The sequence below is a fragment of the Lucilia sericata genome, unplaced genomic scaffold (genome assembly GCF_015586225.1).
Source record: "Lucilia sericata isolate MDLA Ls3-8-SP2 unplaced genomic scaffold, ASM1558622v1 Contig000736F_arrow, whole genome shotgun sequence".
Lineage (NCBI taxonomy): Eukaryota > Metazoa > Arthropoda > Insecta > Diptera > Calliphoridae > Lucilia > Lucilia sericata.
The window spans coordinates 64,977-125,924 of NW_023994734.1; the positions used below are offsets into that span (position 1 = coordinate 64,977).

The 60,948-nt window shown below is 32.0% G+C and overlaps 2 protein-coding genes across 4 annotated transcripts; both read left to right on the forward strand.

Moving 5' to 3' along the window:
* Positions 1-24,825: 24,825 nt before the first annotated feature.
* Positions 24,826-25,944, forward strand: LOC119607718 (NF-kappa-B inhibitor-interacting Ras-like protein). The gene is given in 3 exon segments (XM_037961795.1): positions 24,826-25,105; positions 25,172-25,472; positions 25,475-25,944. Coding segments are annotated over 3 exon segments (642 nt in total). The 5' UTR covers positions 24,826-24,991; the 3' UTR covers positions 25,702-25,944.
* Positions 25,945-27,022: 1,078 nt separating this feature from the next.
* LOC119607715 (ell-associated factor Eaf) lies at positions 27,023-60,036 on the forward strand. Of its 3 annotated transcripts, none has more exons than XM_037961791.1 (8): positions 27,023-27,177; positions 32,069-33,201; positions 36,758-36,850; positions 43,917-44,055; positions 44,136-44,317; positions 45,528-45,618; positions 45,680-46,322; positions 59,694-60,036. In XM_037961791.1, the coding sequence occupies exons 2-8, from the start codon at positions 33,078-33,080 to the stop codon at positions 60,030-60,032; spliced, it is 1,611 nt and encodes a 536-aa protein (XP_037817719.1). In that variant the 5' UTR covers positions 27,023-27,177; positions 32,069-33,077; the 3' UTR covers positions 60,033-60,036. The 3 variants fall into 3 exon arrangements, with proteins under 3 accessions (XP_037817719.1, XP_037817718.1, XP_037817720.1); XM_037961790.1 differs by having other exon boundaries at positions 27,027-27,156; XM_037961792.1 differs by lacking the exons at positions 27,023-27,177; positions 32,069-33,201; positions 36,758-36,850 and adding an exon at positions 43,661-43,750.
* Positions 60,037-60,948: the final 912 nt, after the last annotated feature.

Here is a 60,948-nt window from a genome sequence, read left to right on the forward strand (position 1 = left end):
GTAAAAGAATACAATTTTTATATCTTTTGAATTTTTGAAAATTTTGAAAATTTCGAAAAAATAGTCTAAAACTCAGATTGTAGTCTATAGCTAGATTATAATCTAGGCTATAGACTGGACTATAGATTAGTCTTGACTATAGACTGGATTATAGTCTACACTATAGTTTGGACTATAGGATAGACTAGACTATAGTACGGACTATATAAAGACTATAGCCTGGACTATAGACTTGACTATAGTCTAGATTATAGACGAGACTATAGTATGGACTATAGAAAGACTATAGCATGGACTATAGATTAGTCTTGACTATAGACTGGATTATATACTACACTATAGTTTGGACTATAGGATAGACTAGACTATAGTATGGGCTATAGAAAGACTATAGCCTGGACTATAGCCTGGACTATAGACTAGATTATAGACTGGACTATAGACTAGACTATAGCCTAGACTATGGACTAGACTACTGACTAGACTTTAGACTGTACTCTAGGTTAGACTATGGACGAGACTATAGACTAGACCATAGTCTAGACTATAGTCTGGACTATATACTAGACTAGAAACTACACTATAGTCTGGACTATATACTAGACTATAGGCTGCACCATAGTCTGGTCTATAGAGTAGACCATAGTCTGGACTATAGACTACATTATAGACTGGACTATAGTCTGGACTATAAACTAGTCTATAGACGAGGCTATAGTCTGGACTATATATTAGACTACAGACTAGACTATAGACTGGACTATATACTAGACTATAGGCTGCACCATAGTCTGGTCTATAGAGTAGACTATAGACTAGATTATTGAGTAGGCTATAGACTAGACCATAGTCTGGACTATAGACTACATTATAGACTGGACTATAGACTAGATTATAGACTGGACTATAGTCTGAACTATAAACTAGTCTATAGAAGAGGCTATAGTCCGGACTATATATTAGACTACAGACTAGACTATAGACTGGACTATATACTAGACTATAGTCTGGACTGTATACTAGACTGTAGTCTGGACTATATGCTACACCGTAGTCTTGACTATAGACTGGACTAGTATGGACTATAAAAGGCTATAGTCTGGACTACAGACTAGACTATATACTAGAGTATAGTCTGGACTCTAGACTATGGTATGGACTATATACTAGACTGTAATATGTGCTATTGGCTAGACTATAGTCTGGATTATTGACTAGGCTATAGTCTGGACTATAGACTAGATTATAGACTGGACTATATACTAGACTATAGCCTTGACTTTATACTACTATAGACTAGACTATAGCCTAGATTATGGACTAGACTATTGACTAGGCTTTAGACTGTACTATAGACTAGACTATGGACGAGACTACAGTCTAGACCATAGTCTGGACTATAGACTAGACTATAGTCTGGACTATATAATAGACTATAGTCTGGACTATATAATAGACTATAGACGAGACTATAGTCTAGACTATATACTAGACTACAGACTAGACTATAGTCTGGACTATATACTAGACTATAGGCTGCACTATAGACTAGACAATAGTCTGGACTATAGACTAGATTATAGAGTAGACTATATACTAGACCATAGTTTGGACTATAGACTGGACTATATACTAGATTATAGACTGGATTATAGTTTGGACTATAGACTAGTCTATAGAAGAGGCTATAGTCTGCACTATATACTAGACTACAGACTAGACTATTGTCTGGACTATATACTAAACTATAGTCTGGACTATATATTAGACTGTAGTCTGGACTATATGCTAGACCGTAGTCCGGACTAAAGACTAGACTGTAATATGGACTATATACATGACTTTAGTCTGGACTATAGACTAGACTATAGTTCGGATCAAATATATTATAATAATATATTATATAATTATAGTCTAAATATAGACTATAGTCTATTCTAGTCTTTATTCTTGTATATTGGCTAGTCTATAGTCCAGATTGTTGTCAAGTCTACATACATATATTCTATATGAAATTAACTTTATGATCACTTTGTACGTAAAACTAGTAGCAGTTTTAAATAGTAATTTACAAATGAGAGTCTTTTGGTAACTACTATAGGCTTAAAGTAAAGAAGACTAACCACCTTTATAGACAAGTTAAAAAAATATCCATTACCCACAATTAATAAACAATTTAGCCATATTTATTATGATAAATTACATTTATTAATATGAATATTTTTTAGCTGACAAACATCTACTTAAATGACAATAAATCAAAAAAAAAAAAAAACTTTGAAGCATTTTTTACACTGTCTACAAGTTTAAAGCAAATGTAGAGGCTATTAGGTTGATTCAAACTGCAGACTTGAACAGATGGAAGGAATAACAGACAGACGGGTAAATTGAAATTATTTCGCCAGCCAACACCCTTAAGCTAAATTGGTGATAATTATTTTTATGCAACCAACCAACTAACCAAGCAACAACTGCCCTGTATTTATGATTCTTTAAAAGACTTTGAAGTGGAAAGTCTTAGGCGATATTAAGTTAGTGATAGTTTGCCATAAATCAAATGCAAAAACATTAAACTGAACTGAAAACTACAGACATATTTAAGAAAATAAAAAGATTATTTTTTTAAGAAAATTATTAAAGTTGATTTAAAAATTTTACACCTTTTTAGAAATATAACAAATTGAATAAATTTACACAATTATGGGCAATTGTTTTTTTTTTTTGTTCTGTTGCAAACCAGTTAATTATAATTTACTTTATAAAATTTAATTTAAAAATTTCTTTTTCTTGTAAACATGGCGTTGACAAATGTCAATTGTTGACATTTTGTAATTGTCTTTCAAGAGGGACTGCAATAATAAGCAAGAAACCATTTGACAGTTAAGCAACAAACCCTCTCAAAGTAATGTGTGCTCTAATTAGCAGAGCTATTGTTTTACAATGTTCTCAAGTCATTCTCTCATAAATTTAAAACAGAAAAGATGTTTTGACCCTTCATTAGTTCTTCCAACAAGGGTGAAATCCTAAAATTAGTGCATGTAATAATTAAGATGTCCTTGTTTTAGCTACTACTAGTGGTCAAGGTAAAGCAGAAAAAACTGGCATTACTAAACGGTTTAATATAATCTCTCAATATGAAACAGCTGGGTTTAGCTACTAAACACAATTGAAAGCGTTGCGATGTTGTTCTAAAAACGACATTTACAATAGCAAAACTGCCTCCATTTTAAAATGCTTAAACTCATTTATATTTTCCGTTAAAAGTCTATAAACTTTAAAGTCCCATGACTTCAAACTTTAAACCCAATGTTTATAGCCAAAAAACTAAGTAATTGTTCCTTTTACTCCTAACGCATTGTAAAGCTCATACATTATTTTTCTCCAAACTTCCATAATTACCTACATTTAAATTAATAAAAACACTAATTTCATACATAAATATTATTTACTAAAGTTTTCTCATTGCTTTACATTCAAACTTCACTGCTCAGCGTCATCGTCAAACGGTCATTGAAGACAGCAAGAATAAGACCTCCCTCTAATAACAATTACGAGTTGGAATATAAAAACAAATTTGCTGTCTGTGTAAAAGTTTAAAATGAATGAATACACGAATGTACGAGTGAATTACCTACGTGAATATTAAAAATTACTAGCGAACCCTCAATTTCCAAGTAATCATTATAGTCGAGCGAACATAACTAATTCTATGTACATTATAGTATAAAGAAAACGAGAGCAGGATTATAAGCATTTCATACTTCTTTCACACACACAATTTATGGACATGTTCAGACTATAGTCTAGTCTATAGTCCTGTCTATAATTCAGAATCTAGTCCAGACTAAAGTCCGGTCCATAGTCCAGACTATAGTCTAGTCTGTAGTCCACACTATAGTCTAGTCTTTAGTCCAGACTATAGTCCAAACTGTAGTCTACTCTATAGTCCAAACTATAGTCTAGTCTATAGTCCAAACTATAGTCTAGTTTATAGTCTAGTCTATAGTTCAGACTATAGTCTAGTCTATAGTCCAGACTATAGTCTAGTCTATAGTCCAGACTATAGTCTAGTCTATAGTCCAGACTATAGTCTAGTCTATAGTCCAGACTATAGTCTTGTCTACAGTCCAGTCTATAGTCCAGACAATAGTCCTGTCTATAGTCCAGACAATAGTCCTCTCTATAGTCCAGACTATAGTCCTGCCTATAGTCCAGACTATAAGACTATTGTCCTGTCTATAGTCCAGACTATAGTCCTGTCTATAGTCCTGTCTATAGTCCTGTCTATAGTCAGACTATAGTCGTGTCTATAGTCCTGTTTATAGTCCAGACTATAGTCCTGTCTATAGTCCAGGCTATAAGACTATAGTCCTGTCTATAGTCCAGACTATAGTCCTGTCTATAGTCCAGACTATAGTCCTGTCTGTACTCCAGACTATAGTCCAGATTATAGTCCAGACTATAGTCCAGACTATAGTCCTGTCTATAGTCCAGACTATAGTCCTGTCTATAGTCCAGACTATAGTCCTGTCTATAGTCCAGACTATAGTCCTGTCTATAGTCCAGACTATAGTCCTGTCTATAGTCCAGACTATAGTCCTGTCTATAGTCCAGACTATAGTCCTGTCTATAGTCCAGACTATAGTCCAGACTATAGTCCTATCTATAGTCCTATCTATAGTCCTATCTATAGTCCTATCTATAGTCCTATCTATAGTCCTATCTATAGTCCTATCTATAGTCCTATCTATAGTCCTATCTATAGTCCTATCTATAGTCCTATCTATAGTCCTATCTATAGTCCAGACTATAGTCCTGTCTATAGTCCTGTCTATAGTCCAGACTATAGTCCTGTCTGTACTCCAGACTATAGTCCTATCTATAGTCCAGACTATAGTCCTGTCTATAGTCCAGACTATAGTCCTGTTTATAGTCCAGACTATAGTCCTGTTTATAGTCCAGACTATAGTCCTGTCTATTGTCCAGACTATAAGACTATAGTCCTGTCTATAGTCCAGACTATAGTCCTGTCTATAGTCCAGACTATAGTCCTGTCTATAGTCCAGACTATAGTCCTGTCTATAGTCCAGACTATAGTCCTGTCTATAGGCCAGACTATAGTCCTGTCTATAGGCCAGACTAAAGTCCTGTCTATAGGCCAGACTATAGTCCTGTCTATAGGCCAGACTATAGTCCTGTCTATAGGCCAGACTATAGTCCTGTCTATAGGCCAGACTATAGTCCTGTCTATAGGCCAGACTGTAGTCGTATCTATAGGCCAGACTATAGTTTAGTCTATAGGCCAGACTGTAGTCGTATCTATAGGCCAGACTGTAGTCGTATCTATAGGCCAGACTATAGTTTAGTCTATAGTCCAGTCTAGTCTATAGTCCAGACTGAACTATAGTGTAGACTATAGTCTGGATTATAGTCTAGTCTATAGTCCAAATTATAATGTAGTCTATAGCTCAGACCATAGTTTATTTTATAGTCCAGACTATAATATAGTATATAGTCCAGAGTATAGTTCTGTCTATGGTCCAGAGTATAGACCTGTCAATAGTCCGGGCTATAGTCTTCTCTATAGTCTAGTTCTATAGTCCAATCCATAGGCTTGTCTATACCATTGTGTATAGTTCTGTCTATAGTCCAGAGTAGACTCTAGTCTAGATTTTAGACTTTTCTAGAATATAGAATGTATTTGAATTACTTTAAAGCCTTACCCTCGTATCAATGTGCTCTTTCTCCATTAGTATCTCATATGCATGAATGTAGCTCGAGTATGTGTACTATATCGTGATAATCATGGCGTTTATTTGATGTAAAATATATGACAGTTTGTTACCCATAAACTATGGCAAGGTGTCAGAAATGATTTTGCAATTGCATGTAATTGGTAGCAATTATCAATAAAGCAAAAATTCAACTCAAGAAACTCAGTGAACGAACGAACGAATAAACGAACGCACAAAGAAGTTAGACAGACGCTTGAACACATACAAACGATCTTGAGTTTGTACACGATGTAGGTAAGGTAACAAAATGAGACTTTTGTGGAGCTTTTTTTTAAGGAACGGAACAGGGATGAGTAATTTTGGTACTTTAATAAATATTTTGTATCTTAGAAAAATCTGACTAGAATTTTGATTTGATGGAGAGAGGGCCTGTTCTCCAGCCTATTTCCATTTGTCTGTCTTATGGTTTTTGGTAATATTCATTAAGCGACGGAGAATGGACAGGGCACTTAGAATCGCCGACACATCCTTAGTTAAAATCCTTCGTTATCACAGCCACCAAAAAGTACCAAATGTTCTGGTACCTTTAATAATTTAAAATTTCCCCTCCCTGATACGAACAGTGTGTAATCGTAGACTTTAAGACTGGTATCAGAGGCTGAAACTTACTGTTGTTGTTGCAGGCTTGTATAAATTGTGGTCGTTTGCAGTTTAAACTGTGGCCCATAAATATTGCAAACATCCTGACATGTGGAAATTATCTCCTTCGCTCACGCGCCATTTAAATCAATTTAACACGTTAAACTTCCACCGTAAACTTTATGTGGTATATCCATAATCATAATAATGACAATAGCAACAACAACAGCAACAACATTAATAACAACAGCGGGTGAGTTTTAGTTCAGTGTGTGGTTTTCAGATGTTCTTAAGTTTTCTGGCTTTCTTTCTTCCTTTTTTGTTCAAAATAAAACATTTTTCCCTCAAATTTTCTTTTTATTTCATTTTACTCGAATTCCTTTGAATAATGAAAATAAAATTTATGTTTGAAATGATGACTTTGGATATAGTAAAGAAAATTGATCCTGTGTGATTTTGACAAATTTAAGGTTAACTTTAAATAAATTGACATATGCTTAACAGGGTTGCCATACAAACATAAATTGCCTTTTGGGTTACCCCCCTTCCCACCGAACAAAACTCAATAAATATAAAACAACTACCAAAAAAGTATATAAATAATAAACCTTTAATATTTATTTCCCTTTCCTTTCATTGATATTAATTCTTTGGGCTTTGTGGCCCATGGAAAAAAATAAGTCTAAAAAGTTGCAAAAAAAAAAAACCAACAATTACTTGATCATAAATCAAAAGCTTGAATATGAAACACCAACCCAGGAACACACAAAGCAACATAACTTAAATGCCTTGCCATCATACTACCGCGCCAGCTAACATCTCACCAAAACACCACCAAGGGTTCAAGTGTCAATAAATAATCGCATTCGTTCACAACTCCAACAACAACATTAACTACTACAGCAAACGACCAACTTCTCCAATGGCCTCCAATGATAAAGAACTCCTAAAAAACAAAAACAACAACAACACTTATAATCTCATATAAGTTGGCCAGCAGTTTGTTGTTTTTGTGGCGATTGTAGTGTTGGTGGTGGTGTTGGAATTTGCTGATCGTGATGCAAAGTTTAGATTATAAACCGCTGATACAATATCACAAAATGCAACAAAGACCAATGAGAATAAATATTGTGGACGGGTAAAATGGTTAGAATACTGCTTATCTATGGGTTAGTAGTAAGAACTAAAACTGACCTACAGTATTTAGCCTGGACTATAGTCTAGTTAATATTATTAACTATGACTATTCTAAGTTTAAACCATGGAAATGTTTATTTTACAGTCTATTCTTAGCCTAGTTTGTAGTCTTAATATAGTACATTCTATGGACTATATTATTGTCTTGAATCTAGACGATAATCTAATCTATAGTCTAGTCAATAGTCTAGTCTATAGTCTAGTCTATAGTCTAGGCTAGAGTCTAGTCTTATAGTCTAGTCTATAGTCCTAGTCTATAGTCTAGTCCGATAGTCTAGTCTATAGTCTAGTCTAGTAGTCTAGTCTAATAGTCTAGTCTATAGTCTAGTCCTAGTCGAGTCTATAGTCTATCTATAGTCTAGTCTATAGTCTAGTCTATAGTCTAGTCTAGTTAGTCCTAATAGTCTAGTCTATAGTCAGTCTATAGTCCTAGTCTATAGTCTAGTCTATAGTCTAGTCTATAGTCTAGTCTATAGTCTAGTCTATAGTCCTAGTCTATAGTCTAGTCTATAGTCTAGTCTATAGTCTAGTCTATAGTCTAGTCTATAGTCTAGTCTATAGTCTAGTCTATAGTCTAGTCTATAGTCTAGTCTATAGTCTAGTCTATAGTCTAGTCTATAGTCTAGTCATAGTCTAGTCTATAGTCTAGTCTATAGTCTAGTCTATAGTCTAGTCTATAGTCTAGTCTATAGTCTAGTCTATAGTCTAGTCTATAGTCTAGTCTATAGTCTAGTCTATAGTCTAGTCTATAGTCTAGTCTATAGTCTAGTCTATAGTCTAGTCTATAGTCTAGTCTATAGTCTAGTCTATAGTCTAGTCTATAGTCTAGTCTATAGTCTAGTCTATAGTCTAGTCTATAGTCTAGTCTATAGTCTAGTCTATAGTCTCTCTATAGTCTAGTCTATAGTCTAGTCTATAGTCTAGTCTATAGTCTAGTCTATAGTCTAGTCTATAGTCTAGTCTATAGTCTAGTCTATAGTCTAGTCTATAGTCTAGTCTATAGTCTAGTCTATAGTCTAGTCTATAGTCTAGTCTATAGTCTAGTCTATAGTCTAGTCTATAGTCTAGTCTATAGTCTAGTCTATAGTCTAGTCTATAGTCTAGTCTATAGTCTATCTATAGTCTAGTCTATAGTCTAGTCTATAGTCTAGTCTATAGTCTAGTCTATAGTCTAGTCTATAGTCTAGTCTATAGTCTAGTCTATAGTCTAGTCTATAGTCTAGTCTATAGTCTAGTCTATAGTCTAGTCTATAGTCTAGTCTATAGTCTAGTCTATAGTCTAGTCTATAGTCTAGTCTATAGTCTAGTCTATAGTCTAGTCTATAGTCTAGTCTATAGTCTAGTCTATATCTAGTCTATAGTCTAGTCTATAGTCTAGTCTAGTCTAGTCTATAGTCTAGTCTAGTCTATAGTCTAGTCTAGTCTATAGTCTAGTCTAGTCTATAGTCTAGTCTAGTCTATCTAGTCTATAGTCTAGTCTAGTCTATAGTCTAGTCTAGTCTATAGTCTAGTCTATAGTCTAGTCTATAGTCTAGTCTATAGTCTAGTCTATAGTCTAGTCTATAGTCTAGTCTATAGTCTAGTCTATAGTCTAGTCTATAGTCTAGTCTATAGTCTAGTCTATAGTCTAGTCTATAGTCTAGTCTATAGTCTAGTATATAGTCTAGTCTATAGTCTAGTCTATAGTCTAGTCTATAGTCTAGTCTATAGTCTAGTCTATAGTCTAGTCTCTATCTAGTCTATAGTCTAGTCTATAGTCTAGTCTATAGTCTAGTCTATAGTCTAGTCTATAGTCTAGTCTATAGTCTAGTCTATAGTCTAGTCTATAGTCTAGTCTATAGTCTAGTCTATAGTCTAGTCTATAGTCTAGTCTATAGTCTAGTCTATAGTCTAGTCTATAGTCTAGTCTATAGTCTAGTCTAGTCTAGTCATAGTCTAGTCTATAGTCTAGTCTATAGTCTAGTCTATAGTCTAGTCTATAGTCTAGTCTATAGTCTAGTCTATAGTCTAGTCTAGTCTATAGTCTAGTCTAGTCTATAGTCTATAGTCTAGTCTAGTCTATAGTCTAGTCTAGTCTAGTCTATAGTCTAGTCTATAGTCTAGTCTATAGTCTAGTCTATAGTCTAGTCTAGTCTATAGTCTAGTCTATAGTCTAGTCTATAGTCTAGTCTATAGTCTAGTCTATAGTCTAGTCTAGTCTATAGTCTAGTCTATAGTCTAATCTATAGTCTAGTCTATAGTCTAGTCTATAGTCTAGACTATAGTCTAGTCTATAGTCTAGTCTATAGTCTAATCTATAGTCTAGTCTATAGTCTAGTCTATAGTCTAGACTATAGTCTAGTCTATAGTCTAGTCTATAGTCTAGTCTATAGTCTAGTCTATAGTCTAGTCTATAGTCTAGTCTATAGTCTAGTCTATAGTCTAGTCTATAGTCTAGTCTATCTAGTCTATAGTCTAGTCTATAGTCTAGTCTATAGTCTAGTCTATAGTCTCTATAGTATAGTCTAGTCTATAGTAGTCTAGTCTATCTATAGTCTAGTCTATAGTCTAGTCTATAGTCTAGTCTATAGTCTAGTCTATAGTCTAGTCTATAGTCTAGTCTATCTAGTCTATAGTCTAGTCTATCTAGTCTAGTCTATAGTCTAGTCTATAGTCTAATCTATAGCTAGTCTATAGTCTAGTCTATAGTCTAGATTAGTCTAGTCTATAGTCTAGTCTATAGTCTAGTCTATAGTCTAGTCTATAGTCTAGTCTATAGTCTAGACTATAGTCTAGTCTATAGTCTAGTCTATAGTCTAGTCTATAGTCTAGTCTATAGTCGTCTATAGTCAGTCTCTAGTCTATAGTCTAGTCTATAGTCTAGTCTATGTCTAGTCTATAGTCTAGTCTAGTCTAGTCTATAGTCTAGTCTAGTCTATAGTCTTCTATAGTCTAGTCTATAGTCTAGACTATAGTCTAGTCTATAGTCTAGTCTATAGTCTAGTCTATAGTCTAGTCTATATCTAGTCTATAGTTAGTCTAGTCTATCTATAGTCTAGTCTATAGTCTAGTCTATAGTCTAGTCTATAGTCTAGTCTATAGTCTAGTCTATAGTCTAGTCTATAGTCTAGTCTATAGTCTAGTCTATAGTCTAGTCTATAGTCTAGTCTATAGTCTAGTCTATAGTCTAGTCTATAGTCTAGTCTATAGTCTAGTCTATAGTCTAGTCTATAGTTCTAGTCTATAGTCTAGTCTATAGTCTAGTCTTAGTCGTCATAGTCTAGTCTATAGTCTAGTCTATAGTCTAGTCTATAGTCTAGTCTATATCTAGTCTAGAGTCTAGTCTATAGTCTAGTCTATAGTCTAGTCTATAGTCTAGTCTATAGTCTAGTCTATAGTCTAGTCTATAGTCTAGTCTATAGTCTAGTCTATAGTCTAGTCTATAGTCTAGTCTATAGTCTAGTCTATAGTCTAGTCTATAGTCTAGTCTATAGTCTAGTCTATAGTCTAGTCTATAGTCTAGTCTATAGTCTAGTCTATAGTCGTCTATATCTAGTCTATAGTCTATCTATAGTCTAGTCTATAGTCTAGTCTATAGTCTAGTCTATAGTCTAGTCTATAGTCCTAGTCTATAGTCTAGTCTATAGTCTAGTCTATAGTCTAGTCTATAGTCTAGTCTATAGTCTAGTCTATAGTCTAGTCTATAGTCGTCTATAGTCTAGTCTATAGTCTAGTCTATAGTCTAGTCTATAGTCTAGTCTATAGTCTAGTCTATAGTCTAGTCTCTAGTCTAGTCTATAGTCTAGTCTATAGTCTATTCTATAGTCTAGTCTATAGTCTAGTCTATAGTCTGTCTATAGTCTAGTCTATAGTCTAGTCTATAGTCTAGTCTATAGTCTAGTCTATAGTCAGTCTATAGTCTAGTCTATAGTCTATCTATAGTCTAGTCTATAGTCTAGTCTATAGTCTAGTCTATAGTCTAGTCTATAGTCTAGTCTATAGTCTAGTCTATAGTCTAGTCTATAGTCTAGTCTATAGCTAGTCTATAGTCTATAGTTATCTATAGTCTATCTATAGTCTAGTCTATAGTCAGTCTATAGTCTAGTCTATAGTCTAGTCTATAGTCTAGTCTAGTCTAGTCTAGTCTATAGTCTAGTCTAGTCGTCTAGTCTATAGTCTAGTCTATAGTCTAGTCTATAGTCTAGTCTATAGTCTAGTCTATAGTCTAGTCTATAGTCTAGTCTATAGTCTAGTCTATAGTCTAGTCTATAGTCTAGTCTATAGTCTAGTCTATAGTCTAGTCTATAGTCTAGTCTATAGTCTAGTCTATAGTCTAGTCTATAGTCTAGTCTATAGTCTAGTCTATATCTAGTCTATAGTCTAGTCTATAGTCTATAGTCTATAGTCTATAGTCTATAGTCTATAGTCTATAGTCTAGTCTATAGTCTAGTCTAGTCTAGTCTATCTAGTCTAGTCTAGTCTAGTCTAGTCTAGTCTAGTCTAGTCTATAGTCTAGTCTAGTCTATAGTCTAGTCTAGTCTAGTCTATAGTCTAGTCTATAGTCTAGTTATAGTCTAGTCTATAGTCTAGTCTATAGTCTAGTCTATAGTCTAGTCTATAGTCTAGTCTATAGTCTAGTCTATAGTCTAGTCTATAGTCTAGTCTATAGTCTAGTCTATAGTCTAGTCTATAGTCTAGTCTATAGTATAGTCTATAGTCTAGTCTATAGTCTAGTCTATAGCCTAGTCTATAGTCTAGTCTATAGTCTAGTCTATAGTCTAGTCTATAGTCTAGTCTATAGTCTAGTCTATAGTCTAGTCTATAGTCTAGTCTATAGTCTAGTCTATAGTCTAGTCTATAGTCTAGTCTATAGTCTAGTCATAGTCTAGTCTATAGTCTAGTCTATAGTCTAGTCTATAGTCTAGTCTATAGTCTAGCTAGTATAGTCTATAGTCTAGTCTATAGTCTACTCTATAGTCTAGTCTATAGTCTAGTCTATAGTCTAGTCTATAGTCTAGTCTATATCTAGTCTATAGTCTAGTCTATAGTCTAGTCTATAGTCTAGTCTATAGTCGTCTATAGTCTAGTCTATAGTCTAGTCTATAGTCTAGTCTATAGTCTAGTCTATAGTCTAGTCTATAGTCTAGTCTATAGTCTAGTCTATAGTCTAGTCTATAGTCTAGTCTATAGTCTAGTCTATAGTCTAGTCTATAGTCTAGTCTATAGTCTAGTCTAGTCTATAGTCTAGTCTAGTCTATAGTCTAGTCTAGTCTATAGTCTAGTCTAGTCTATAGTCTAGTCTAGTCTAGTCTAGTCTAGTCTATAGTCTAGTCTATAGTCTAGTCTAGTCTATAGTCTAGTCTATAGTCTAGTCTAGTCTAGTCTAGTCTATAGTCTAGTCTAGTCTATAGTCTAGTCTATAGTCTAGTCTATATCTAGTCTATAGTCTATGTCTAGTCTACAGTCTAGTCTATAGTCTAGTCTATAGTCTAGTCTATAGTCTAGTCTATAGTCTAGTCATAGTCTAGTCTATAGTCTAGTCTATAGTCTAGTCTATAGTCTAGTCTATAGTCTACTCTATAGTCGTCTATAGTCTAGTCTATAGTCTAGTCATAGAGTCTATAGTCTAGTCTATAGTCTAGTCTATAGTCTAGTCTATAGTCTAGTCTATAGTCTAGTCTATAGTCTAGTCTATAGTCTAGTCTCTAGTCTAGTCTATAGTCTAGTCTATAGTCTAGCTAGTCTAGTCTATAGTCTAGTCTATAGTCTAGTCTATAGTCTAGTCTATAGTCTAGTCTATAGTCCTAGTCATAGTCTAGTCTATAGTCCTAGTCTATAGTCTAGTCATAGTTTAGTCTAGTCTAGTCTATAGTCTAGTCTATAGTCTAGTCTATAGTCTAGTCTATAGTCTAGTCTATAGTCTAGTCTATAGTCTAGTCTATAGTCTAGTCTATAGCTATAGTCTAGTCTATAGTCTAGTCTATAGTCTAGTCTATAGTCTAGTCTATGGTCTGGTCTATATCTAGTCTATATCTAGTCTATATTCTAGTCTATAGTCTAGTCTATAGTCTAGTCTATAGTCTAGTCTATAGTCTAGTCTATAGTCTAGTCTATAGTCTAGTCTATAGTCTAGTCTATAGTCTAGTCTATAGTCTAGTCTAGTCTAGTCTATAGTCTAGTCTATAGTCTAGTCTATAGTCTAGTCTATAGTCTAGTCTATAGTCTAGTCTATAGTCTAGTCTATAGTCTAGTCTATAGTCTAGTCTATATCTAGTCTATAGTCTAGTCTATAGTCTAGTCTATATCTAGTCTATAGTCTAGTCTATAGTCTAGTCTATAGTCTAGTCTATAGTCTAGTCTATAGTCTAGTCTATAGTCTAGTCTATAGTCTAGTCTATAGTCTAGTCTATAGTCTAGTCTATAGTCTAGTCTATAGTCTAGTCTATAGTCTAGTCTATAGTCCTAGTCTATAGTCTAGTCTATAGTCTAGTCTATAGCTAGTCTATAGTCTAGTCTATAGTCTAGTCTATAGTCTAGTCTATAGTCTAGTCTATAGTCTAGTCTATAGTCTAGTCTATAGTCTAGTCTATAGTCTAGTCTATAGTCTAGTCTATAGTCTAGTCTATAGTCTAGTCTATAGTCTAGTCTATAGTCTAGTCTATAGTCTAGTCTATAGTCTAGTCTAGTCTAGTCTATAGTCTAGTCTATAGTCTAGTCTATAGTCTAGTCTATAGTCTAGTCTATAGTCTAGTCTATAGTCTAGTCTATAGTCTAGTCTATAGTCTATCTATAGTCTAGTCTAGTCTATTCTCTAGTCTATAGTCTAGTCTATAGTCTAGTCTATAGTCTAGTCTATAGTCTAGTCTATAGTCTAGTCTATAGTCTAGTCTATACTCTAGTCTATAGTCTAGTCTATAGTCTAGTCTATAGTCTAGTCTATAGTCTAGTCTATAGTCTAGTCTATACTCTAGTCTATAGTCTAGTCTATAGTCTAGTCTATAGTCTAGTCTATAGTCTAGTCTATAGTATAGTCTATAGTCTAGTCTATAGTCTAGTCTATAGTCTAGTCTATAGTCTAGTCTATAGTGTAGTCTATGGCCTATCTATAGTCTAGTCTCTAGTCAGTCTATAGTCTACTCTATAGTCTAGTCTATAGTCTAGTCTACAGTCTAGTCTATTGTCTAGTCTATAGTCTAGTCCATAGTCTAGTCTATAATCTAGTCTATAGTCTAGTCTATGGTCTAGTCTATGTCTAGTCTATGGTCTAATCTATTATCTAGCCTATAGTCTAGTCTATGGTCTAGTCTAGTCTATAGTCTAGTCTACAGTCTAGTCTATGTTCTAGTCTATGTCTAGTCTATAGTCTAGTCTATAGTTTAGTCTATGTCTAGTCTATAGTCTAGTCTATCTATAGTCTTGATGAAATCTACTTTTACCTCCTACCTAATATTAATAAAAAGGAGTTAAAATACCACCAGCGTTGTTTTTGTTTCTTCTTTTTTTAAACAAATCTCAAATAATAACAAAAAACGTAAAAAAGCGCTTAGTTGGCACTTTTTTGTTGTTTTATGTTGAGCTGCGTTTAATTTCAAGACATTCTAAAATAAAATTTGAGAAAAAAGATCCCTTAACAGATGGTTGTTTCTTTTGTTTCTTCTATTAAACTTTAGGTAACTCTTGATTGTTAATCCTGCTGTATTTAAATTTGATCATGGCGTCATAGTTTTATAATGTTTTACCTCCTTTTCGTTTTAGTTTAAATTTGAATAAAATATTTTTTTGATTTAATTATATTTTTTATTATTTGTTAAATTGATTTTAGTATAAACGTTTTATAACTACAATTTTATATGTTTGCCCCCAGTTATTTTGCATAAAATGCGTGCTTGAGCAGTAACACCACTCCCTGCTGTTAAATTAAATGCAGATCTGGTTACAGTCAACGAAGAACGGCCACAAAAAGACTACAGTGTCTTAAATGGAAACTAAGATTTTTTTTTTGCTCGCAGATCAGCAGCAAACTGCTTAAATGAGTGTCATAAAAAAGTGAGTATTTAAATTGTTGTTGTACTTTTTTAATTTTTGCATATTGTTGTTATTTGTTTTGTAGACATTTTAAATTAAATCATTAGTTAAATGAATGTATGTCTTGTGACAGTTTACTGGCAATCATTTAGACACGCATGTTTTAGTTTACGTTAACTTTTAGCAAATTTGCATGAGCCACCGAAAGGTGTAATAGTTTTAACACTTATTTTCAGAGCTATGTTTGCGAAAATGCTACTAAGTGGCTAAATTTCAGAAAATTGTCGTAATTTTGAAGTGGGCAACTTAATATTTAATTAATAATTGTGAGAATAGGACAGCGGCATAAAAGAAAATATTATAGACTGTTCTATAGACACGCTATGTACACAAGTTTAGACTATACTTTCGACTATAGTGTAGTACATAGGTTGCACTATAGTCTAGTCCAAAACCTGGAATATAGTCTAGTGTATAATCTGGACTAAAGTCTAGTCTGGACCATAGTCTAGTCAATAGTCTGGATCATAGTCTAGTCTATAGTCTGGACCATAGTCTAGTCTATAGTCTGGACTATAGTCCATTCTATAGTCTATAGAACTATATCCTAGTCTATAGTCTGGCCTATAGTCTTGTCATAGTCTGGACTATCGTTTTGTTTGTCTAGTCAGTAATCTAGTTTATAGTTTGCACTACAGTCTAGTCTATAGTCAGCACTATTTTCAAGTTAGTTTGGCTTATGGTCTGGCGTATAGTCTAGTGCATAGTCTGAGTTATAGCCTAGTCTAAAGTCTAGTCTGTAGTCTAGACTACAGACTTGCTATAATCTAGGTTAAAGTCTAATCTATAGTCCAGTTCTAGTCTAAGTTCTGGACTATAGTCGAGTCTACAGTCTGGACTAGTCTAGTTGATAGTCTGGACTATAGTCTTGTTTTGTCTAATCTATATTCTAGCCTATAGTTTGAACCACAGTCTAGTCTATAGTTTGAACTATAATCTAGTTATTTTGGCTTATAGTCTTACCTATAGTCTATTACATAGTCTGGGTTAATATAGTCTAGTTAATATTATGATCTATGGACTATTCTACAGTTTAAACCATGGAATGTTTATTTTACAATCTATTCTTTAGCCTAGTCTGTAGTCTATAATATAGTATATTCTATGGACTATTCTAAAGTCTAGTCTATAGTCTAGTCTATAGTATAGTTTAGTCTAGTCTAGTCTATAGTCTAGTCTAGTCTATATCTAGTCTATAGTCTAGTCTATAGTCTAGTCTATAGTCTAGTCTATAGTCTAGTCTATAGTCTAGTCTATAGTCTAGTCTATAGTCTAGTCTATAGTCTAGTCTATAGTCTAGTCTATAGTCTAGTCTATAGTCTAGTCTATAGTCTAGTCTATAGTCTAGTCTATAGTCTAGTCTATAGTCTAGTCTATAGTCTAGTCTATAGTCTAGTCTATAGTCTAGTCTATAGTCTAGTCTATAGTCTAGTCTATAGTCTAGTCTATAGTCTAGTCTATAGTCTAGTCTATAGTCTAGTCTATAGTCTAGGCTATAGTCTAGTCTATAGTCTAGTCTATAGTCTAGTCCATAGTCTAGTCTATAGTCTAGTCTATAGTCTAGTCTATAGTCTAGTCTATAGTCTAGTCTATAGTCTAGTCTATAGTCTAGTCTATAGTCTAGTCTATAGTCTAGTCTATAGTCTAGTCTATAGTCTAGTCTATAGTCTAGTCTATAGTCTAGTCTATAGTCTAGTCTATAGTCTAGTCTATAGTCTAGTCCATAGTCTAGTCTATAGTCTAGTCTATAGTCTAGTCTATAGTCTAGTCTATAGTCTAGTCTATAGTCTAGTCTATAGTCTAGTCTATAGTCTAGTCTATAGTCTAGTCTATAGTCTAGTCTATAGTCTAGTCTATAGTCTAGTCTATAGTCTAGTCTATAGTCTAGTCTATAGTCTAGTCTATAGTCTAGTCTATAGTCTAGTCTAGTCTAGTCTATAGTCTAGTCTATAGTCTAGTCTATAGTCTAGTCTATAGTCTAGTCTATAGTCTAGACTATCTAGTCTATAGTCGTCTATAGTCTAGTCTATAGTCTAGTCTATAGTCTAGTCTATAGTCTAGTCTATAGTCTAGTCTATAGTTTAGTCTATAGTCTAGTCTATAGTCTAGTCTATAGTCTAGTCTATAGTCTAGTCTATAGTCTAGTCTATAGTCTAGTCTATAGTTTAGTCTATAGTCTAGTCTATAGTCTAGTCTATAGTCTAGTCTATAGTCTAGTCTATAGTCTAGTCTATAGTCTAGTCTATAGTCTAGTCTATAGTCTAGTCTATAGTCTAGTCTATAGTCTAGTCTAGTCTAGTCTATAGTCTAGTCTATAGTCTAGTCTATAGTCTAGTCTATAGTCTAGTCTATAGTCTAGTCTATAGTCTAGTCTATAGTCTGGACTATAGTCTTAACTATAGTCTAGGTTATAACCTTGTCTATAGTCTGGACTATTGTCTTATCTGTACTACGTACTATTGTAAAATATACTAGATTATAATTTGGACTATAGTCTACTCTATAGACTAGTCTATAGTCTGGACTATAGTCTAGTCCATAGTCTGCACTGTAGTTTATCTATAGTCTAAACTATAGTCTAGTCTATAGTCTGGACTATAGTCTAGTCTATACTCAGCAGACCAAACTATAGGCCAAACTATGAACTAGACTGGACTAAAGTAATCTAAAGTCTGGCCTATAATCTAATCTATAGTCTGGACTAAAGTCTAGTCTATAGTCTGGACTGTAGACTAGTCTATGGCCTGGACTATAGTCTAATCTATGGTCTGGACTATAGTCTAATCTATGGTCTGGTCTATAGTCTACTATGTATTCTGGACTATAGTGTAGTCTAGAATATAGTTAACAATACTAACTATAGCGGAGTAAATTGTCTGACCTCTAGTACAATCTGTAGTCTAAGTCTACAGTCTTAGCTATAGCCTGATCTATAACCTATACTATAGACTAGTATATAGTGGGACTAAATAAATTCCATCCTGATGGATTTTATGTAAAAATTTATTTTATTTTCAGCTGTCATTTTTATGCCTTTACAGGAAAATTCAAATGATCTTGTCAAAAAAGATTGCCAAAATAAGCATTTTAGCGGTGATCAATATCTTTAAACGAAATATTTTCTACCGACAAAAATATTTAAAGAAAATTTTAAAATTTGTTGATAAAACTACTTTTTACAAAAAAATCAACAAGACATGGTTTACCCAAAAAAGACAAGACAAGAGAAGAAAAGAATACTAGTGATAATGATCACGCAATATGAAAATCTCTTTAAGTGCATAAGAGAGCAGAGGATTAAAAGTAGAGCAAACATTGCTAAACAATGAAAGACAATGAACAGGCGCCTTTTGATCCGCTTAAACTAAACAAAGGAATTTGAAATACATATAAAAGTAAAACAACTTTAGCTATTTATTTAAAGGAATACATTTCATACTAAGAGTAGCAGTTTTTATTTTTCTATAATAAACCAACAATCAAGTAGTCTGGCTGTCTGCCTTACAGTTTAACATTTAATGATGAGCCTGATTGATAATTGTATTTATTTTCTTTTTCGAATGTTACTACAAGTAAATACTAGCAGTGCTTATGATTAAGATGTGATTGATCCTTTTTTGTATTATTCTATCATTTTCTCCTTCTCTTCTTTTTTTTCGATCTCTGTCTCACATGTGTTTTTTAATGGACGTAAGACTGTTTGTTTTCTTTTTAGAGAGGTTGGTCTATATTTGTTTTTATGTCTGATTTAATTAGAATAAGGTAGCAAATGATTTTTTAAATCTTAGAGATTTTTTCTTAATTCAATTTTAATTGTGATTTTTATTTGCTTTGTTTGGGATCAGAGAAAAGGTTTGAATCTTAGATAACATTAAAATGTAACTGATACTTTTTGTTGATGAAGACATTACAAAGATTTGAGATTTTGTAAAGATGAGAGATAGAGAGTTATTCTATAAGCTTGTCTTTACAACATGGGAATTCTGGCGATAAAGTACATAAGGAAGTGAAGTAATGAATATAGTCAAGACTATAGTCCAAACCAAAGTCCGGACTATAAATGTCTCAAACTATATTTATTTAAATTATAGTTAGTTAGTTAGATAGTCAGTTAGTTAGTTAGTTAGTTAGTTAGTTAGTTAGTTAGTTAGTTAGTTAGTTAGTTAGTTAGTTAGTTAGTTAGTTTGTTAGTTCGTTAGTTAGTTAGTTAGTTAGTTAGTTAGTAGTTTTAGTTAGTTAGTTAGTTAGTTTGTTAGTCAGTTAGGTTAGTTAATTAGTCAGTTGTTAGTTAGTTAGTTAGTTAGTAGTTAGTTAGTTAGTTAGTTAGTTAGTTAGTTAGTTAGTTAGTGTTAGTTAGGTTAGTTTTAGTTAGTTAGTTGTTAGTTAGTTAGTTAGTTTAGTAGTTAGTTGTTAGTTAGTGTTAGTAGTTAGTTAGTTAGTTAGTTAGTTAGTTAGTTAGTTAGTTAGTTAGTAGTTAGTTAGTTAGTTAGTTAGTAGTAGTTAGTTAGTTAGTTAGTTAGTTAGCTAGTTAGTTAGTTAGTTAGTTAGTTAGTTAGTTAGTAGTTAGTTAGTTAGTTAGTAGTTAGTAGTTAGTTAGTTAGTTAGTTAGTTAGTAGTTAGTTTAGTTAGTTAGTTAGTTAGTTAGTTAGTAGTTAGTTAGTTAGTTAGTTAGTTAGTTAGTTTGTTAGTTTGTTAGTTAGTTAGTTAGTTAGTTAGTTAGTAGTAGTTAGTTAGTTAGTTAGTTAGTAGTTAGTTAGTTAGTTAGTTAGTAGTTAGTTAGCTTAGTTGTAGTTAGTTACTTTGTTAGTTAGTTAGTTAGTAGTTAGTTAGTTAGTTAGTTAGTTAGTTAGTTAGTTAGTTAGTAGCTAGCTAGCTAGTTAGTTAGCTAGTTAGTTAGAGTTAGTTAGTTAGTAGTTAGTTAGTTAGTTTGTTAGTTAGTTAGTTAGTTAGTAGTTAGTTAGTTAGTTAGTTAGTAGTTAGTAGTTAGTTAGTTAGTAGTTGTTAGTAGTTAGTTAGTTAGTTAGTTAGTAGTTAGTAGTTAGTAGTTAGTTAGTTAGTTAGTGGTTAGTAGTAGTTAGTTAGTTAGTTAGTTAGTTAGTTAGTTAGTTAGTTAGTTAGTTAGTTAGTTAGTTAGTAGTTAGTTAGTAGTTAGTTAGTTAGTTAGTAGTTAGTTAGTTAGTTAGTTAGTTAGTTAGTTAGTTAGTTAGTTAGTTAGTTAGTTAGTTAGTTAGTAGTTAGTTAGTTAGTTAGTTAGTAGTTAGTTAGTTAGTTAGTTAGTTAGTTAGTTAGTTAGTTAGTTAGTTAGTTAGTTAGTTAGTTAGTTAGTTAGTAGTTAGTTAGTTAGTTAGTTAGTTAGTTAGTTAGTTAGTAGTTAGTAGTTAGTTAGTTAGTTAGTTAGTAGTTAGTTAGTTGTTAGTTAGTAGTTAGTTAGTTAGTTAGTTAGTAGTTAGTAGTTAGTCAGTTAGTATTCAGTTAGTTAGTTAGTTAGATAGTAGTTAGTTAGTTAGTAGTTAGTTAGTTAGTTAGTTAGTTAGTTAGTTAGTTAGTTAGTAGTTAGTTAGTTAGTTAGTTAGTTAGTTAGTTAGTTAGTTAGTTAGTTAGTTAGTTAGTTAGTAGTTAGTTAGTTAGTTAGTTAGTTAGTTAGTTAGTTAGTTAGTTAGTTAGTTAGGTTAGTTAGTTAGTTAGTTAGTAGTTAGTTAGTTAGTTAGTTAGTTAGTTAGTTAAGTTAGTTAGTTAGTTAGTTAGTTAGTTAGTAGTTAGTTAGTTAGTTAGTTAGTAGTTAGTTAGTTTAGTAGTTAGTTAGTCAGTTAGTTATTCAGTTAGTTAGTTAGTTAGTTAGATAGTTAGTTAGTTAGTTAGTTAGTTAGTTAGTTAGTTAGTTAGTTAGTTAGTTAGTTAGTTAGTTAGTTAGTTAGTTAGTTAGTTAGTTAGTTAGTTAGTTAGGTAGTTAGTTAGTTAGTTAGTAGTTAGTTAGATAGTAGTTAGGTAGTTAGTTAGTTAGTTAGTTAGTTAGTTAGCTAGTTAGTTAGTTAGTTAGTTAGTTAGTAGTTAGTTAGTTAGTTAGTTAGTTAGTTAGTTAGTTAGTAGTTAGTTAGTTAGTTAGTAGTAGTTAGTTAGTTAGTTAGTTAGTAGTTAGTTAGTTAGTTAGTTAGTAGTTGTAGTTAGTTAGTTAGTTAGTTAGTTAGTTAGTTAGTTAGTTAGTTAGTTAGTTAGTTAGTTAGTAGTTAGTTTGTTGTTAGTTAGTTAGGTAGTTGTAGTTAGTTAGTTAGTTGTAGTTAGTTAGTAGTTAGTAGTTAGTTAGTTAGTTAGTAGGTAGTTAGTTAGAGTTAGTTAGTTAGTAGTTAGTTAGTTAGTTAGTAGTTAGTTAGTAGTTAGTTAGTTAGTTAGTAGTTAGTTAGTTAGTTAGTTAGTTAGTTAGTTAGTTAGTTAGTAGTTAGTTAGTTAGTTAGTTAGTTAGTTAGTAGTTAGTTAGTTAGTAGTTAGTAGTTAGTAGTTAGTTAGTAGTTAGTTAGTTAGTTAGTTAGTTAGTTAGGTTAGTTAGTTAGTTAGTTAGTTAGTTAGTTAGTTAGTTAGTTAGTTAGTTAGTAGTTAGTTAGTTAGTTAGTTAGTTAGTTAGTTAGTTAGTTAGTAGTTAGTTAGTTAGTTAGTTAGTTAGTTGTTAGTTAGTTAGTTAGTTAGTTAGTTAGTTAGTTAGTAGTTAGTTAGTTAGTTAGTATTAGTTAGTTAGTTAGTTAGTTAGTTAGTTAGTTAGTTAGTTAGTTAGTTAGTTAGTTAGTTAGTTAGTTAGTTAGTTAGTTAGTTAGTTAGTTAGTTAGTTAGTAGTTAGTTAGTTAGTTAGTTAGTAGTTAGTTAGTTAGTTAGTTAGTTAGTTAGTTAGTTAGTTAGTTAGTTAGTTAGTTAGTTAGTTAGTTAGTTAGTTAGTTAGTAGTTAGTAGTTAGTTAGTTAGTTAGTTAGTTAGTTAGTTAGTTAGTAGTTAGTTAGTTAGTTAGTTAGTAGTTAGTTAGTTAGTTAGTTAGTAGTTAGTTAGTTAGTTAGTTAGTTAGTTAGTTAGTTAGTTAGTTAGTAGTTAGTTAGTTAGTTAGTTAGTTAGTTAGTTAGTTAGTTAGTAGTTAGTTAGTTAGTTAGTAGTTAGTTAGTTAGTTAGTTAGTTAGTTAGTTAGTTAGTTAGTTAGTTAGTTAGTTAGTTAGTTAGTTAGTTAGTTAGTTAGTAGTTAGTTAGTTAGTAGTTAGTTAGTTAGTTAGTTAGTTAGTTAGTTAGTTAGTTAGTTAGTTAGTAGTTAGTTAGTTAGTTAGTTAGTTAGTTAGTAGTTAGTTAGTTAGTTAGTTAGTTAGTAGTTAGTTAGTTAGTTAGTTAGTTAGTTAGTTAGTTAGTTAGTTAGTTAGTTAGTTAGTTAGTTAGTTAGTTAGTTAGTTAGTTAGTTAGTTAGTTAGTTAGTTAGTAGTAGTTAGTTAGTTAGTTAGTTAGTTAGTTAGTAGTTAGTTAGTTAGTTAGTTAGTTAGTTAGTTAGTTAGTTAGTTAGTTAGTTAGTTAGTTAGTTAGTAGTTAGTTAGTTAGTTAGTTAGTTAGTAGTTAGTTAGTTAGTTAGTAGTTAGTAGTTAGTTAGTTAGTTAGTTAGTAGTTAGTTAGTTAGTTAGTTAGTTAGTTAGTTAGTTAGTTAGTTAGTTAGTTAGTTAGTTAGTTAGTTAGTTAGTTAGTTAGTCGTTAGTTAGTTAGTTAGTTAGTTAGTTAGTTAGTTAGTTAGTTAGTTAGTTAGTTAGTTAGTTAGTTAGTTAGTTAGTTAGTTAGTTAGTAGTTAGTTAGTTAGTTAGTTAGTTAGTTAGTTAGTTAGTTAGTTAGTAGTTAGTTAGTTAGTTAGTAGTTAGTTAGTTAGTTAGTTAGTTAGTTAGTTAGTTAGTTAGTTAGTTAGTTAGTTAGTTAGTTAGTTAGTTAGTTAGTTAGTTAGTTAGTTAGTTAGTTAGTTAGTTAGTTAGTTAGTTAGTTAGTTAGTTAGTTAGTTAGTTAGTTTAGTTAGTTAGTTAGTAGTTAGTTAGTTAGTTAGTTAGTTAGTTAGTTAGTTAGTTAGTTAGTTAGTTAGTTAGTTAGTTAGTTAGTTAGTTAGTTAGTTAGTTAGTTAGTTAGTTAGTTAGTTAGTTAGTTGTTAGTTAGTTAGTTAGTAGTTAGTTAGTTAGTTAGTAGTAAGGTTAGTTAGTTAGTTAGTTAGTTAGTTAAGTTAGTTAGTTAGTTAGTTAGTTAGTTAGTTAGTTAGTTAGTTAGTTAGTTAGTTAGTTAGTTAGTTAGTTAGTTAGTTAGTTAGTTAGTTAGTTAGTTAGTTAGTTAGTTAGTTAGTTAGTTAGTTAGTTAGTTAGTTAGTTAGTTAGTTAGTTAGTTAGTTAGTAGTTAGTTAGTTAGTTAGTTAGTTAGTTAGTTAGTTAGTTTAGTTCGTTAGTTAGTTAGTTAGTTAGTTAGTTAGTAGTTAGTAGTAGTTAGTTAGTTAGTTAGTAGTAGTTAGTAGTTAGTTAGTTAGTTAGTTAGTTAGTTAGTTAGTTAGTTAGTTAGTTAGTTAGTTAGTTAGTTAGTTAGTTAGTTAGTTAGTTAGTAGTTAGTTAGTTAGTTAGTTAGTTAGTAGTTAGTTAGTTAGTTAGTTAGTTAGTTAGTAGTTAGTTAGTTAGTTAGTTAGTTAGTTAGTTAGTTAGTTAGTTAGTTAGTTAGTTAGTTAGTTAGTAGTTAGTTAGTAGTTAGTTAGTTAGTTACGTTAGTTAGTTAGTTAGTTAGTTAGTTAGTTAGTTAGTTAGTTAGTTAGTTAGTTAGTTAGTTAGTTAGTTAGTAGTTAGTTAGTTAGTAGTTAGTTAGTTAGTTAGTTAGTTAGTTAGTTAGTAGTTAGTTAGTTAGTTAGTTAGTTAGTTAGTTAGTTAGTAGTTAGTTAGTTAGTTAGTAGTTAGTTAGTTAGTTAGTAGTTAGTTGTAGTTAGTTAGTTAGTTAGTTAGTTAGTTAGTTAGTTAGTTAGTTAGTTAGTAGTTAGTTAGTTAGTTAGTTAGTTAGTTAGTTAGTTAGTTAGTTAGTTAGCCAGTAGTTTATTGGTTAGTTTTTTTTTAAATAACAGATTTTTACTTTCCTTACATCTGGCACCTTCAACTTTTACCAATGCTTCTTCTTCTTCTTTAGAATAATGTGCATATAATCACGTTAACCAACACTGGTTAACAGCTGACTCACACTCTCTCTCTCTCTCAGTGAACTAAATAAACAAAAAATAACAAATTTCACTTCGTTAACAAGAAAATTACAATTTATTTTAGTTTTTAATATAATAAATAAGAAAATAATTAATTTATACATAAAAAATATTAAAAAAGTTAATTTAAATAAATAAACAACATGCTTACGGCAAAAATAGGTAAAGTGGGCAAGGTAATGATATGTGGCATGAAAGGTGTGGGCAAAACTGCTTTGTTGGAACAATTAATCTATGGAAATGTTAATATGGAGACTGTAAGTGTTTTTGAATAACAAAAAATATATAAACGTTTGATTCTTTATGGTAAAATGTTACTTTAGGAAATTCATCCTACCATCGAAGATATCTATGTGGCCAGTGTGGACACCGGCCGTGGTACTAGAGAAACTTTACGCATCTATGACTCAGCAGGTTTACAGGGTAAAGCCCAACTGCCCCGTCACTATTTATACTTTCCCGATGGTTATGTTTTGGTCTATGATCCCACCGATCCTCAAAGTTTAGACATGCTGGCGGATATCAAACAGGATATTGATAAAAACAAGGAGAAAAAGGAAGTACCCATTATAGTTTTAGCCAATATGCGTGCCAGACGTAAAGATACACCACCCTCGCCCACACAACCGCAGCCAGCACAAATCAAGCTGATCCCGTAGAACTAATACTAAATCGTGCCAATTCTTGGTGTTCCCGCGAACGTATAAAACATTATACGGTTAATGCCATGGAAAGACCTTCATTATATGAACCTTTTATCAATTTATGCTCCAGACTACATCCACCACAAACGAAATCTTCATTTCCTCAATTAAGACAAGTAATGCAAAAGACTCAGAAAATGGAGGGTTAGATTTTGTAGCAGCTGCTCCAAATGGACTATTTTCCATTGGAATGGAAAATTTTATCGTATTTGCATATTCTAATTATAACAAAGTATTATCTTCTTTTTTATACATTATTATAAAATACTCTTCCCTTTTAACTCAAGATCAAATTAAAATATTTTTAAAATACAATTTAGTTAATTGTATTAATATATTTATTTTAATTCTTAATTATTATTTTATTTAAATAGTTTTTCTTTTTATTTCAATTTACCTTGTGTTTCAATTTAAATCATAAGAGAAATGTCAAAATTAACAAAGACATGACTAAATGTTACCAGATTGTGGTTATTTGAAAAACGTTAACCGTTATTCCGAGAAAATAACATTTATTTATTTTTCACTTTAATTATTTTTAAAAATTAACTTTATTTTATTAATATTTTATAATAAATATGTTATTAAAGGGATTTTGGATAAAAATTATATAATTTTAAATACATTTAATCTTTTGTTTACTGTTAAAAATGTTATAGATAGTCAAGACTATAGACAGGATTATAGTTAAACTATAGACTGGACTATCGTCAATATTGTAGGTTAAATTATAGACTATAGTCCTGATTAAAGTCTTGGCTATAGCGAAGACTACAGTCCTTACCTAAAACTGGACAATAGCAAAGTTTTTTAAGCCGAACTATAGTTAATACAGACAAGACTATAGAGTGAGTCAGGCCTATTGTCAAGACCATAGACTATACTATATTTTTAGTCTATGTTAGTTCAAACTTTCAACATAACTTTTTAATAATTTAATGTTGTATATATAAAGTTTTGACCCCGTAATATAAAATTTAAAATTAGCAGTTTGGATACTCGGTTTGATAAATTTTGAACCACTTTCATTCCGTCTTTATATAAACTTCATATTATATGTATATAAACTTTATATTATAAAGCTTTATGTTCCAAATACAGAATTCTGAATGTCTAGCTCCTATTCTCTAAATGCTAAAAGATTCATGAAATTCGGTGTTTTATTAATGACAATTTAATAGTTTAACAAATTATCTATATATCTATCTATCTATCTACCTATATATCTTTTATCTATCTATCTATCTATCTATCTATCTATCTATCTATCTATCTATCTATCTATCTATCTATCTATCTATCTATCTATCTATCTATTTAGTATTCTGTAACTGAATAATTTAATACAAAACAAATACTTTAAAAAATTCCCTCACATGCTGTCATTTTCCCTTTTCTCTGGTAACCTTTTTGCAAATACTTCACCCCAATCTGGCAACACACCATTTAACTATACCGTTGAAATGTCAAACTTAACTAGCTGACGTGAAAAGAAATAAAAAAATTCGAAAGTGCTCACGGTAGAATTGTGTAAAGTCGTAAAATAAAATTATTTAAATTTATAAAAATCCTTCAAAATTTCATAAAATTTATTGCAAACAAAAGTAAAAAGTGTTTTCTTTACGGTAAACTAACACAAATAAAATAATTCTTAATGTTATTAACTAAAATAAGCAAGACAAAAGTGTACCAAAAAGTTAACCAGTTGAAAATCAATGAAAAAAAGTGAAAATGTTGTGGCACCTAAAAAAAGAAGAAAACTACAAAAAAATATGCAAAAATTAAAAAAAATGTGATTGAACATAAAGAATCTAGGAAATTATTGCAATTAAAGTGTTTTTGTTAAAAATATTACAAAAAATTGTGAAAGTTCTTCATTTTACGGGAATAATTTTCGTTCCTCACAAAAATTTTGATGTTGGTTTCATTTTTGAGCCTGTGTTGATTTGTTACGTTGTGAATTGCTTGCGTTAACGTTGTCGAGCCACTTTATTATAAAAAAATCCCAACTCCTGTCCCCTTACGCGTTGCATCACCCCTTGTGCTCCATCATTAGTTTGACGAAAAAAAGAAAAAAAAGTTCAACAATTTTTTTTCGTGTTTCACACTGTGGAGCACACACATTTAGAAGAAAAAGAAAAAAACACAATCAACCAGCCAGCCAGCTGTGTTGTCTTGCGTACGTATTATTGTTGTTGGGTTTTTTTGACGTTCATTACTTTTGGTATTTTTTTTTGTTCAATACCTCCCCCCTGATAATTTTTTTTTGTTCATATTCAACACTGTTTTTGCTTCTTCTTTGTATGTACAAAAACAACTATAGAGTAATTTTAATATGCTCTTTGTCTGTCGCTCTTAAAGTATTTGAAGTAAAAATGGTGATGCCCAATTGAGGAAAATGTGTTTGAGTGAGAAAATCAGCTGAAATATACAGGATCTTGAATTTTAAATAGTTCAACGACCATATTATACCCTACACCTAAGGGGCCAATATCGAGTTAAGGTCTTAAATTGGCCAAACCCACAGAGTTTATTAATATTATGAAACTTTAAGTGATTATAATAATAAAAACGCTATTTTAGTGGATTACCTTGATAGAAGTCTATAGAATTTAATAGATTAAATAATTTTTTAAATTGCTACTAATATTTAAAGGCAAAAGCGGGCCAAGGTTTTTCAATAACCTTCAATCCTGGGTATATTAAAGCAAAGACTGACTCACTGAATTTTGCTTGCCACTGGGAAGCATTACCAGGGTTCCGAAAAGCAAGTCATATAACGCTGTCAAAGGGAAAAACTCGATCCCAGACTAGATTACTGAATGGAGATTTTGGTCTCAGATACAACATCATCACTAAGGTCTCGCAGAACTAAGACTTTATTATGGTGAATCAACGGGCAGCACATAAAAAAACACAATTTGGCCGCAATATTCCCTTCTGTCTAATGTAAATGGTTTTGTATATAAGGGTCCTTATGAAGAAACGCCAGAAGTCCTGTTGGATCTTTTGGATCAGTTGGGTAGCAATCGACCTTGCTCAATGAACACTCCCACTTACCAGGACCGCTTCCAGCATTGCACTTTCTACTAGAGACCTTAAAAACTAGCTTGGAAAATAACGCAAAAGGCTTATACGTTCAAGTAAATGACTTAATATGCCTCTTGAACCATCCAGCCGCTAGATGCATAAGCAACAGGCTTATCATCTTCTGCCTTTACTAAAGGATTGTAACTGATTAGCCTATCTCAATGACTGGAAACAGTCGACTGTTCATAGACTTTTGGAGGCAGCCAGCATGGCTCATGGGATTCATTGTACTTAAGCCATCATATCGCGTAATTGCGATTCCAATGTGGCCAAAAAATTACGGCCACGTCTGACATGGTTGAGTCTTTGGAGATAGCCAGCCTGAATAGAGATTTTTCCATAAGCTTGGCTCATAGGATTTATCTTATAACTTCAGATCGCGATAAAATTACTACCTTTAGTAGAAGGATATTTATGTGGGAAGCAGATCATCATACTTGTCCTATGAATCGTCTGACATGCTTGGACCTTTGTAGGCAGCCAGCTTGGTTGAAGATGTCTACGTCAGCGTGTCTCATGGGATTAATCGTACTTACGCCTTCACATCGCGAAAATATAACTACCGTTCGTCCATAACTTAGACCAATATTGGCTGTTACTTACTGTGATCTTTCTTAAATAAGCATATAGAGGAATGTAATCACTCAAAGGCAACTCGTTAGTTATAAACTTCTTCATCCAAATCGATAATGAATGTGGATAGGTTTTATATCACATTGTCCAAAAAGAAGACATCCCAATGAAACTTTTAGTATCACTGAGTTATTTTTTAAATTAATATATAATGTATTTGTATGTATTTCGGTACCAAAGATCTAATGACTCCCTCTGATTTAAATCATCTGTACTCTATAGTCCAAACCAAGGCATCCCGGAATAGGTTGGTTGAGAGCTTGTTTAATGTATATGCTAGGAGAATGGACCTATATATTATGATTTCTTAGAGTTATTTGCCCAGTATTTTCTTTCGTCACAATATTATGAACTTACAAAAACAATCGTAAATCATTGAAATAAAACGGAACATATCGTTCCACTCGTTGTTCGAATACCTTTTTTCGATCGTTTGCTTAACTGTATGAAGTGCATAATAGAGCTTATTGATAGATTAGAAACATTGAGACAATTATATGCTTTTAGTTCTCTTTTCATCTTTGTCTGCGAGTTGGAGTAGATAAAATCTTTCAGCGGAACGGAGTTGCACATGCTCTACCGAAAACTACCGATTTTATATGGGAAATTGTTGAATAGATTATCACCTAGTCGCCATCCAATCGGACTTTCTGAACATAGCTTTAGAGCTAAATAAATAAGTTCCTCCACTTCAGCCCCATATAAAACCTCTTCAGAAAGTCAGATTTTCTACAGTAAATTGCTTGATATCGGGATTGAGGTACAATTCTACATAAACAATCTACTATAAAAAAATAAATATCATTCCATAACTTGTTTAACTTCTATAAAAACTCGTAAATTTATGGAAATTTCCTATTGATCTTGGTATCGTTTCTAATAAGTAGCACTTTTAGCGATTTTCCCTTAAACTCAGTGGCATCTTCCAAAGTTTACTCTCTTTTTTTTTCTTACACCACGATTTGTCATCATTACTTGGCTCTCTTCGCATACTTTTTATAAGAAAAAGAAGAAAGAAAAAAACCTCACAGAAATGTCAAATTTTCTATATGTAACAACAACAAAAATTACCACATCAAATTATCTTGTGAACGGCGCGGTAAATACAAGTGAATCTTAAAAAAAAAAAAATAATTTTATATATAAAAAAGTGAAGTGTGTTTTCGTTAAAAAAAAAAAACAAATTAAATTTATTAACAATAAAATAAAATAATTAATTTGAATATCTAAAGAACAACAACAAATTAAGAAAAAAAAAAAGCAAAAGTGTGGAATTTCAGGCATTAAGAAGAAAAGCATATTTTTTAAAGATTTCTATTACTTTTTTGCAAACATATGTTAAACATTTCTTTGCGTTTTCTTAAGTTTTATTAGTTGCAGATTCTTTTAGTTAAAAATAGTTTTTTATTTTTTTATTTTTAAAAAAATCCTCAGGTGTTTTAAAAATAGTTAAGGAGTATGAGTGTGTGTGAGTGTTTGTTCGTTTTTTTTTTATTATTAATGTTTTTAGCAGAAATATGATTAAACATGTTCTGTATTGTCAAATGATAGGCAGCAGCAGCACAAATAAAAACAACAATAAAACTACTAGCAACAGTAACAACAAGAACAAATATATTGAGTATATAAAAATGCATTCTATTTTAATTGACTCAATTTTGTTGAGGTTTTTCTTTGTTGTTGTTGTTTGTCGTTGTTTTTTTTTTTTAAGGTTATGCGTGGGAGTTGTCTGTGTGGGTGGTTAAAATTGTTTGGTTTGTGTTTTATTCTTTCCTTGATTTTTTTAACACAATTTATTTAATATTAAATTCTTTTAGTTATTTATTTAATAGAATTTTGTGTAAAAACTTTAAATTATTTGCTAAAAATGTTAATTTTTTGTAAGATGAGTTTAATGTATTATATTTTGTGTGTTTCTATTTAATTATTGAGATTTTATTTTAGTTGGCCATTTGAAGTTTGTTAAGGAAAGGAAACATAGTATTTGACCCATATTTGTTTTTGTTAAATTTAATTAAATTAATTGGCAGAAGTTTTTCCTTTTAGAAGTTTCTGAGTACTAAGTGCAACTATCAGGTTAAAGGAGTCTTTTTAAGAGAATTTGCAAGGGGAACTTTTAAAGGAACAGAGGCTCCATACTATATTCATAGACTAGATGTTGAATTGGAATGTCGAGAACACCATAGATTAGACATAGTTTCTGAGTATTGACTGCAACTTTCAGGGTAAAGAAGGGATTTAAAAGGAGTTGAATGAGTAACTTTTAAAGGAATAGATGTTGAATTGGAATATCGAGAATACCATAGACTAGACATAGATACTATAGATTAGACTATAGACAATACTAGAGAGTGGACTATAGACTAGAGTATAGACTAGACTATACTATAGATTAGACTAATGACTAGACTATAGATTAGAATATAGACAATTGTAGAGATTAGACTATAGACTATACTATCGATTAAACCTTAGACTAGACAATAAACTAGACTATATAGTGGACTATAGACTAGACAGTAGACTATAAACTATACTATAGACTAGACATAGAATATACCATAGACTGTACTATAGACGATACTATAAACTGTACTATAGACTGGACCATTGACTAGACTATAGTCTAGACTATATCATAGACTGTAGACTAGACCATAGATTAGTATTTGCTATAAACTAGATTATAGATTAGGCTTTTGTTTACAAAATGCAATGAAATTCCAAAACTTTTAAAAATGAACAAAAAATTGTAAAAAAATTTTAAAATTTATAAAAAAAATTTCCTAACAGCAAACAAACCAACAAAATGATTGCAAATGTAAATCAAAAAAGTTAAAAAAATCTAAAATGTGAACATAATATGTAAATATTTCTAACAATATTTTTGATGTATTCCTTAATTCCTTAAACCCCCTAAAAATGAAATCAATGATATTTTCAACACGGAATTAAGTACTCAAAACATCCTTTAATAAAAAGAAATACCACAAAATAAAAGCACTCGGCAACAATTAGCTCGAAAAAGCTAAACAACAAAATATAAGCAAAACCAAAACACATTTTTTTTTTTAAAACAAACACTTGTACTATAATTTTTCTACTCAAAAAAGGTGGTTATTGGTGGGCAATTTTTTAAAAATTGCTTACACCAAACCCTATAAACAGCCAAAAAATTCCGAAATCTTCAAATTCTGCTTCAGCGCTACAAAAGCTAAAAGCCAAAGCTACCGGTACTTCGGTGAAACGCAGTAAAAAGTCTACAAAATCAACGAAACAACAGCAACAGCAGCAACTACTACAGCAACAACAACAATCAACATTAGCATTAGCCACAGCTTCAACATCGAACTCAACAGCATTTCAACAAAGTGGTGGCTCCTTTCAAGGAGTCATCGGTGGCAGTGGTGCGGGTGTTGGCACAGAATATCTTTCACAAGGCCACAGTTATAGTTATCAACAACGCAGTGGCGCCTTTAAAAGCGACACTGGTTTTAGTGGTGGGGGTGGTGCAGGAGCAGCTGGCGGTGCTACGACCACCAGTGACGATATTGCTACAACTTTTTCTAAAACAACCTTTTCACCAAATTCAACACAAAAGTCTTCATCATCCTCATCGTCATTTCATCATTCGTCGTCATCATCATATCAGCAGCAGCAACAACAACAACAGCATCAATACCATCAGCAGCAGCAATATAATCAAATTAATAATCATAACCACAATAGTAATCCTCCTTCACATACCAATAGTGCCAACATTAACAATTTTACAAACTTCTCATCTTCCTCTCAACCAGCGATGATGATGAAACAAAAGACATCATTGGGCGAACGTATAAATATTGGCGATGAGGTGCGTGAGCTAAAATTGGGATGTACATTTAATAATAAAAATACAACGAATGCATTTCATACGATTAAATGTAAGTAGAAATATAAATGTTTTAATTTTCTCAATATTTGTTGTTAATTTTAAAATGATCTTTCCAAACCCGTCATCTTCTTTGTTAGTAGTTTTTTCTAGTTTGATTATAGACTAGACTTTATACTAGACTATAGACTAGACTAGTCTAGTCTAATCTATAGTCTAGTCTATAGTCTAGTCTATAGTCTAGTCTATAGTCTAGTGTATAGTCTAGTCTATAGTCTAGTCTATAGTTTAGTCTATAGTCTAGTCTATAGTCTAGTCTATAGTCTAGTCTATAGTCTAGTCTATAGTCTAGTCTATAGTCTAGTCTATAGTCTAGTCTATAGTCTAGTCTATAGTCTAGTCTATAGTCTAGTCTATAGTCTAGTCTATAGTCTAGTCTATAGTCTAGTCTATAGTCTAGTCTATAGTCTAGTCTATAGTCTAGTCTATAGTCTAGTCTATAGTTTAGTCTATAGTCTAGTCTATAGTCCAGTCTATAGTCTAGTCTATAGTCTAGTCTATAGTCTAGTCTATAGTCTAGTCTATAGTATAGTCTATAGTCTAGTCTATAGTCTAGTCTATAGTCTAGCCTATAGTCTAGTCTATAGTCTAGTCTATAGTCTAGTCTATAGTCTAGTCTATAGTCTAGTCTATAGTCTAGTCTATAGTCTAGTCTATAGTCTAGTCTATAGTCTAGTATAAAGTCTAGTCTATAGTCTAGTATAAAGTCTAGTCTATAGTCTATAATCAAGTCTATAGTCTATAGTATAAAGTCTAGTCTATAGTCTATAATCAATAATAGCGTGGTCTATAGTCTATTCTATATTCTAGTCTATGGTCTAGTTTATAGTCAAGTTTTTGGTCTAGTCTTCAGTCTATAATCCAGTCTATAGTCAAGCCTATAATCTAGTCCATAGTCTAGTCTTTAATCTAGTCTATAGTCTAATCTGTAGTCTAGTTTATAGTCTAGTGCATAGTATATAGTTCATTTTAGGGTTTAGTTTAGTGTAGTCTTTAGTCTAGTCTTTAGTACAGTTTATAGTCTGGACTTTAGTTTAGTTTATAATATAGTCTATTCTATTGTCAGGATTTTGGTCTAGCCTTTAATCTAGTTTATAGTCTAGTTTATAATCCAGTCTAAAGTTTAGTCTATAATCTAGTATATAGCTTAGTCTAGTCTGTAGTTTAGTCTATAGTCTTGTCAATAGTATAGTCTAGTATATAGTCTAGTCTATAATCTAAAGTCTAGTCTATATTCTAATCGACAGTCTAGTTTAAAGTCTATAGTCAATCCTATGGTCTAGTCTATAGTCAAGTCTATAGTCTAGTCTATAGTCTAGCCTATAGTCTTTTCTATAGTCTAGTCTATAGTCTATAGTTTATTCTATATTCTAGTCTAGTCTTTATCCTAGATTATAGTCTAGCCTACTCTATTGTCTAGTCTATAGGCTGTCTTCCCTATTTTCTAGTAGTCTATAGTATAGTCTATAGTCTAGCCTATAGTTTAGTCTATAGTTTAGTCTAGTCTAGTCTATAGTCTAGTCTATAGTCTAGTCTAGTCTAGTCTATAGTCTAGTCTATAGTCTAGTCTATAGTCTAGTCTATAGTCTAGTCTGTAGTCTAGTCTATAGTCTAGTCTATAGTCTAGTCTATAGTCTAGTCTATAGTCTAGTCTATAGTCTAGTCTATAGTCTTTTCTATAGTCTTTTCTATAGTCTAGTCTATAGTCTAGTCTATAGTCTAGTCTATAGTCTAGTCTATAGTCTAGTCTATAGTCTAGTCTATAGTCTAGTCTATAGTCTAGTCTATAGTCTAGTCTGTAGTCTAGTCTATAGTCTAGTCTATAGTCTAGTCTATAGCCTATAGTCTAGCCTATAGTCTAGCCTATAGTCTAGCCTATAGTCTAGCCTATAGACTAGACAAAAGTCTAGTCTATAGTCTAGTCTATAGTCTAGTCTATAGTCTAGTCTATAGTCTAGTCTATAGTCTAGTCTATAGTCTAGTCTATAGTCTAGTCTATAGTCTAGTCTATAGTCTAGTCTATAGTCTAGTCTTATAGTCCAGTCTATAGTCTAGCCTATAGTATAGCCTATAGTCTAGTCTATAGTCTAGTCTATAGTCTAGTCTATAGTCTAGTCTATAGTCTAGTCTATAGTCTAGTCTATAGTCTAGTCTATAGTCTAGTCTATAGTCTAGTCTATAGTCTAGTCTATAGTCTAGTCTATAGTCTAGTCTATAGTCTAGTCTATAGTCTAGTCTATAGTCTAGTCTATAGTCTAGTCTATAGTCTAGTCTATAGTCTAGTCTATAGTCTAGTCTATAGTCTAGTCTATAGTCTAGTCTATAGTCTAGTCTATAGTCTAGTCTATAGTCTAGTCTATAGTCTAGTCTATAGTCTAGTCTATAGTCTAGTCTATAGTCTAGTCTATAGTCTAGTCTATAGTCTAGTCTATAGTCTAGCCTATAGTCTAGTCTATAGTCTAGTCTATAGTCTAGTCTATAGTCTAGTCTATAGTCTAGTCTATAGTCTAATCTATAGTCTAATCTATAGTCTAGTCTATAGTCTAGTCTATAGTCTAGTCTATAATCTAGTCTATAGTCTAGTCTATAGTCTAGTCTATAGTCTAGTCTATAGTCTAGTCTATAGTCTAGTCTATAGTCTAGTCTATAGTCTAGTCTATAGTCTAGTGTATAGTCTAGTCTATAGTCTAGTGTATAGTCTAGCCTATAGTCTAGTGTATAGTCTAGCCTATAGTCTAGTCTATAGTCTAGCCTATAGTCTAGTCTATAGTCTAGTCTATAGTCTAGTCTATAGTATAGCCTATAGTATAGTCTATAGTCTAGTTTATAGTCTAGTCTATAGTCTAGTTTATAGTCTAGTCTATAGTCTAGTCTATAGTTTAGTATATAGTCAAGTCTGTAGTCAAGTCTATAGTCTAGTCTACAGTCTAGTCTATAGTCAAGTCTATAGTCTAGTCTATCCAGTTTATAGTTTAATCTATAGTCTAGCCTATAGTCAAGTTTACTGTATAGTCTATTCCATACTTTAGTCTATGGTCTATAGTTTAATCTATTCTAGTATATATTCCAATTTATAGTCTAGTTTTTAGTCTAGTCTGGAGTCTATGTAGTCTATAGACTAGTTTATAGTCAAGTATATAGTCTAGTTTAAAATCTAGTCTATAGTCAAATCTATAATCTAGTCTAAATTCTTGTCTATAGTTTAATTAATAGTCAAGTCTATAGCTTAGTCTATAGTCCAGTCTATAATTTAGATTATAATCTAGTAAATGTCTATTCTATAGTTTAGTCTACAGTTTAGTCCAGTCTTTAGTTTTGTCTATAATGTATTCTTTAGTCTAGGTCTAGTTTATTGTCTAGTTTTTTTCAAATGCTTATCGGGTTTATTTGCAAAATTTAAAAAGCAACTTTGAAGGAATTTATTTTTTGTCTGGCAGGAAATTAAAAACAACTTCCGTTTTATTATAAATATGTTATTTATGAAATCAGTATGTCGTATACACAGTTTTAAATTTATTTCTAACATTAATATTTTTATTCTTTTCCAGATGATTTTAAACCTGCAAGTGTGGATAAAAATCGTGTTGCTACTGTAGATGTTGGCTCAAATAATCAAGTTACTGTTACTGTGCCAAATTTAGGTAAGACCGACCAAATAAAACGTGTTTTTCTTTTTTTTTTTTGGTTTATTTTATTATTATTTTTGTTTTTCAAATGTTTCTTTTGGTTTATTATTTTTTTTGTATTTATTTTTATTTGGTTTCTTTTTTAAACATTTTTCTATGTCTAAATATGTAGATAAACATGCAAAATAGTACCTTTTAATATTTAATTTATATAATAATGTTGATTAAGCAGTCTTTTTTTTTTTAAATTGATAATTTGTTAATGAACTTGTCAATGTGCCGGAAAGTCTGAAAAATCAGCAATTTTGAAAAAAAAAGAACATAATTTATTTTCTTTTATTTTCGTTGGTGTTAAGGTTTATTTCCAAATTTTGCAATACTTTTTAATTGTGTAATTTAACATTTAGACTAAAGTATAGACTGAGTTATAGACTAGAATATATACTATATTAGACTATAGACTTTACTGTAGGACTATAAACTAGACTATAGACAAGGCTATAAACTAGACTATATGCTAGACTATAGACTAGAGTCTAGTTTATAGTATGTCTATAGTCTAGTCACTAGACTATATACTAGACTATAGACTTGACCATAAACTAGATAATGGATTATACTATAGACTATAGACTAGACTATAGACTAGACTATAGACTAGATTAGACTATAGACTAGACTATAGACTAGATTAGACTATAGACTAGACTCTAGACTAGACTATAGACTAGACTATAGACTAGACTATAGACTAGACTATAGACTAGACTATAGACTAGACTATAGACTAGACTATAGACTAGACTATAGACTAGACTATAGACTAGACTATAGACTAGACTATAGACTATACTATAGACTAGACTATAGACTAGACTATAGACTAGACAGACTAGACTATAGACTAGACTACTAGACTGTAGACTAGACTATAGACTAGACTATAGGACTAGATTAGACTATAGACTAGACTATAGACTAGACTATAGACTAGTAGACTATAGCTAGACTATAGACTAACTATAGACTAGACTATAGACTAGACTATAGACTAGGACTATAGACTAGACTATAGACTAGACTATAGACTAGACTATAGACTAGACTATAGACTAGACTATAGACTAGACTATAGACTATACTATAGACTAGACTATAGACTAGACTATAGACTAGAATATAGACTAGACTATAGACTAGACTATAGACTAGACTATAGACTAGACTATAGACTAGACTATAGACTAGACTATAGACTAGACTATAGACTAGACTATAGACTAGACTATAGACTAGACTATAGACTAGACTATAGACTAGGACTATAGACTAGACTATAGACTAACTATAGACTAGACTATAGACTAGACTATAGACTAGACTATAGACTAGACTATAGAGTAGACTATAGACTAGACTATAGACTAGACTATAGACTAGACTATAGACTAGACTATAGACTAGACTATAGACTAGACTATAGACTAGACTATAGACTAGACTATAGACTAGACTATAGACTAGACTATAGACTAGACTATAGACTAGACTATAGACTAGACTATAGACTAGACTATAGACTAGACTATAGACTAGACTATAGACTAGACTATAGACTAGACTATAGACTAGACTATAGACTAGACTATAGACTAGACTATAGACTAGACTATAGACTAGACTATAGACTAGACTATAGACTAGACTATAGACTAGACTATAGACTAGACTATAGACTAGACTATAGACTAGACTATAGACTAGACTATAGACTAGACTATAGACTAGACTATAGACTAGACTATAGACTAGACTATAGACTAGACTATAGACTAGACTATAGACTAGACTATAGACTAGACTATAGACTAGACTATACTAGACTAGACTAGACTATAGACTAGACTAGACTAGACTATAGACTAGACTAGACTATAGACTAGACTATAGACTAGACTATAGACTAGACTATAGACTAGACTAGACTAGACTAGACTATAGACTAGACTATAGACTAGACTATAGACTAGACTATAGACTAGACTATAGACTAGACTATAGACTAGACTATAGACTAGACTATAGACTAGACTATAGACTAGACTATAGACTAGACTATAGACTAGACTATAGACTAGACTATAGACTAGACTATAGACTAGACTATAGACTAGACTATAGACTAGACTATAGACTAGACTATAGACTAGACTATAGACTAGACTATAGACTAGACTATAGACTAGACTATAGACTAGACTATAGACTAGACTATAGACTAGACTATAGACTAGACTATAGACTAGACTATAGACTAGACTATAGACTAGACTATAGACTAGACTATAGACTAGACTATAGACTAGACTATAGACTACAGACCAGACTATAGACTAGACTATAGACTAGACTATAGACTAGACTATAGACTAGACTACAGACTAGACTATAGACTAGACTATAGACTAGACTATAGACTTGACTATAGACTAGACTATAGACTAGACTATAGACTAGACTATAGACTAGACTATAGACTAGACTATAGACTAGACTATAGACTAGACTATAGACTAGACTATAGACTAGACTATAGACTAGACTATAGTAGACTATAGACTAGACTATAGACTAGACTAGACTATAGACTAGACTAGACTATAGACTAGACTAGACTAGACTATAGACTAGACTAGACTATAGACTACACTAGACTATAGACTAGACTATAGACTAGACTATAGACTAGACTATAGACTAGACTATAGACTAGACTATAGACTAGACTATAGACTAGACTATAGACTAGACTATAGACTAGACTATAGACTAGACTATAGACTAGACTATAGACTAGACTATAGACTAGACTATAGTAGACTAGACGATAGATTAGACTATATAATTTAATTTATAGACTAAACTACACAATAGACTATAAACTAGTCCATGGACTAGTATAATTTAACATTTTTATATGATTTGTTGTTTGTTTATTTTGTCTTTCCGTTTTGAACATTTATTAAAAGTTTGTTTTTTATTATTTATAAAAATATATTCATGTTCATGTTTATAATTCTTTTAGTTTATTGACTTGTAATCTGTTTCTGTTTGTTACAAGCTACAAGACAAAAAAAAATGTAAACTGCTGAAAAACCTTTTTAATAAATGACACATGTTAAGAGCCTCCCACAGCCCCTTCCAACCCTGAATTGAGGTCTCCACAATGTTGCCAATATTCTAGGTTTTTTGCAACAAGAAGGTGGTTGTTAAAAAGTTCAAAGTTTTCTTTTTAGTTTCTATATTTAAACTAAAACAAAGTAATTTCCTAAGGACAGGCAGTTCACAGCAGTTCAGTTCAGTAATGTTCAGTATTTCAGCGCAGTTCAGTTCACTTAGTTTTTATTTAATCCCTGTTAAACTTGTTTTAGTTTTTTAATTGAATTTCTTTTTATTTCTTATTTATTAAACTTTAATAACAGCAAAATATATACAAAAACACAGTGTGTATGTTATTGCACGAGTTAAGTTTGTCATAATCCGTTGGCAATTCTTTTTCGGTTGGCAATTTGACCCAAAAAATTGCTTAAAATTTATTTTGTATCTATTTGTATTCATTCATGTTTGTTTGTATGTTTTCTTATCTTTTGAGTGTTGACTAGGTTGGTTTGGTTGGTATGATATTTTTTTTGTACAACAACAATTCCCTTTCACTTTTTTGTTGTTTTGTGTTGTTGGTTTTTTAATATAAAGTTTTTTTTACTTTATTTATTTAAATTCCAGTACAAATGATTATGCAAATGAATCGAAATGTATAGTTGTTATTTATATATCATTTTTTTCTCAACTCTTTTTAATTCAATAATTTTCTCTTTGTATCGTTAAATTAATTAAATAGAAATAAAAGTTATATTACAGTGCAGATTAAATTGATAGTTAACTATTAAAATTGAAAGTGAGAACGGAAGTTCCCAGCATTCCTAGACTGTAGATTAAACTGTAGTTAAAACTATAGACTACTTTAGACTACATTATAGACTAGACTATAAAATAAACTACAGATTAGACTGTAGACTATACTATAGTCTAGATTATAAACTAGACTATAGACTGGACTATATATAATAGACTGTAGACTAGCCTATAGACTGGACTTTAGACTAGACTATTGACTAGACTATAGACTAGACTATGGACTAGACTATAGACTAGACTATACACTTGACAATAGACTAGACTATACACTTGACAATAGACTAGACTATAGACTAGAATAGAGACTAAACTATAGAATAGACTATAGACTAGACTATAGACTAGACTATAGACTAGACTGTAGACTAGACTATAGACTAGACTATAGACTAGACTATAGACTAGACTATATGCTAGACTATAGACTAGACTATGGTCTAGACTATAGACTAGACTAGACTATGGACTAGACTATAGACTAGACTATAGACTAGACTATAGACTAGGCTATAGACTAGACTATATACTAGACTATAGACTAGACTATAGACTAGACTATAGACTAGACTATAGACTAGACTATAGACTAGACTATAGACTAGACTATAGACTAGACTATAGACTAGACTATAGACTAGACTATAGACTAGAATATAGACTAGACTATAGACCAGACTATAGACCAGACTATAGACTAGACTATAGACTAGACTATAGACTAGACTATAGACTAGACTATAGACTAGACTATAGACTAGACTATAGACTAGACTATAGACTAGACTATAGACTAGACTATAGACTAGACTATAGACTAGACTATAGACTAAACTATAGACTAGACTATAGACTAGACTATAGACTAGACTATAGACTAGACTATAGACTAGACTATAGACTAGACTAGACTATAGACTAGACTATAGACTAGACTATAGACTAGACTATAGACTAGACTATAGACTAGACTATAGACTAGACTATAGACTAGACTATAGACTAGACTATAGACTGGACTACAGACTATACTGTAGACTAGGCTATAGGATAGACTATAAGCTAGACTATAGACTAGACTATAGACTAGACTATACACTAGACTATAGACGAGACTATAGACGAGACTATAGACGAGACTATAGACTAGACTATAGACTAGACTATAGACTAGACTATAGACTAGACTATAGACTAGACTATAGACTAGACTATAGACTACACTATAGACTAGACTATAGACTAGACTATAGACTAGACTATAGATTAGACTATAGACTAGACTATAGACTAGACTATAGCCTAGACTATAGACTAGACTATAGACTAGACTAAAGACTAGACTATAGACGAGACTATAGACTAGAATAGACTAGACTATAGACTAGACTAGACTATAGACTAGAATAGACTAGACTAGACTAGACTAGACTATAGACTAGACTAGACTATAGACTAGACTAGACTATAGACTAGACTATAGACTAGACTATAGACTAGACTATAGACTAGACTATAGAATAGACTATAGACTAGACTATAGACTAGACTATAGACTAGACTATAGACTAGACTATAGACTAGACTATAGATTAGACTATAGACTAGACTATTGACTAGACTAGAATAGACTATAGACTAGACTATAGACTAGACTATATACTAGACTATAGACTAGACTATAGACTAGACTATAGACTAGACTATAGACTAGACTATAGACTAGATTATAGACTAGACTATAGACTAGACTATAGACTAGACTGTAGACTGGACTATAGACTGGACTATAGACTAGACTATAGACTAGACTATAGACTAGACTATAGAGTAGACTATAGATTAGACTATAGACTAGACTATAGAGTAGACTATAGACTAGACAGGACTAGAGTCTATTATATAGTCTAGTTTACAGTCTATAGTCTAGTCTATAGACTGTAAACTAGACTATATAATAGACTTTAGATTTGACTATAGTGCAGACTATAGACTAGTCCATGGAATAGAATATAGGCTAAGTTATAGGCTAGAATATAGTCTATAGACCAAAACATAGACTGTACTGTAGACTAGACTGTAGACTTGACTATAGACTTGACTATAGACTAGACTATAGAATATACTATAGACTAGTTTATAGACTAGACTACAGACTAGACTATAGATTAGTCTATACACTAGGCTAGATATTAGAATATAGTCTAGTTTATGGACTAGTCTAGACTATGTACCAGACTATAGACTAGCCTATAGACTAGATTATATACTAGACTATAGACTAGACTATATACTAGACTATAGACTAGACTATAGACTGACTATAGTATGGTATTACTTGAGGATCATTTTGACTGTGATGATCCAAATCTTTCGACCCTATTATTTTTAGCTTTGGTGTTTAACTAGACCATGTGTAATGAATATTAATTAAAAAGCTCAGAATAAATTCGATAAAAATATTATAAATTACGAAAAAAAAAACAAAAAATCAGCCAAGCGTTAAAATTTGCAAAAAAAAGACTACAATTTCTTATTTTCTTATTTATTTATAAAAAAACTTGATATTTTTTAGTACACAATAAATAAGATTTAATTAACAGACTTTTTGGTTATTTTTATATATAAAAAAACAACAATCTTATCAAACACTATTAAAAATGATATTTTTTCATTAAACTTTTTGTCTGATGGCATTTTGTCTACATACAAACAGAAAAAAAATGCAATTTCAATTTCATAACACAAAGTTCGAGGCTGATAAGAAGTTTCTTTTATTATTCTATATAAATAATATATAATTTTTTTACTTAATAAGTGGCTTGTGCTGACGGTATTGGCCCCCAATCGTTTGCTTTTTTTCTAAAGTAGTGTATTGCTCTTATCATATTGTTGTTTTGCTTTGAAAGTTTGTTTCAAAGGCAATAATAGCATTTATGACAGGTGATATTTCTTTAGTTTTGCAAATACAAACAAATGATTTAAGCTAAATTAACACGTAGTTAAATAACTATTTAAAATATGTAGCTTTATAAAGAAATTCTTGAAAATATTATAACTTTTGAAGATTTGTATTAACTTTAATATAATTCTCTTGTAATATTTCTAGTTAGTTCCGGTGTGCCTCATACCATTTATAAAGGAAATCAAAAGAAATACACAAAAGAATGTATACTCATATTCGACAAAAGGACTGGTGATATTACATTAGAGAAATTAAATCACAATATACAAGTAAAGAAGACGCGGTAAGTCGTTTTTTTTTTTCTTAAGTAAGCTTTACTTTAATCCAATATTAATTTTGTTTGTTTTTGTTTCTTTTTAACAGTGAAATGACAAACAAACCTAGTGTACCTACACCTGTAGCAATGCCGCCGGTAGCAGCATCCTCAAATGCATTAGCGCCCTCAGCAGCTGTCTCAACAGGACCAGCACCAAAATTAGAAAACAGTACAATGAGAATAACTTCCAAAACAAAAGTTTCCACTGGCAATAGAAGGAATACGATAAGTAAGTTTACAGGCTAGACTATAGATTAGACTACAGTGAATAAACAACTCTACAGTGTAGTCTATAGTTTAGTTTATAGTCTAGTATATAGCTTAGTCTATAGTCCAGTTTATAGACTAGTTTATAGTCTAGTTTATAGTCTAGTTTATAGTCGTGTCTATAGTCTAGTCTAGTTTATAATCATGTCTATAGTCTGGTGTATAGTCTAGTTTATAGTCTAGTCCATTGTCTAGTCTAATCTATAGTCTGGTCTATAGTGCTGTCTATAGTCTAGTCTATCGCCTAGTCTATAGTCTAGTCTATCGCCTAGTCTACAGTCTAGTCTATAGTCTAGTCTACAGCCTAGTCTATAGTCTAGTCTATAGTCTAGCCTATAGTCTAGTCTATAGTCTAGTCTATAGTCTAGTCTATAGTCTAGTCTATAGTCTAGTCTATAGTCTAGTCTATAGTCTAGTCAATAGTCTAGTCTATAGTCTAGTCTACAGTCTAGTCATAGTCTAGTCTATAGTCTAGTCTACAGTCTAGTCTATAGTCTAGTCTATAGTTTAGTCTATAATCTAGTCTATAGTCTAGTCTATAGTGTAGTCTATAGTCTAGTCTATAGTCTAGTCTATAGTCTAGTCTATTGTCTAGTCTATAGTCTAGTCTATAGTTAGTCTATAGTTTAGTCTATAGTTTAGTCTATAGTCTAGTCTATAGTCTAGTCCTATAGTCTAGTCAATAGTCTAGTCTATAGTCTAGTCTATAGTCCTAGTCTATAGTCTAGTCTATAGTCTAGTCTATAGTCTAGTCTATAGTCTAGTCTATAGTCTAGTCTATAGTCTAGTCTATAGTCTAGTCTATAGTCTAGTCTATAGTCTAGTCTATAGTCTAGTCTATAGTCTATAGTCTAGTCTATAGTCTAGTCTATAGTCTAGTCTATAGTCTAGTCTAGTCTAGTCTATAGTCTAGTCTATAGTCTAGTCTATAGTCTAGTCTATAGTCTAGTCTATAGTCTAGTCTATAGTCTAGTCTATAGACTAGTCTATAGTCTGTAGTCTAGTCTATGGCCTATATTATAGTCTAGTCTATAGTCTATAGACTACATTATACTAGTATATAGCCTAGTATATAGCCTACTCTGTAATCTCGTCTACATTCTAGTCTGTAAACTATTGCAAATTTCAGTGTATTTCTTTTCTCGCCTTAATCTGTTCCTTGTATTTTCTAGTTGAATTAAAAGCTCGCAACTCTCCCATGCAAGGTTCGCCTTCAGCGGGTGTGGGTCATCACAACAATAAGAGTCCTCAGTCGGCTCCAGCGTAAGTTTATTTTATATATCTAAAACAAACAACAAAAACTTATTTCTCTAACCTCTTCCAGATGGAATGCTAACAATGGCCAGGCCACATTACCTAGTATACCCATGATTGTTGACGATGATGATTCAATATTTGGTATTGGCGGTGGTGGTAGTGGTGGAGGTGCTGGTGCTGGCGGCGGTGGTGGTGGCGGTCTTGCAAATATATCTGCTTCATCTTCCTCCTCAACATCCAGTCATCATAATAATTCAGGACATGAATATGATTTACCACAATTACAACAATATTCAACAGCACCACCAACGAAACAATCAAAACAATCACATCACAACAATAGTAGTAATCAAAAGCGACACAACAATCATCAACGGCATCAGCAGCAGCAGCAGCAACAGCAACCTTCATCCTTACAAACGCAACAACAACAGGTGCAACAGTGGCAACAGCAATTGCAACAGCAGCAGCAACAACAACAGCAGCAGCAACAGCAACAACAAAATCAATATAATCGTTATAACACTAATGGCAATTCCTCGACTTCCTCATCGTTATATAGTAGTAATCATAATAATAATCATCATAGCAATAATAATATACGTAATAGCAATCATCATAGTAACAGCAACAACCACAGCAACAATAATTATCATAATGATCTTGCCTCATCGCCAACACTGGCCAGTGAAGCAGCAGCTCTTGAACAGGTAAACTATATAATAAATCTTAGTTAGATAAGACTATAACAGAATCCATAGACGAAACTATGAACTGAACTATAGATTACAATACTAGACTATAGACTAGACTATAGACTAGACTATAGACTAGACTATAGACTAGACTATAGACTAGACTATAGACTAGACTATAGACTAGACTATAGACTAGACTATAGACTAGACTATAGACTAGACTATAGACTAGACTATAGACTAGACTATAGACTAGACTATAGACTAGACTATAGACTAGACTATAGACTAGACTATAGACTATAGACTAGACTATAGACTAGACTATAGACTAGACTATAGACTAGACTATATAGACTAGACTATAGACTAGATTATAGAATAGACTCGACTATAGACAGCACTATAGACTAGACTATAAACTAGACTATAGACTAGACTATAGACTAGACTATAGACAAGACTAGCGCTATAGACTAGACTATAGACTAGACTAGCGCTATAGACTAGCACTATGGACTAGACTATAGACTAGACTATAGACTAGACTATAGACTAGACTATAGACTAGACTATAGACTAGACTATAGACTAGACTATAGACTAGACTACAGACTAGACTATAGACTAGACGATAGACTAGACTATAGACTAGACTATAGACTAGACGATAGACTAGACTATAGACTAGACTATAGACTAGACTATAGACTAGACTATAGACTAGACTATAGACTAGACTATAGACTAGACTATTGACTAGACTATAGACTAGACTATAAGACTAGACTATAAGACTCTATAGTCTAGTCTACTATAGACTAGACTATAGACTAGACTATAGACTATATACTAGACTAGATTATGGACTAGACTATAGACTAGACTATAGACTAGACTATAGACTAGACTATAGACTAGACTAGACTATAGACTAGACTAGACTATAGACTAGACTAGACTATAGACTAGACTATAGACTATAGACTAGACTATAGACTAGATGATAGACTAGACTTTAAACTAGACGATAGATTAGACGATAGACTAGACTATAGACTAGACTAGACTATAGACTAGACTAGCGCTATAGACTAGCACTATAGACTAGACTATAGACTAGACTATAGACTAGACTATAGACTAGACTATAGACTAGACTATAGACTAGACTATAGACTAGACTATAGACTAGACTATAGACTAGACTATAGACTAGAATATAGACTAGACTATAGACTAGACTATAGACTAGACTATAGACTAGACTATAGACTAGACTATTGACTAGACTATAGACTAGACTATAGACTAGACTATAGACTAGACTAGACTAGACTATAGACTAGACTATAGACTAGACTATAGACTAGACTATAGACTAGACTATAGACTAGACTATAGACTAGACTATAGACTAGACTATAGACTAGACTATAGACTAGACTATAGACTAGACTATAGACTAGACTATAGACTAGACCATAGACTAGACTATAGACTAGACTATAGGCTAGACTATAGACTAGACTATAGACTAGACTATAGACTAGACTATAGACAAGACTATAGACTAGACTATAGACTAGACTATAGACTAGACTATAGACTAGACTATAGACTAGACTATAGACTAGACTATAGACTAGACTATAGACTAGACTATAGACTAGACTATAGACTAGACTATAGACTAGACTATAGACTAGACTATAGACTAGACTATAGACTAGACTATAGACTAGACTATAGACTAGACTATAGACTAGACTATAGACTAGACTATAGACTAGACTATAGACTAGACTATAGACTAGACTATAGACTAGACTATAGACTAGACTATAGACTAGACTATAGACTAGACTATAGACTAGACTATAGACTAGACTATAGACTAGACTATAGACTAGACTATAGACTAGACTATTAGACTAGACTATAGACTAGACTATAGACTAGACTATAGACTAGACTATAGACTAGACTATAGACTAGACTATAGACTAGACTACAGACTAGGCTATAGACTAGACTAAAGACTAGACTATAGACTAGACTATAGACTAGACTATAGACTAGACTATAGACTAGACTATAGACTAGACTATAGACTAGACTATAGACTAGACTATAGACTAGACTATAGACTAGACTATAGACTAGACTATAGACTAGACTATAGACTAGACTATAGACTAGACTATAGACTAGACTATAGACTAGACTATAGACTAGACTATAGACTAGACTATAGACTAGACTATAGACTAGACTATAGACTAGACTATAGACTAGACTATAGACAAGACTATTATAGACTAGACTATAGACTAGACTATAGACTAGACTATAGACTAGACTATAGACTAGACTATAGACTAGACTACAGACTAGGCTATAGACTAGACTAAAGACTAGACTATAGACTAGACTATAGACTAGACTATAGACTAGACTATAGACTAGACTATAGACTAGACTATAGACTAGACTATATAGACTAGACTATAGACTAGATTATAGAATAGACTCGACTATAGACAGCACTATAGACTAGACTATAAACTAGACTATAGACTAGACTATAGACAAGACTAGCGCTATAGACAAGACTAGCGCTATAGACAAGACTAGCGCTATAGACTAGACTACAGACTAGACTAGCGCTATAGACTAGACTATAGACTAGACTATAGACTAGACTATAGACTAGACTATAGACTAGACTATAGACTAGACTATAGACTAGACTATAGACTAGACTATAGACTAGACTATAGACTAGACTATAGACTAGACTATAGACTAGACTATAGACTAGACTATAGACTAGACTACAGACTAGACTATAGACTAGACTATAGACTTGACGATAGACTAGACTATAGACTAGACTATAGACTAGACGATAGACTAGACTATAGACTAGACTATAGACTAGACTATAGACTAGACTATAGACTAGAATATAGACTAGACTATAGACTAGACTATAGACTAGACTATAGACTAGACTATAAACTAGACTATAGACTAGACTATTGACTAGACTATAGACTAGACTATAAGACTAGACTATAAGACTAGACTATAGACTAGACTATAGACTAGACTATAGACTAGACTATAGACTAGACTATAGACTAGACTATAGACTAGACTATAGACTAGACTATAGACTAGACTATAGACTAGACTATAGACTAGACTATAGACTAGACTATAGACTAGACTATAGACTAGACTATAGACTAGACTATAGACTATATACTAGACTATATACTAGACTATAGACTAGACTAGATTATGGACTAGACTATAGACTAGACTATAGACTAGACTATAGACTAGACTATAGACTAGACTAGACTATAGACTAGACTATAGACTAGGCTATAGACTAGACTATAGACTAGACTATAGACTAGATGATAGACTAGACTTTAAACTAGACGATAGATTAGACGATAGACTAGACTATAGACTAGACTACAGACTAGACTATAGACTAGACTATAGACTAGACTATAGACTAGACTATAGACTAGACTATAGACTAGACTATAGACTAGACTATAGACTATACTATAGACGAGACTATAGACTAGACTATAGACTAGACTATAAACTCGACTATAGACTAGACTATAGACTAGACTAGACTATAGACTAGACTAGACTATAGACTAGACTATAGACGAGACTATAGACTAGACTATAGACTAGACTATAGACTAGACTATAGACTAGACTATAGACTAGACTATAGACTAACTATAGACTAGACTATAGACTAGACTATAGACTAGACTATAGACTAGACTATAGACTAGACTAGTAGACTAGACTATAGACTAGACTATAGACTAGACTATAGACTAGACTATAGACTAGACTATAGACTAGACTATAGACTAGACTATAGACTAGACTATAGACTAGACTATAGACTGGACTATAGACTAGACTATAGACCAGACTATAGACTAGACTATAGACTAGACTATAGACTAGACTATAGACTAGACTATAGACTACACTATAGACTACACTATAGACTACACTATAGACTACACTATAGACTACACTATAGACTAGACTATGGACTACACTATAGACTAGACTATAGACTAGACTATAGACTAGACTATAGACTAGACTATAGACTAGACTATAGACTAGACTATAGACTAGACTATAGACTAGACTATAGGACTAGACTATAGACTAGACTATATAGACTAGACTATAGACTAGATTATAGAATAGACTCGACTATAGACAGCACTATAGACTAGACTATAAACTAGACTATAGACTAGACTATAGACTAGACTATTGACAAGACTAGCGCTATAGACTAGACTAGCGCTATAGACTAGCACTATAGACTAGACTATAGACTAGACTATAGACTAGACTATAGACTAGACTATAGACTAGACGATAGACTAGACTATAGACTAGACTATAGACTAGACGATAGACTAGACTATAGACTAGACTATAGACTAGACTATAGACTAGAATATAGACTAGACTATAGACTAGACTATAGACTAGACTATAGACTAGACTATAGACTAGACTATAGACTAGACTATAGACTAGACTATAGACTAGACTATTGACTAGACTATAGACTAGACTATAAGACTAGACTATAAGACTAGACTATAAGACTAGACTATAAGACTAGACTATAGACTAGACTATAGACTAGACTATAGACTAGACTATAGACTAGACTATAGACTATATACTAGACTATATACTAGACTATAGACTAGACTATATACTAGACTATAGACTAGACTATAGACTAGACTATAGACTAGACTATAGACTAGACTAGACTAGACTACTAGACTAGACTATAGACTAGACTATAGACTAGACTATAGGCTAGACTATAGAGTAAACTATAGACTCGACTATAGACTAGACTGTAGACTAGACTATAGACTAGACTATTGACTAGACTATAGACTAGACTATTGACTAGACTATAGACTAGCCTATAGACTGGTCTATAGACTAGACTATAGACTAGACTATAGACTAGACTATAGACTAGACTATAGACTAGACTATAGACTAGACTATAGACTAGACTATAGACTCGACTATAGACTAGACTATAGACTAGACTATAGACTAGACTATAGACTAGACTATAGACTAGACTATAGACTAGACTATAGACTAGACTATAGACTAGACTATAGACTCGACTATAGACTCGACTATAGACTCGACTATAGACTCGACTATAGACTCGACTATAGACTAGACTATAGACTCGACTATAGAGTAGACTATAGACTCGACTATAGACTAGACTATAGACTAGACTATAGACTAGACTATAGACTCGGCTATAGACTAGACTATAGACTAGACTATAGACTCGGCTATAGACTAGACTATAGACTCGACTATAGACTATAGACTAGACTATAGACTAGACTATAGACTAGACTATAGACTAGACTATAGACTAGACTATAGACTAGACTATAGACTAGACTATAGACTAGACTATAGACTAGACTATAGACTAGACTATAGACTAGACTATAGACTAGACTAGACTATAGACTAGACTATAGACTAGACTATAGACTAGACTATAGACTAGACTATAGACTAGACTATAGGCTAGACTATAGACTAGACTATAGACTAGACTATAGACTAGACTATAGGCTAGACTATAGAGTAGACTATAAACTAGACTATAGACTAGAATATAGACTAGACTATAGACTAGATTATAGACTAGACGATAGACTAGACTTTAAACTAGACGATAGATTAGACGATAGACTAGACTATAGACTAGACGATAGACTAGATTATAGGGTAGACTATAGACTAGACAATAGACTAGACTATAGGCTAGACTAGACTATAGACTAGACTACAGAGTAGACTATAGACTAGACTATAGACTAGACTATAAGCTAGACTAGACTATAGGCTAGACAATAGACTAGACTAGACTATAGACTAGACTATAGACTAGACAATAGACTAGACTATAGACTAGACTATAGACTAGACTATAGACTAGACAATAGACTAGACTATAGACTAGACTATAGACTAGACTATAGACTAGACTATAGACTAAACTAGACTATAGACTAGACTATAGACTAGACTATATACTAGACTATAGACTAGACTATATACTAGACTATAGACTAGACTATAGACTAGACTATAGACTAGACTATAGACTAGACTATATACTAGACTATAGACTAGACTATAGACTAGACTATAGACTAGACTATAGACTAGACTATAGATTAGACTATAGACTAGACTAGACTATAGACTAGACTATAGACTAGACTAGACCATAGACTAGACTATAGACTAGACTATAGACTAGACTATAGACTAGACTAGACTATAGACTAGACTAGACTATAGACTAGACTAGACTATAGACTAGACTAGACTATAGACTAGACTATAGACTAGACTATAGACTAGACTATAGACTAGACTATAGACTAGACTATAGACTAGACTATAGACTACACTATAGACTAGACTATAGACTACACTATAGACTAGACTATAGACTAGACTATAGACTAGACTATAGATTAGACTATAGACTAGACTATAGACTAGACTATAGACTAGACTATAGACTAGACTATAGACTAGACTATAGACTAAACTATAGACTAGACTATAGACTAGACTATAGACTAGACTAGACTATAGACTAGACTATAGACTAGACTATAGACTAGACTATAGATTAGACTATAGACTAGACTATAGACTAGACTATAGACTAGACTATAGACTAAACTATAGACTAGACTATAGACTAGACTATAGACTAGACTATAGACTAGACTATAGACTAGACTATAGACTAAACTATAGACTAGACTATAGACTAGACTATAGACTAGACTATAGACTAGACTATAGACTAGACTTTAAACTAGACGATAGATTAGACGATAGACTAGACTATAGACTAGACGATAGACTAGATTATAGGGTATACAATAGACTAGACTATAGGCTAGACTAGACTATAGACTAGACTATAGACTAGACTATAGACTAGACTATAGACTAGACTATAGACTAGACTATAGACTAGACTATAGACTAGACTATAGACTAGACTATAGACTAGACTATAGACTAGACTATAGACTAGACTATAGATTAGACTATAGGCTAGACTATAGACTAGACTATAGACTAGACTATAGACTAGACTATAGACTAGACTATAGACTAGACTATAGACTAGACTATAGACTAGACTATAGACTAGACTATAGACTAGACTATAGACTAGACTATAGACTAGACTATAGACTAGACTATAGACTAGACTATAGACTAGACTATAGACTAGACTATAGACTAGACTATAGACCTAGACTATAGACTAGACTATAGACTAGACTATAGACTAGACTATAGACTAGACTATAGACTAGACTATAGACTAGACTATAGACTAGACTATAGACTAGACTATAGACTAGACTATAGAATAGACTATAGACTAGACTATAGACTAGGCTATAGACTAGACTATAGACTAGACTATAGACTAGACTATAGAATAGACTATAGACTAGACTATAGACTAGACTATAGACTAGACTATAGACTAGACTATAGACTAGACTATAGACTATACTATAGACTAGACTATAGACTAGACTAGACTATAGACTAGACTATAGACTAGACTATAGACTAGACTATAGACTAGACTAGACTATAGACTAGACTATAGACTAGAACTATAGACTAGACTATAGAGACTAGACTATAGACTAGACTATAGACTAGACTATAGACTAGACTATAGACTAGACTATAGTCTAGACTATAGACTAGACTATAGACTAGACTATAGACTAGACCTATAGACTAGACTATAGACTAGACTATAGACTAGACTATAGACTAGACTATAGACTAGACTATAGACTAGACTATAGACTAGACTATAGACTAGACTATAGACTAGACTTAGACTACGATAGACCAGACTATAGAATAGACGATAGACTAGACTTTAGACTAGACGATAGACTAGACGATAGACTAGACTTTAGACTAGACGATAGACAAGACTATAGAATAGTCGACAGACTAGACTATAGACTAGACGATAGACTATAGTCTAGTCTATAGTCTAGGCTACAGTCTAGTCTATTGTCTAGTCTAGAGTCTAGTCTAGCCTATAATCTAGTCTATCGTCTAGCCTATAATCTAGTCTATCGTCTAGCCTATAATCTAGTCTATCGTCTAGCCTATAATCTAGTCTATCGTCTAGTCTATAGTCTAGTCTATCGTCTAGCCTATAGTCTAGTCTATCGTCTAGTCTATAGTCTAGTCTATCGTCTAATCTATCGTCTAGCTTAAAGTCTAGTCTATCGTCTAGTCTAAAGTCTAGTCTATAGTCTAGTCTATAGTCTAGTCTATAGTCTAGTCTATAGTCTAGTCTATAGTCTAGTCTATAGTCTAGTCTATAGTCTAGTCTATAGTCTAGTCTATAGTCTAGTCTATAGTCTAGTCTATAGTCTAGTCTATAGTCTAGCCTATAGTCTAGTCTATCGTCTAGTCTATAGTCTAGTCTATTGTCTAATCTATCGTCTAGTTTAAAGTCTAGTCTATCGTCTAGTCTAAAGTCTAGTCTATAGTCTAGTCTATAGTCTAGTCTATAGTCTAGTCTATAGTCTAGTTTATAGTCTAGTCGATAGTCTAGTCTATAGTATAGACTAGACTAGACTATAGACTAGACTATAGACTAGACTATAGACTAGACTATAGACTAGACTATAGACTAGACTAGACTATAGACTAGACTATAGACTATAGACTAGGCTAAAGTCTAGTCTATCGTCTAGTCTATCGTCTAGTCTATCGTCTAGTCTAAAGTCTAGTCTATCGTCTATTCTATAGTCTGGTCTATCGTCTAGTCTAAAGTGTAGTCTATCGTCTAGTCTATAGTCTAGTCTATAGTCTAGTCTATAGTCTAGTCTATAGTCTAGTCTATAGTCTAGTCTATAGTCTAGTCTATAGTCTAGTCTATAGTCTAGTCTATAGTCTAGTCTATAGTCTAGTCTATAGTCTAGTCTATAGTCTAGTCTATAGTCTAGTCTATAGTCTAGTCTATAGTCTAGTCTATAGTCTAGTCTATAGTCTAGTCTATAGTCTAGTCTATAGTCTAGTCTATAGTCTAGTCTATAGTCTAGTCTATAGTCTAGTCTATAGTCTAGTCTATAGTCTAGTCTATAGTCTAGTCTATAGTCTAGTCTAGTCTAGTCTAGTCTAGTCTATAGTCTAGTCTATAGTCTAGTCTATAGTATAGTCTATAGTCTAGTCTATAGTCTAGTCTATAGTCTAGTCTATAGTCTATTCTATAGTCTAGTCTATAGTCTAGTCTATAGTCTAGTCTATAGTCTAGTCTATAGTCTAGTCTATAGTCTAGTCTATAGTCTAGTCTATAGTCTAGTCTATAGTCTAGTCTATAGTCTATTCTATAGTCTAGTCTATATTCTATTCTATAGTCTAGTCTATAGTCTAGTCTATAGTCTAGTCTATAGTCTAGTCTATAGTCTAGTCTATAGTCTAGTCTATAGTCTAGTCTATAGTCTAGTCTATAGTCTAGTCTATAGTCTAGTCTATAGTCTAGTCTATAGTCTAGTCTATAGTCTAGTCTATAGTCAAGTCTATAGTCTAGTCTATAGTCTAGTCTATAGTCTAATCTATAGTCTAGTCTATAGTCTAGTCTATAGTCTAGTCTATAGTCTAGTCTATAGTCTAGTCTATAGTCTAGTCTATAGTCTAGTCTATAGTCTAGTCTATAGTCTAGTCTATAGTCTAGTCTATAGTCTAGTCTATAGTCTAGTCTATAGTCTAGTCTATAGTCTAGTCTATAGTCTAGTCTATAGTCTAGTCTATAGTCTAGTCTATAGTCTAGTCTATAGTCTAGTCTATAGTCTAGTCTATAGTCTAGTCTATAGTCTAGTCTATAGTCTAGTCTATAGTCTAGTCTATAGTCTAGTCTATAGTCTAGTCTATAGTCTAGTCTATAGTCTAGTCTATAGTCTAGTCTATAGTCTAGTCTATAGTCTAGTCTATAGTCTAGTCTATAGTCTAGTCTATAGTCTAGTCTATAGTCTAGTCTATAGTCTAGTCTATAGTCTAGTCTATAGTCTAGTCTATAGTCTAGTCTATAGTCTAGTCTATAGTCTAGTCTATAGTCTAGTCTATAGTCTAGTCCTATAGTCTAGTCTATAGTCTAGTCTATAGTCTAGTCTATAGTCTAGTCTATAGTCTAGTCTATAGTCTAGTCTATAGTCTAGTCTATAGTCTAGGTCTATAGTCTAGGTCTGTCATAGTCTAGTCTATAGTCTAGTCTATAGTCTAGTCTATAGTCTCGTCTATAGTCTAGTCTATAGTCTAGTCTATAGTAGTCTAGTCTATAGTCTAGTCTATAGTCTATCATAGTCTAGTATAGTCTAGGTCTATAGTCCTAGTCTATAGTCTAGTCATAGTCCTAGTCTATAGTCTAGTATATAGTCTAGTCTATAGTCTAGTCATATAGTCATAGTCTATAGTCCTAGTCTATAGTCTAGTCTATAGTATAGTCTATAGTCTAGTCTATAGTCTAGTCTATAGTAGTCTATGTCTAGTCTATCGTCCTAGTCTATAGTCTAGTCTATAGTCTAGTCTATAGTCTAGTCTATAGTCTAGTCTATAGTCTAGTCTATAGTCTAGTCTATAGTCAAGTCTATTCTAGCCTAGTAGTCTAGTCTATAGTCTAGTCTATAGTCTAGTCTATAGTCTAGTCTATAGTCTAGTCTATAGTCTAGTCTATAGTCTAGTCTATTCTCTAGTCTATAGTCTAGTCTATAGTCAGTCTATCGTCTAGTCTATCGTCTAGTCTATCGTCTAGTCTATAGTCTAGTCTATTCTCTAGTCTATAGTCTAGTCTATAGTCAAGTCTATCGTCTAGTCTATCGTCTAGTCTATAGTCTAGTCTATAGTCTAGTCTAAAGTCTAGTCTATAGTCTAGTCTATAGTCTAGTCTATCGTCTAGTCTGTCGTCTATTCTATAGTCTAGTCTATCGTCTAGTCTAACGTCTAGTCTAGTCTATCGTCTAGTCTATCGTCTAGTCTATCGTCTAGTCTATCGTCTAGTCTGTCGTCTAGTCTATCGTCTAGTCTATAGTCTAGTCTATAGTCTAGTCTATAGTCTAGTCTATAGTCTAGTCTATAGTCTAGTCTATAGTCTAGTCTATAGTCTAGTCTATAGTCTATAGTCTAGTCTATAGTCTAGTCTATAGTCTAGTCTATAGTCTAGTCTATAGTCTAGTCTATAGTCTAGTCTATAGTCTAGTCTATAGTCTAGTCTATAGTCTAGTCTATAGTCTAGTCTATAGTCTAGTCTATAGTCTAGTCTGTAGTCTAGTCTATAGTCTAGTCTATAGTCTAGTCTATAGTCTAGTCTATAGTCTAGTCTATAGTCTAGTCTATAGTCTAGTCTATAGTCTAGTCTATAGTCTAGTCTATAGTCTAGTCTATAGTCTAGTCTATAGTCTAGTCTATAGTCTAGTCTATAGTCTAGTCTATAGTCTAGTCTATAGTCTAGTCTATAGTCTAGTCTATAGTCTAGTCTATAGTCTAGTCTATAGTCTAGTCTATAGTCTAGTCTATAGTCTAGTCTATAGTCTAGTCTATAGTCTAGTCTATAGTCTAGTTTATAGTCTAGTCTATAGTCTAGTCTAGTCTAGGCTATAGTCTAGTCTATAGTCTTGTCTATAGGCTAGTCTAACGTCTAGTCTAACGTCTAGTCTATAGTCTAGTCTATCGTCTAGTCTATCATCTAGTCTATCGTCTAGTCTATAGTCTAGTCTAACGTCTAGTCTATAGTCTAGTCTTTAGTCTAGTCTTTAGTCTAGTCTAGTCTTTAGTCTAGTCTATAGTCTAGTCTATAGTCTATCTATAATCTAGTCTATAGTCTAGTCTATAGTCTAGTCTATAGTCTAGTCTATAGTCTAGTCTATTCTAGTCTATAGTCTAGTCGATAGTCTAGTCAATAGTCTAGTCAATAGTCTAGTCTATAGTCTAGTCTATAGTCTTGTCTATAGGCTAGTCTAACGTCTAGTCTATAGTCTAGTCTATAGTCTAGTCTATCGTCTTGTCTATCATCTAGTCTATCGTCTAGTCTAAGGTCTAGTCTATAGTCTGGTCTTTAGTCTAGTCTTAGTCTAGTCTATAGTATAGTCTATAGTCTAGTCTATAGTCTAGTCTATAGTCTAGTCTATAGTCTAGTCTATAGTCTAGTCTATAGTCTAGTCTATAGTCTAGTCTATAGTCTAGTCTATAGTCTAGTCTATAGTCTAGTCTATAGTCTAGTCTATAGTCTAGTCTATAGTCTAGTCTATAGTCTAGTCTATAGTCTAGTCTATAGTCTAGTCTATAGTCTAGTCTATAGTCTAGTCTATAGTCTAGTCTATAGTCTAGTCTATAGTCTATAATCTAGTCTATAGTCTAGTCTATAGTCTAGTCTATAGTCTAGTCTATAGTCTAGTCTATAGTCTAGTCTATAGTCTAGTCTATAGTCTAGTCTATAGTCTAGTCTATAGTCTAGTCTATAGTCTAGTCTATAGTCTAGTCTATAGTCTAGTCTATAGTCTAGTCTATAGTCTAGTCTATAGTCTAGTCTATAGTCTAGTCTATAGTCTAGTCTATAGTCTAGTCTATAGTCTAGTCTATAATCTAGTCTATAGTCTAGTCTATAGTCTAGTCTATAGTCTAGTCTATAGTCTAGTCTAAAGTCTAGTCTATAGTCTAGTCTATAGTCTAGTCTATAGTCTAGTCTATAGTCTAGTCTATAGTCTAGTCTATAGTCTAGTCTATAGTCTAGTCTAGTCTATAATCTGGTCTATAGTCTAGTCTATAGTCTAGTCTAGTCTATAATCTAGTCTATAGTCTAGTCTATGGTCTAATCTGTAGGCTAGTCTATAGTCTAGTCTATAGTCTAGTCTAGAGTTTAGTACCTAGGCTAGTCTATAGTCTAGTCTAAAGTCAATACAATACTACTAGAACAAACAATACAATAATACTACAAACTATAACATAGATTAGATTATAGGCTACACTATAGAATGTTAAAATGGATTACATATTTTATATCTTTCAATATGAAATTTTCTACTCTGGACTGTTTTCAATAGAAAATTGTTTTCTTCGATAAATTTTTCGTAAAAAAATATTTTCTTCAGGCAGTTTTCTATAGAAAATGGTCATCGTTTGTTTTACTTTCAAAATTCTAATTAATTTATACGTTTGCTCTACTTACAGAACATTGCTGCCGACTTAAGTTCATCGACTTCCAGTTCAGAATCCGAATCGAGTGGTAGTGAAAGTGGCTCAGATTCCGATGACAGCACAGAAGATGATAGACCGACAAGAGCTGCAATTAATCAAATGAATCAACTGCCTAATTTGGGTATGGCACCAATGACGACATCTTCACCACAGATGCAATACCAACAAAATAATCATCTCAATAATAATCTACAGCATACAGGAGGAGGTGGTGGTGGTGGAAATTTTGCAACTAATGGTGGTTTTCCTAATGATTTATTACAAAATGATTTACAATTATCATCAAATTCGTCCGATGATGATTCCGATTAGTTTAAATATAAAAAATAAAGAAAGGATTATTAATAAAACACAACAACCACAAAAATAAAAACACCACTTACTCTAATAAACAATAGAAAATAAAATAAATTAAAAATAATAGTATATTTTTGTAAAAAGGAAATCTAAATAAAATATTTAAATAAAAATAGTAATAAAAAAAACTAAACCCCACACAAAAGTTGATAAAACAAATTTCAAAAGAAACACACACACACACACTTTGTAAAGTATAAAAACAAGAAAAAGATAATTAAGTAAATAAACAAACAAAAACCTTTAAATATTAGTTTTTATGATTATTATCTAAATATATATATTATTATACATATTAAAACTTTCTGTTTTTAAACAATTTTTAAAGATTTTATTACCGAAAAAACAACAACTACAAAAATTAAAAACAAAATCAATTGCTATTTATGAAACATTTGTTTTTTTCCTGCTCTTTTTCTTTAAATTTTAATAATAATAGAATATATATTTTTTAATTCAAATATTTAAAGAATGCTTTGAAAGAATGATTTCTTTAAATATTTTGTAAACATTTTACATAAATAATGCTCCTTCTCCTCCCCTAAGAAACTTTCTTTTGTTTAAAATAAATGGTGTAATTTTTTTATATAATTATAATTATTAAATATTTGTTTTTTTATAATTTTAAAATGCTAATAACGAAATAGTGTGTATTCAGTAATATTAGTAAAATGTTTTCGCTTTTCTTTTTTTTATGAATATATTTTTTTAATTATTATTTAGTTTAAACTAATTATTATAAATAAATTATAGTTGAAATTCTTATAAAATACAAATAATTTTTCTAAATGTGCTGGATTCCTTTTAAATTTTTAGTTTACTACCCTTTTTAGCCACTTTCCGCTGTTATATATTTTTAACTTATTATTTT

Bases quoted from the DNA above. Each gene is read 5' to 3' on its own strand.
- LOC119607715 (XM_037961791.1), top strand. From the start codon at position 33,078: ATGATGATGAAACAAAAGACATCATTGGGCGAACGTATAAATATTGGC. The intron at 36,851-43,916 runs GTAAGACCGACC...TAATATTTCTAG, and splicing joins TGTTACTGTGCCAAATTTAG to TTAGTTCCGGTGTGCCTCAT. The intron at 46,323-59,693 runs GTAAACTATATA...CTCTACTTACAG, and splicing joins AAGCAGCAGCTCTTGAACAG to AACATTGCTGCCGACTTAAG.